Source organism: Ctenopharyngodon idella, chromosome 10 (genome assembly GCF_019924925.1).
Source record: "Ctenopharyngodon idella isolate HZGC_01 chromosome 10, HZGC01, whole genome shotgun sequence".
In the NCBI taxonomy this organism is placed as follows: Eukaryota; Metazoa; Chordata; class Actinopteri; order Cypriniformes; family Xenocyprididae; genus Ctenopharyngodon; species Ctenopharyngodon idella.
Genome location: NC_067229.1, coordinates 29717153 through 29777801, shown reverse-complemented (window position 1 = coordinate 29777801; position 60649 = coordinate 29717153). Strand labels below are relative to the sequence as shown.

The window sequence follows — 60649 nt, the reverse complement described above, 5'->3', positions numbered from 1 at the left end:
CAACATTAGCTGAGAAATTGGATATTTAGTGGTGTGGAATATCAAACAAATCCCCTATGAAATGGGCTGTTTTGTGTTTTTTTCTTTTGTCGTCTGTGAGTAGAATAGATATGTCTGTGACCGAGAAGGGAAAAGCTGATCTCTGTGCAGATACTAAAGGGATCTGATGTAAAGAAGATTAATGAAAGCCCCCATACCCGCCCACAAGGTGAGTCTCCCCCCAACAGAAGCTAGTGGAGGATTACAAGTTTTAATCCCAGGGGCAGAGGCAATTACACTGTTTAGACTGAAAGAACTGCACAAGATGGAGGCAATAACAGGTTTTAGATCCTGAGGCATATTCATGGTGCAGAGGCACTATTACGATTGCTATTATTATTACTACAAGTATTAAACTTCAGCTCATAGTTTGCCTCAGCATGTAAAGTAGAAGTACTACTTTTGTAAGATACAACCCAAATTCTGGAAAAGTTGGGATGTTTTTTTAAATTTGAATAAAATGAAAACTAAAAGACTTTCAAATCACATGAGCCAATATGTTATTCACAATAGAACTTAGATAACATAACAAATGTTTAAACTGAGAAAATGTAAAAAAAAAAAAAAAAAAAATGCACAATATGAGCAAATTTCAAATTTGATGCCTGCAACAGGTCTCAAAATAGTTGGGAGAGGGGCATGTTTACCATGGTAGCATCTCCTCTTCTTTTCAAAACAGTTTGAAGATGTCTGGGCATCGAGGTTATGAGTTTTGGTGTTGGAATTTGGTCACATTCTTGCCTGATATAGGTTTCTAGCTGCTGAAGAGTCCCTGGTTGTCTTTGACGTATTTTTCATTTAATGTTGCTCTAAAACCTTTATATACCTTTCAGCATTCATAGTGCCTTCCAAAACATGCAAGCTGCCCATACCGATTTCCAACAAGAATATCAAATTTGGACTCGTCTGACCATAGAGCACTTTTCCACTTTGAAACAGTCCATTTTAAATGAGCCTTGGCCCACAGGACACGACAGCACTTCTGGACCATGTTCACATATGGCTTCCTTTTTGCATGATAGAGCTTTAGTTGGCATCTGCAGATGGCACGGCGGATTGTGTTTACCGACAGTGGTTTCTGGAAGTATTCTTGGGCCCATTTAGTAATGTCATTGACACAATCATGCCGATGAGTGATGCAGTGTCGTCTGAGGGTCAGAAGACCACGGGCATCCAATAAAGGTCTTCGGCCTTGTCCCTTATGCACAGAGATTTCTCCAGTTTCTCTGAATCTTTTGATGATGTTATGCACTGTAAATGATGAGATTTGCAAAACCTTTACAATTTGACATTGAGGAACATTGTTTTTAAAGTATTCCACAATCTTTTTATGCACTCTTTCAGATTAGAGAGCCTCTGCCCATCTTTACTTCTGAGAGACTCTGCCTCTCTAAGACATCCCTTTTATAGCTAATCATGTTACAGACCTGATATCAATTAACTTAATTAGTTGCTAGATGTTCTCCCAGCTAAATCTTTTCAAAATTTGTTGCCCCCGTGCCAACTTTTTTTTAAACCTGTAGCAGGCATTTGAAATAAGCTCTTTTTGTGCATAAAATTGTAAAAATTTATCAGTTTAAACATTTGTTGTTTTATCTATGTTCTATTGTGAATAAAATATTGGCTCATGTGATTTGAAAGTCTTTTAATTTTCATTTTATTCAAATTTAAAAAACGTCCCAACTTTTCCGGAATTTGGGTTATATCAGATTTACCATTTTCATATAAAAATTTAATGTAGTCTTCCCTATCTAGATCCATATCTAGAAAATTATGGATATTTGGAGGTAGGATCTTTCGAGGTGTGTCCCAATTCCCATACTTATGCATTATTCTATGCCATTTTGTGGTATAAATAGTTGTGAGTAGTACATTTCCAAAAAGAAAAAGTACACTTTAAATACCCAGATGATGCACTTAATTAACCGAAAAAAAGTGTGGAATGTTGGACACTTCATGCACTCAGCTGTCGCAGTTTTAATCATGTAGCAGAGAGGGAGGGGCTAGAAGCCGATGTTGAATGACAAAATAACCTTATAAACTTCATACACTACACGGATGAGTGTATAGTGCATAAGTACATAGTGTATAAGTGCAAAGCGTATGGTGCGTCATTTGAGACACAACTTTGTTCTGTACCTAACCTTAGTAAAACACCCTAGTAACTACCTAGCCACAGACTACCAATGGCTAAGAACTTCCTAGCAATAAACCAAAACATCCTGTCAACAAATAGCAACACCCTAGCAAACAACTTATTAAAGTATTAGTTCACTTTCAAATGAAAATTAGCCCAAGCTTTACTAACTCTCAAGCCATCCTAGTTATATGACTTTCTTCTTTCTGATAAACACAGTCAGAGATATATTAATAAATATCCTGACGTATCCGAGCTTTATAAAGGCAGTGAACAGGGGTCACGAGTATGAGCTAAAGAAAGTGCTTCCATCCACATCCATCCATTATAAACGTGTACTCCACATGGCTCCAGGGGGTTAATAAAATAATATCCATATTTAACAAGTTATGAAGTAAAATATCTAGCTTCCGCCAGACCGCCTTCCGTATTCAAGTTACGAAGAAAGTGTAAACTGGCATCGCATCAGTTACACTTTTTCCGTAAGTTGAATAGGGAAGGTGTAGGACATAGCATAAGGGTTTTGAACTGCAAGAGTTTTACACTTTCTTTGTTCGATGAATATGGAAGGCGGTCTGGCGGAAGCTAGATATTTTACTTTATAACTTGTTAAATATGGGTTGTTGTTTTTTTACACAAACGCATCGCTTCGCTTCAGAAGGCCTTTATTAACCTCCCGGAGCCGTGTGGAGTATGTTTATGATGGATGGATGTGGATGGAGACACTTTCTTCAGCTCATACTCGTGAACCCATGTTCACTGCCATTATAAAGCTCGAATTTGTCAGGATATTTATTAATATATCTCTGATTGTGTTCATCAGAAAGAAGAAACTAGGATGGCTTGAAGGTGAGTAAACTTGGGGTATTTTTCATTTGAAAGTGAACTAATCCTTTAATCACCCATAACTCAAGCAATCCCTTAGTGAGGACCAAAAATAGGACTGGTCGTTCACACCTCTGATTTTAAAAAGTCTCAAGAAATGGGCATGTAAATCTGTGGAAAAGTGGGACAGTAGAGGGAGGGAAAAGGGGTGTCTTGTGTGTATCAGAATAATTCCATTCCATGTCATCACGTTCATGATCAGACGTTCCACATGTTGTTATTACATGTTGTTTGAATTATCTGCTGTAATGCAATCTCATGCGTAATACAGCACAGTGATTGGGTTAAAAGAGTTCATTCTCATGAATAATTGCAGAGAAGCACTTACATACAGGCTGCACATCACTGAAAACACTAAAAGTGCTCATAAATGTAATCAACAAGTAGAAATTAGTTATTTTTTGCATTTTTCCGAGCAATTTCATTCTTCTGGATTGAAAAGCAAAGTCGAATCAACGTCACAGAATCCGACGTAGAATTGTGTCTCTCCACCCCCAACAGTCAATCACACACTCCGGAGGCGCTACGTCAGATTTCATGACGTTGCTTAGACATTGCTTTTCAACCCTGAAGAACGAAATTGCTCAGAAAACGCAAAAATAACAAATCTGTCCTTGCTGATTACGCTTTTAGTGTTTTCAGTGATGTGCAGCCTGTACATATCTGTTCACATCTCAAAAAATGTGTTTTGGGGTTTTATGACACTTTAAGGAACCCAAGAGGAAACTTCAACTTTAACACAACTAACCATATAACTCAACTCATAAACCCTAAATAGACAAATTGCTGAACCTAAGCAGCAAAACTGTGTAAACAGCGCAATATGAAACACCATATATTATAGAATACTAACAATTATAAATGATTTGCTGATATTATAAGCAGTTTAGCCAAGCTGAGAGGATATGGAGGGATATTTAGTGAGCATAATCTCTGCTCTGCTGATTTTGGACTTGGACATAGACACACAGCAAAACAGTCTGTCTGGAACATTGAGCAAGAGATGATCCAAGCTTTTTATCTCATCAAATGTGTGTGTGTTTGTTTATGTGTGTGTGTGAGTCAGTCTTTTGTCATCCAAAATCAGGTCATAAACTGATTGATGCCCGGGGTCTTCCTAGATCGAGAACCAGACAGACTTTAGTGAAGCAGAAAACAGAAAGGGAAGACAGGAAGGGAGTGTTTGACAACCGTACGGGAACAAACGCCATATTGTGATAACCACCACCTGGAAACTGCACTTCCTAAAACATGTTCAACATCCTTTTTTTTTCTAGAAACTTTGCAGTCAAATCTTTTTAACCGTAACTAGAATTATCTTGCATTACGTTGACACTCTAGTGTTTGTGTTTTCTTTTTTCCGTGCTTCTTGTGAAGCCCTGTATGAGTGGCTGAGACAATAGAGGTCTGTCACAGCTGTGTTTACCACTTTGGCCCCATTTCCACCACTCAAGGCGGGCTGCTTTTAACAAGCCTTTTCAAAAACATAGAGAGCCTCTAACGCACACAGAGACACTCACCAGGGTAAGCTAACGCACCTTTATCAGCACAAACTTCTATTAATGAAGTAGCACATTGCCATAACAAAGCCATTAGCATTGCTTTATGTTGCATTACAGCAGTGAACAGTGCTGTGGCTGAATAAGCAAAAAGGAAATTTATTTATTCTCTGCCATGTGAGGTCATCTGCTGTTTTTTTTTTTCTGTATAAGGTTGAGGCCATCTTAAGAGACTGTTTGTTTTTCTGGTGACTTGGCTGGCAGGAGCGCTCTACGGTAGACGCTCTCACAGCTTCTGTGATTGTACTGCTGAGGCCCACATAAGGCTACCAGACTGTTTGTCTTGATGAGAGGACGAGATTTCAAAGTCTACTCAAAAAGCAAAGAGCTCAAATCTTGATTAACTACATATAATAAAATTATGTAAGTTTTATCCTTTTTTTCAAATTTGCTAATTTCACAAAAATATGTTAAAGGATTAGTTCACTTTCAAATGAAAATTAGCCCAAGCTTTACTCACCCTCAAGCCATCCTAGGTGTATATGACTTTCTTCGTTCTGATGAACACAATTGGAGAAATATTAATAAATATCCTGACGCATCCGAGCTTTATAATTGCAGTGAATGGGGGTCACTAGTATGACCTGAAGAAAGTGCTTCCATCTACATCCATCCATCATAAACATACTCCACACGGCTCCGGGAGGTTAATAAACGCTTTCTGAAGCATAGCGATGCGTTTGTGTAAAAAAATGTGTAAAAAAAAATCCATATTTAAAGTTATGAAGTAAAATATCTAGCTTCCACTAGACCGCCTTCCGTATTCAACTTACGAAGAAAGTGTAAAACTTTTGCAGTTCAAAATGCTTATACGCTACGTACACGTTCCCTATATTGACGCGACACCCGTTTACACTTTCTTCGTAACTTGAATACGGAAAGCGGTCTGGCGGAAGCTAGATAATTTAATTCATAACTTGTTAAATATGGATTTTTTTTATACAAACGCATCGCTTCGCTTTAGAAGGCCTTTATTAACGTGTGGAGTATGTTTATGATGGATGGATGTGGATGGAGACACTTTCTTTAGCTTATTCTCATTTGATAACGCTTACTGCCATATTTCTCCAATTGTGTTCATCAGAAATAAGAAAGTCATATACACCTAGGATGACTTAAGGGTGAGTAAAGCTTGGGGTAATTTTCATTTGAAAGTGAACTAATCCTTTAAGCTCAATCCTCAAAATAAACCCCGCTTATATATTTTATATGTGTGTGTGTGTGTGTGTGTGTTATAAAGAAAATGTTTATTTTTGAGAATAACATTATGTATTATGTAACAACGTGGTACATAAGTTTTTAGTCATTTAATTTTTTTCTCAATGGTGTCTCTCATTGCTGTAGTAAAGTGTTTTTACTGTACAGTAAAAGTACATTTTTTATTTTAATTAATATAATTCAAAAGCAGTCAAGAGAAACTATAAGGATTTACAAATACTTTACAATTTAAAGCTGAAGTGTGTAATTTCTGTACCTCACCAAATTGAATAGCAAATTCTCACAAACACTGCCCGTTTGCTATAGGTCAATAAACAGATAGTCACGCTATTGGTCGAGCAGCAGTCATCATTTTGGGTTGGTTCAGGATGCTTAAACAGAATAATGTTTTTATAGTGCCACAGGCACAGTGTTACACTTTTATTGGGAATCAATAAATGGTTAACTTATAATTAATAATATTAAATTAAATATTTTGTGCACATTAAGCAATAATAATTACATATTTCATTTATTCAATATTTACATATATAAAAAAATAACTTTTTTTGCATTAAAGTAAAAAGTATTTATTTATTTTTTTCTATTTTTTATTTTTTTGCATAATGGTAATGATAAATGGATGGGGTGCTTATTCACCCATAGGTTCTTTGTGGGGAATGTTTGTTTATGCTTTTTGGGCCACAATACAGAGGCGACCACAATACACAAGGGAGCAATTTTATCCCTAATTTGGAAGGTAAAATTAGCTATGATAAAGTACACAGATGACACTATTGTAAACAAACATCCCAAAACAGCAATGGTGTCTTCTGTGACTGTTCATTCTGACTTGGTGTGACACGTTTTTACATGCTGTGATGCAGGGGCACTGTAGCCTACTGTTTTTTTACTTTTATCACTTTGGATTGGAAAGAGACGGAGAGAATGAGACAGAGAGAGAGAGAGAGCAAACTGTGGGAATGAGATCCTGTCTGGTTGAGGTTGTTCTCCTTCAGTTTCCCTCTCTTCCTGAAAGTCCCTCCCTCTCCCCTGTTGTTTTTCCTGGCCAGCTGTACTTACTGTTCCCACTTTGTGTGTGTGTGCATGTATGTGAGTTTGAAGAGTTGCACCCTTATCCACTCCCTTTCCCTTGAGCTTGAACACACACACACACACACACACACACACACACACGCTCATAATGAACAGATCTGTCTACATGGCTGCACAATGAGGCACTGTTGGAATGTTACTACACTCTAACTATGCACTCTTCAAAGTAAGTGGTAAACAAATTTGGAGCATGAAGGAGATGGAGGAGGAGATTCTCAACGGCCATGAAATGTAAAGGACACAGCCATGTTGCAGCACATCCTGTTTGTATCATTTTTAGCTTCGCCTCTGAAGACTCTTCCAAGCACCTGCAGCTCTGAATATAAATAATAAACACACGTTACAATATCCATTCATTTTAATCTATTAACATCTTAAAATGTAACACATTAAAACAAATTAGAAAATATTTATGAAATAACCTATATATTTTATGATTATTTACGCTATTTAATTTAAAAAAAAAAAAAAAAAAGAAGAAGAAGAAGAAGAAGAAAAAAAAAAAGAGTTCACCCAAAAATGAAAAATCTGTCATTAATTACACTCACTCATTTTTTTTTTTTTTTTTTTTAAATCCATATAACATTCTTGTTTCCATTAAACATAAATGGAGATATTATGGATTGGCATAATCATCCAACCTGGCACAACATGCTAATGAGATTTGAAAGGAAAAGATTTTCAGTCAATAATGACTGTCTGTTCATCACACAAAGCTATTGCATGGCTTCAAAATACTGATGTTTTTTGTTTACCTTGACAGTACCTGGTCACTCATTATGAAAAAGAGCAGTATGAACTTTCTTCAAAACATCTCCTTTTATGTTTCATGGAAAAAATACTTGCATTACAGCCTTGTGAAGCCAACCCAATCTCACGGCAATTCGTACGTATTTTACGAGATGGCTAATTCGTACAAATTCATACGACCTCATTTGTACGAAAATTAGTAAGTTTTTTGCTAAATCGAGTTGCCAAATTCATATGAATTTGTATGGATGACCTACCCCTAACCCCGCCTCTAAACCTACCCGTCACTAGGGTTTAGACAAATCGTATGAATTTGTACAAGTGAGGTCGTACGAATTCGCCACCTCGTAACATACATAATGAATTGGTTGTGAGATAGCATTGGTAAAGCCGTGGTTTACAGTGAATTTAGAAAAATGAAGGGCTGTTGTTAGGCACGATGTGGAGTCTAAATTCACTGTAAACCATGGCTTCACAGGGCTTATTGCTTTTATAAAATGATTAGTCCATAATTATATTAATTTAATGAGGTCACAGGTGTATGTTTGTAGAGTAATTTACAATGGATTCAAACGTGGCTCAACCGGAACTATCCATTTTATAATTTCGGTTTTAAAGGAACACACCACTATTTTTGAAAATAGGCTCATTTTCCAACTCCCCTTGAGTTAAACAGTTGAGTTTTACCGTTTTTGAATCCATTCAGCAGATCTCTGGGTCTGGTGGTACCACTTTTAGCTGTAGCTTAGCATAGATCATTGAATCTGATTAGACTGTTAGCATCTCGCTCAAAAATGACCAAAGAGTTTCGATATTTGTGATATTTAAAACTTGACTCTTCTGTAGTTAGATCTGTCGGTACTAATACCGACGGAAAATTAAAAGTTGCGATTTTCTAGGCCGATATGGCTAGGAACTATACTCTCATTCCGGCGTAATAATCAAGGAACTTTGTTGCCGTACCATGGGTGCAGCAGGTGCAATGATATTACGCAGCGCCTGAAAATAGGCTAACTTCCGTCAACATAACCAACGTGACCTCCTGCTTGCACAGGGAGCGTGCCTTGCAACCATGGAGTCATTTGTGAGAGACGATTCAGAAGATATTTATTTTGGTGCAGATCCTGAACCGTATCTATTTGAACCGGAAATACACTGAAGATGAGCTTTTGGAACGTGAAAGGCAAGAAAGTGTGGATGAACATACTAGGGCAGAAGGGACAACAAACTTAGTGCCGGTCACGCTGGAAGTTGCCTAGCTGGGGACTATTTTCAGGCGCTGCGTAATATCATTGCGCCTGCTGCACCCATGGTACGGCAGCAAAGTTCTTTGATTATTACGCCGGAATGAGAGTATAGTTCCTAGCCATATCGGCCTAGAAAATCACAACTTTTAATTTTCCGTCGGTCTTAGTACACATTGTAACTACAGAAGTGTCAAGTTTTAAATAGGAAAAATATCAAAACTCTTTGGTCATTTTTGAGCGAGATGCTAACGGTCTAATCAGATTCAATGAACTATGCTAAGCTATGCTAAAAGTGCTACCGCCAGACCCGGAGATCGGCTGAATGGATTTGAAAACGTTAAAACTCAACTGTTTAACTCTAGGGTATTTGGAAAATGAGCCTATTTTCAAAAATAGTGATGTGTTCCTTTAAGTGTTTTACAGGAATTGGTGCTATTAAAATATTTGTTCTTTATAAGCCTTTAGTTTTGGGAATGTAAACAAATCAGGAATTTAATTGCAGAGTAGAAGGGGTAGCTAGAATTGTTAAAATCATAAACAATTAACAGTTAGTAGACAAAGCAGATAAAAAATGGGTCAGTTGTACCAACAGAGTGGCACTTGTTGCGAATAAAAGGTTTGGACTGATCACACACATTGTGATTAGTCATCATCAAAATTACCACAGGCTTCAAACCGTGTCTACTGTAGCCAACAATAATGCATTATTTATTATTTTTCTCGATAATTCACACATATGTACATTTACAGGAAACTCCAACTGAAAGGGGGGGGGGGGGGGGGGGGGGGGGACCATTTTAGAATTGTGTTCATCAGAAAACTATTCAGCAGCCAGCGCAGACATGAATAGCTCACAGTTCACCTTCATGAGTGCGTGCATGTGAGATGAGGGTCATTAACACTTGCGGTGATGACGTCATCATGGACATGGGGACAGCTGAGTGAGCTACTGAACTATTCTGTCGCACACAGTGGGCACCGTGTTTGAAGGTCAGTGAACCAGGGGGCTGAATCACTTTCTTACTGGAAAGCAGTGAGTCACACTCCCACCCCCATTATTCAAGCTTATCCATTGTCGACCCAACAGATGTTATTGCACTCATCCTTAATGGCTTGCAGGTTTCATTTCCATTGTCAGATGGAATTTCCCTTCAGTGAATGTTTAGCATTTTTTCATGTTCTGATTGTGTTTTGGTATAGTAGTACAAGCAGATGGCAACATATTCCTAAGCTTTATTTATTTATATTTTATTTAACTCTATAAATTATAGATGCTTTGCTGTGAAAGTTATAGGAAGCTAAAGAATATCGCCAAAGAGAGTGCAGCCAAAATTACTATTTAACAGGAAACTTAATATGCCGTTAAAAGGTCACAACATTTTTTTTTGCAGAAAAAAATAGCAAAGGAAACTTTCTTGTGAATTGTGTGCTGACGTGGATCCGGTTATGTAATCCCAGTCGATAAAGAACCACATCATCACAGCTAGCTTGGAGATATAAAAGACTGGAGTTCCCAAAGGGTTCTGCTCTGTTGGTTGAGTCTTTGTGGGTGTAAGCTGAAGCTGTGTGTTTACCATGTGTGATAACACCGTCCTTCTGTAGCTGAAGCCCTGCAGGGGCCAGAAGGTTTCAGGGCTTCAGCGCCGTGGGTGGAATCCAACACAGGCTTCAGCTTGAAGCACTATTACTGAGCTCAAGTCAAACTCTCACCATTAGGTGCCTCTTAACGGTGTGGGCGAAGTACATCATTCAGTAAGGGCCTCGCAGGGGTGAATTATTCTTACAGACACTTTGTTGAGTGGAGCTGGAGAGGTATGGGCTCAAAATGAAATCCACCTACTTATAAAATGAGACTTGCCTACCTCTGCATTGATGTAATTCAAGGTTTATATAACACAAAACTCCCACTTAGTCGACCACACCCACAGAAATAAAAAATATGCTGTTCTGGAAAGAGTGGGATGGCAGTGTTTACCATGGGAATACTGCACACAGCAACATTTGTCTAACCAATAATGTAAATTTTAGGGTGGAACTATCTTTTTGACTGACCAATGGCAGAGCAGGAGAGGAAACCTGTCTGAAACGAATAGCTGCATTCAAATAGAGTGTTTAGCATTTTAGCACTGCTGGTTCCCTTGTCCTGAAGTCAATTATTTTTTTGAATGGGTTTTTAGTGAAATGCCTGAAATAAGGTCTGTGGAAAAAGGTGGTTGCTAACAAGATAACAAGTGGCTAAAATGGACCACATAAGTTGTCGAGGACAATAAACATCAAGAAAAAACCCATCTACTCATTAGTCTGCTTTCATAGCCTCATTGTGTTTATACTCATGCTCTTGCAAACTATTCCAACTTATACTTTCAGAGAAAATGTGTTTTAAATAAAGAGTGAAAGAGGTGGAGCTTAGTGATGGTGACACTGAAGTCATGAGACTGTGGTGTAATTCATTTATATGTGGTGTAATTTGTTTATAGCCTACATTTAGCTTTTTACCAGCGATTGTATTTAGGCTTCAAAAGTTAATTTGTGAAGATTATCATGATTAACAAAACGTGTAAGAATCATAAACTTTTGTTGGTCACAGAGCTTATTTTTGATGCTAACTTTTGCCTACAAAAAAGCTTCTTCCCCGCAGCACTCTCATAATTTCAAAATGCACTGATTTCAAATAAGGACTTAATGTAATATAAATTAACATATTATAAATACATTCTCAGGCATAGTACATCCACCATGCTGCCTAACAATTTACTCTTTCTTGGTTGCTAACACTTACCTTTTTCAATTTTTGAACTTCTGGTGGCTCTTCAGCTCTCTTCATTAGAGTGCAAAGATCTGCACACTTCAAAATCTCAGTACATGCAGTAGGCCTTCCAGGTATTGTTTACATATTGTTTCATGAATACTGCGTGTATTTGTACATCCCCATTTGATGACACTAGAAGCGCAGAAATTACCCATAATTTTGAATATCACTTGTCTTAATTTATGCTCTAAATGATATAATATTGCATCATGTACATAGTTTATAACGATTCACAAAGCATAAATGAACGAATAATACGCATTTTTGGAAATAAAAACAAGTGAAGGGTGTATACAGACAGCACTTGCAAACTTCAAAACAACCAACTGTTTTTATTTGTCAGTGGTTTGTGCGCGTCTAGGAAGTTGATGGACATCGTCCTGGCCAATAAGATCACTCGAAAATTTCAATTTGTTGCTTCCTGCTTCTGATTGGCTCGTCTTTCCTTGTGGGCGACACCGCATTTTCCGGTTTTCCTTCTTAATGCTTTCGGTGTTACAGGAATTCGATATTAGTTTCTCATGTTCGCGATCTGGATTATTAGTAAAACAATGGAGACCATCGATCATTACGAAGCATCCGTTTGTGTTACGTTAACAATGAATTGATCATTTGTATCGCACGCAAAAGAAAGATAAGAAGACCTTAATCTGCGACCTTTCATTGTAAGAAAGCAACTTGGTCTGGGGTGTGCACGCTTTTTGGAGGCTTTTTGTTGGGCTTCCTTGGATATCTTTACCGTCAACATTCTTTTACATTTACCTTTTTAATTCTGTGGTAAGTTTACAGCGTTCTGCAAATCACTACCTTTCAAAAACTTTAAAAATGACTGTGTCAGGCTGCCTTTTTTGCTTTAACTATTGTTTTCTAACTTACTGAATATGTAATTGTGCAATCAAACAATACAGGTATCTAAAAATGATGAATTAACCGCTTAAAATACATTTAGTTTTCTGCATATTTGTTCATATTTAATTTAACTGTTCCCTAATAACACTTTTTTTTCAGTTGTCAGAAGTTTTTTTTTTTTCTTATCGGTCTGTTTTGTCTGTTTGAACTTGTTTTCGTTTCGCTTGTGTTGCTCATACATGTGTAAGAGTGATTGCACACACAGTCCATCTGTGATTTTCAGTCTGGTCTGATGAGTCAGTCAGTGGTAGTTAGTGAAGGGCAGATTCGTGTAATTACACTGACTGCACCGTCTGTTTACCATCTCTTCCTCATGTTTTGATGAACTACTTGTATTTAATGCATTTCTGATGTTTCGTTTATTCAGTTTTATTACTGAATGTGTTTCAGAGAAGCTTGCAATGACGTTGTTTACTACGCTTCTCTTGGGAAGTATCACATTTAAAGGAGTATTTCATTCAAAAATATAATTTCAGTCAGTACTTCTTCGTCCTCATGTTGTTCCAAACATATATGATTTTCTTTGAACAAAAAAGATTTTGTTCGGATTGTTAGGTTCTGATGACCTCAGTCAGCATTCACTTTCATTTAATCTTTTTCCATACAATGAAAGTGAATCGTGACTGAGACTGTCATTCTGCCTATCATCTCTTTTACTCGTTGACATAAGACACAAAAGTCATACAGGTTTCGAACATCATGAGGATGAGTAAATGATGACAGAGTTATAATTTTTGGGTGAACTATCCCTTTAATGACCGATGAATAAGCAACAAGGAAAAGCACGAGACTCGTTCAACAGGGAAGATTCACACGTTACGTGGTTGGTCAGTGAGTCACTGTTGTCATAGAAATATCAGTCAAATTAGATATTTTTGGGTACGTTTAGAATTTAGAACGTTTTCTTTTAATCACAAGCATGTCAGATCATTTTACTTATGCTTTTATCTTATAAACAAACAATTATTCCTTCTGTAGTTTGTTTTCTAATCTAGTAGAAAAGAACAGAGTCGGCCTGTCATATAGGATGCGTTGTAAATATTGAACTCAATAAAGGAGATCAGTGGTTCAAGAAAAGACTCCTGCCATTAAACCTGCTTGACCACAGGACTCTTCCTTAATCCAATAACAGTGTTTAGCGTTAAGAGTACAACTAGCACGCTGGAGCTTTAGAGATTGCAGTGCAGGATGGGAAATTAACTTTTTAGACCACAATCCACTGTGGCTGGTAAATGCCTTTTTGCTAGTTAGTTTGCTTGTTCTCTCCCAATTCAATGATATAAAATAACTTGAAATATCAGAAATTAATTAACTTTTGCATAACTATTCCTGGTTGTAAATAAAGCTCAAGATATCATAACTAAATAAACACTGTGTTAGTGTATATATAATAATTGCCAGTCTGTATTTTGGATTATACAGTTTTTGTAGGTCTACAACAGAGTCTTGTGATACATATATGGAATGCCATAGAGGGTTATTTTTTTTATTTTTACATTGTACATTTTACATTGCACTTTTATAACTTTTAGTGACATTTGTCCTTCATGTCGTTCCAAACCTATAAGACTTTTGGTCATCTTTGTAACATGGATTACTTTTATGATACCTTTACCTCCTTCCTGGGGCTTGAAAGTGATAGTTGTGTATGCTGTCATGGAGGGACGGAAAGCTCTCAGATTTCATTAAAAAGATCTTCATTTGTGTTCCGAAGATGAATGAAAGTCTTACGGGTTTAGAATGACATGAGGGTTAGTAATTCATGATAGAATTTTCATTTTTGGGTGAACTAACTGTTTAAAGCTGGCCCACGCTAGAAGATTTTTAAAATCTTATCAGATTTTCAAAATGTGAGAGACCACAAACATGGCACTTTTTTTTTTTTTTTTTTTTTAAATCCTAATTTTGTTCCTATATTTTGTGGAGTGCCACAATGTGTCCAAGACAGCACACCACACACTAACAGATTCCATTGACAAACAACCAGAGTCCTGACTGTAAACATGGGAAATCTCGCAAAATCTCTTACGATCAAATGTGATTTTGGACTAGAGCAAACAAACATGGCAGACGACGGGCAAAAAGAAACGCCGATAATGGTGTTTGGACCGGTTTTTACAAAAAATTCATGAGGGGAAAAAAAAGGAGGTTTGGATGACGTCATGTTATGCTTCCGTCAGCTTGCTTTCTGATTTTTTTTTTTTTTTCCCCCTCGTTTAATGTTTGTTCTCTGAGATTTCTGATCGTAAATATTCAACATTTTGGATATTTACAATTTGAGACCGGTGCAGCCCCGATGGTTAAATCACTCTTGACATCTCACACCACAGGAAAATCTGATATGATAATCTGTAGAACTGAGAATTGGGCCCAAAATCAGCCCGATTATCTTGTAGTGTTTTGGGTGCCTTAACTTATGTTGACCAAGCACATGTTTATATGGAAACTTGCTTCCGCTACAGAATAATAATAAAAAAAAAAATGAAAAAGGTAATTGCAACTTATCTCACAATTGACCTTTTCTCCTCTCAATTCTGAGTTTTTATCTAGACTTGGAATTGTGAGGGGAAAAAAGTCAGAATTACGGTATGGTACGGTAATACGGTATGAACTCGCAATGAAGGATCGAGTGCATATCTCGCAATTCTGACTTTTTTCCTCGCAATTCCAAGTCTAGATAAAAACTCAGAATTGAGAGGAGAAAAAGTCAGAATTGTAAGATGTGAACTCGCAATAAGGGATCAAGCTCATAAGTTCAATGTATTGATATAGGGGACTAGTGGTGTCAAAAGAACTGACCACGATACCAAGTCGGTACTGAAATTAAAAAAAATATGACCCTTTGAGAGCTGTTGAGCAGATTCGTAAACACCTCTGATTGGCCTTTGTGTTGACGCACTCATCAGATATTTCAGATATGTCTTTTGACAACACGTAATACCCTTTTTTTTTTTTTTTTTTTTTTTCAGTTTTTAAAGGGGTGGGTGGGGGGGGGGGGGGGGGTTTAAAATATTTTTGCAGTGTCGTATACATACGATTTGGATTGAATAAAAATAAAGAGAATGTTGAATATTGGGAGTTTGTATCTCACAATCCTGACCAATTCTCAGTACTGCTGGATATAACCTCACAATTCTGAGAAAAAGTCAGAATTTGTTCTTGTTTTTGTTTGTTTTTTTTTTTATTCCATGGTGGAAACAAGCTTGCATATGTTTATGCCTTAACAACCAACAACTGAACTTAAACATGGTTTTCTGTGATGTAGTTCAATAAGTCACCACGGTAACATTATCTAGCTGAATGACATGCATGACGATTTGCTAATATAGAAGTTGAAAGTTCATAAGCATCAGTTAAAATGGGTTGGAAAAGCAAAAAGAAATTCCGTAAAGTTGTGTTTTTATGAGTCTATCTGTAATGTCATGGTTTTACGTTTTTAGTTTTATTATTTGTGAGTGAAATGTTTAATAAAAAAATGGCACATAAAAATGTTTGCTGTCGTTGTGTTGGTGGAAATTAGCTAGTAGATAAACTGCTTGCATGCACCCGCATTCATCTGGTGGTGGGTGTTCATTTCACACCTTTCAGAGAGATGCTGCCTGCATTGCAACTTTCTTACTGACTGACTAATGTTTTCATCCACAGGTCCAACATGCCACAGACAACTCCATATTCAAGCAAGTTCAACCCTAGTACTTACAGTCACCGGCAACCTGTGGAGGAGAACTATGGGGGTTTGCACTATCGTGATAATAAGCTTGTGGCTGGGTCTCTGGAAGCCCTGATACAGCTTTTGGTCCCTACTGTGGACTATTACCCTGACGTAAGCATATACAGCCTTTATACTTTCCTATGATAATTATTATAATCTCTCCTTGCTCAGTAAATGTCAGGTTTGATTGACGCTTGAGATTTTCTTGTGTTTCAGAGGTCATACATTTTTACCTTCCTACTAAGCTCCCGTCTCTTCCTGCATCCGTTTGAGCTCATGTCTCGTGTGTGTTACCTTTGTGTGGACCATCACAGGGTTGGCGACCCACAGACCGATAAGGTACGTGCTGTAATCTTATGAGTGGGAAGTATGACCAAGATGTTATATCACCACATGAGTGTTTTTACATCACAATATTGTTATGCTGGCTGGAAATAGGGATGTATTGCATAACCATGTGGTAATGTCTGTTTTTGGATAATCCAACGAATTAAACAAACTTCACAAGTGAAAGGTACTTGATGGACAAAAACCAAAAGATAAGACTGTTCATAACAAATGAATGAATAAGTCTGGCATCAGTGCAAAAACAGCTTCACATTATGTAACACATAAAAGATTCAAAAGAGTCTTACATAATAAAAATGATTGTAGCCACGTTTGAACCATTTTTAAAATAGATGATATGCACACACCTGTGTGACAGTGTGACATCTCATGAATCAGTTCTATATTAATATGCCAAATTGCCCTCAAACACAGCGTGTACAGCAGACACGAGGAGGGACATGACGCATCATAACTAAATCACTCCCTTTAGCGGTGTAAATCTTTGGGTTCATAGCAGGGTTATTAATATAGTTAACTTTTCTAGTTTTAGTTTTAGATTCAGTTTTTGTTGCTTGGAAAAAAAGAAATAAAAAAAATGAACTTTTTAGCTTGTTGCTAAGGCAACATTTCTCATTTTCATTTAGTTTAACTTGATCTACTAAAATGACTAAAACAAACATGAATTAAAAACTATATAGTAGAGTTGCTCGATTGATCGTTAAAAGATCTCGATTCAAACACCCACGCAATCTTATTTCTAAATTAAAACTATTTGTCTTTTATTAACACTTTGACAAGTATGATCACGGCAAACATTCATATTTGTGTTGGCTCTGCCGCTGATCCAAAGAGAAGAGTTGTCATATATAGGTATGAAACGCCTTCACAAACAGAAATAATGATACTGTGTGGTTGAAAAGACTTACAATAATTCAAATTATTACAGAAGTACTGGGATAAAAGTTTATAGTTTGGATATAAACACTGATGTCTACAATAGTAATCAAAATAGAGTAAATCACCTTTTGTAACTTGACGCTTCAGTTTGTTTCGATTACATCGTTACACCAGTTTACACGATTCATTCATTCATTCATTCATTCATTCAAAGCTGATTTAAAAAAAATAATTCAAATAAGTGTTTTTAAATAGACTCCAGCAATTAACATTTTGTCAGAACCTCTCTTAAATTAGATGGATCTATTTTTGTTTAGTTGTGTATTCAGAATCTCTATTTTAAACAAACAAAAATCTCAATTTATCCAGAATCATGCAGCTCTACTTTATAGACTTTTTTTAAAACACAAACTTATAAAAATGTAATTTGAAATATTAATAATAACTATAATAGTATCTTAATGATATTAAAATAAGTTCTCTGGTTTTCAATTCACTACAATTTTCTCATATTGATTCAGTGTTCATTCATTATTTCGCTTACTTCACGATTCCCCCATCCATCCCCCGAGGCGAGCTTGAAAACATTGACGCACTATATATATATTATTAAAGAATCGTGATATATTCAAGGTTTTTTTGTGTGCATTTAAAAACATGATTATTAACCAGTTCAAATGATTAAGAAAAGTCATATTTCAAGATTGATTGCATATCAGTCTTCAAATTTAATCGTTGCACGAAGGAAAAAAAAGCTCTCCTCATGTAGTTTTTATATAAATGCATTTATATATTACTTATACATGTATACGCAAATCTAATTACTCCATAGTATAAATGGTAAACAGAATCTCTACTGATTAACACATTTCTACTGTTGTACGCTATATACAGTCATGCCACCCAGCCCTACTGTGACGCACACACCTGTACATGTGCACTTTACTAAAATAAACAGCGCTCAATCATTATTGATGAGTATTTATAGCTATTACCAGCAAACTGTAGATGATTCAGTGCTAATTGTCCTGCTTTACTCAACAGAAAAGAATACGGGAAATAGCACCGAAAATCGTGCAGCTGCTCACAGAATGGACGGAGACTTTTCCATATGACTTCAGGGATGAGCGCATGATGCGCAGCCTCAAAGAGATGACCCACCGGCTTGCCTTCGGAGATGAGGTCAGTCGAGATGATGTCATCCTGATGATCTAGCAGAAACATCATGATTGCATCATGTTATGTTTGTTTGTGAACTGAATTAAATTTTGAGTAAATGAATGATGAAGTATGACTAAATTCTACATGGCTTTTGTGTGAATATATCAATATATTGGACAACAACATGACATGGGTTTGGAGCCAAATGCAAATGCGTTTGTGCATCATATTGGATTTGCATGTACGTAGTTTGGCTCCAAAACGTATTTCCTTTTCGCACAAGCTGAGATATCAACAACACTGCTTACAGTTACCAAATGTTATTTTTGGCTAGAGACATGAATAGATATTATAATCCTGACATTGGAAATGGTTCTGTTGTTTTTGACTAGCTCTCACGGAGGGCCATGCAGAGACTCATTCAGCGCCTCTTACGCAAGCTGACCACCCTCGGACAGTACGAAGAGTCGCTGGCGACATCCAGCGCCGCCGCTGCCATGGACCGACCAGTCGCCCTGAAGTCGAAACAGCAGTTAGTACGCAGAGATGAGTGCGTTTTGAACCTATGCGATGACCCTTTTATTTTCGCCCAACAGCTGACACACATCGAGATGGTGAGTGACAGCAAGCTTCAATATGATTGGCTGTCAGTATTGACATTTAATGATATCCACATGTAATATCAGTTTCTGTACTTTATGGATTCAGTCTTGAAGCTGCTCTCATGTTTTCCACATGTAGGAGAGACTCAGCTTTATTGGGCCTGAAGAATTCGTTCGAGCGTTTGCTCAGAAAAGACCCTCAGACAACCATAAGGTAAGCTGGTCACACATCTGTAGTTAAAGATTACGTAAAAACACAGTAAATAGATGGAAACAGAATGGCCACAGATAAGGAAGACACTTGATTACTTTCAATGACAATCCAACTTTTGTTCTTCAGAGTTTCTTCAGCAAAAGAAAAGCAAGTAACCTGGAGGCCTATGTTGAATGGTTCAACAGACTGAGCTACCTGATAGCCACAGAAATTTGCATGGTGAGAACACTTCATCTATTTTGGGAATAAAGCCAAGCAGTGCTAGCAGGCCAAAATCTTATCTTTTGTTGACGTCAAAGGTTGTGCAACTGCTGTCACATTAATAATTCTGCATATCTTGAGCCTGTGCAGTTCATTTTGTTGCTTTTTGAATGATCCAGTTGTTTTGGATTGCTACTTTATTTTCAATGTAAAATCTGCATTCTCAAGCAAAACCAGCTGAGAACCAACCACTGCTGTATGTAGTTGATTGTTTGGTTGGCAATCTTTGACTTTATGCTGCCCTCTGCTGGTTCGTCTTCAGCCGGTGAAGAAGAAACACCGGGCAAGAGTGCTGGAGTTCTTCATAGATGTGGCACAGGAATGCTTCAACATTGGCAACTTCAACTCATTAATGGCCATTATTAGTGAGTACATATATTGAATTATATTGTTATTCATTACAATTACAGTTGAAATACAATTTTATTTCTTTTCTTTTTTACTATTTTATAACCACAGTTTTGATTTGCATTGAAGTGACTTCATATTTTTAACAATGTTTTACTGTGTAGCTGGGATGAACATGAACCCTGTATCCAGACTGAAGAAAACCTGGAATAAAGTCAACACAGACAAGTTTGACATCCTGGTGGTAAGGAAGCTGCTTTGAGGAAGAGAGAAAGATATGCAGTGGAGTCCCAACAGTCTGAGACCATCTAATTTAACCTAGAAATACACAGAACATTTTGAGATGTTGATATTTTTAAAACAAAGGAACATTTAAGATTAAAAGAATCAGATGTATTTAAAGAGTTATGCTTTTTTTTACATGTTCAACTCTCTTTAGTGTGTAATGTTGATGTTTGACCATGAAAAAGATCTGCAAAGTTATAAAGCACAAAGTCACTCCAAAGGGAGTTATTCTCATTATCAGTAAGCAGTTTCTGTACTCCCTGATACGCCTCCAGTGTAGTCTTGAGTTTTCTTCCGGGAACAAACGTCACAATATCGTCATTTAAATAAATCCCGCCCAAGGCATATGCAAAAAAGAAGCAAGGCCTGGTTGAGTTAGTAGTGTGTTGAAACTCAGTTATGGTAAGGGGCGTGAAGTTTCCCAAACCCGCACAAAGCGGTTGACCAATCACAACACACTGGTCCAGCTGACCAATCAGAGCACATTGAGCTTTTCAGATGGAGGGGCTTCATGAAGACTGAAACTAAACAGAGCGTTACTGACAGACAAGGAATAGAAGTGCTGCAACATATGTGAAAATTTATGTTTTTTGAACATTCAAACATGAAATCCTATTATAGTAGACCTCAAAAACAACCTTTAAGAAACTACACTCTTTCTTGGTCACTAATCAAATAAGCAAGTTTGTCACAATGACCATGTAATTTGAATTCCATCAGAAAAACTGAAGCCTTTTCAAAAGTGGTTTCAGACTTTTGGACTTTAAACTATACAGATTTGTGTATAAACACAGATGATTTTACTGTTTATTTTGTTGTCTTAGCACCAAATGGACCCATCTAGCAACTTCTACAGCTACCGCACTGCCCTGCGTGGAGCAACTCAGAGGTCTAGTACAGCACACACAAGCCAAGAAATGGTAATTTGTTTTGTTTAAAAATTTACATTTTCATACAAAACTAATTTTATTTCATTTGAATTAAATGTGAACTTGATGTGAACTCACCCTTCTTGTCTTTCAGATTGTTATTCCATTCTTTAGCTTGTTCATAAAGGATATCCACTTCCTTAACGAAGGCTGTGTCAATAGACTGTCTAATGGCCACATCAATTTTGAGGCAAGTTGGCATGTAAAGCTAATACTACAGTGTTTCCCCACTGGATTTTGTGAAACCCCACCCCCGTATGAAAATGTTGTACATTTTAAAGCTAAATTCATCAATCTGGTGGACTTTGAGAGTTCAAAATTAAGAGCTCCAACCCATTTTCAGTGTGCAAATTGAACAAATAAAAAAACAAGTGCATTGACTTGTACCTCTTTTTAGTTGTGATAGTGTCTGTCTACATTACACTACATAATAATAATGTTATAATATTATTCCTATGATGGTAATAGTCATATATTAGTCAAATAAATGAAACTTTCATCATTATTTTTGTTCTAATTTCTATACATGCAAGTAATAAACCTGTGAACTTTGATTTTGACAGAAACTACAGTCGAGCTTTTATTTGGCCAGAAAACAAGTTTACAAATGTCACAAATAAATCAATGTATGGGAAACACTGTACTATATTAGTTGTTACCTTGTTGCTTTTAATATAATAAAACTTTCTCTTTACTCATTTTACAGAAATTTTGGGAGTTGGCCAAGCAAGTGAGTGAGTTTCTGTCCTGGAGGCAGGTTATCTGTCCTTTTGAGAGGGACAGGAAAACACTGCAGTATCTCATCAGCGCACCAGTATTCAATGAAGATGGTGAGCAGTCACACTTTCCTACTTGCACTTAAAGGTGCAGTAAGCAATTTCTGAGAAATGCTGTTGAAAGTGGATCGGACCAAGCAGCATAATACACATTTACAGCCAATCAGCAGTAAGGGGCGTATCTACTCATGATGGGGGACGAGAGAGAGTGAGTAAGAAGGAGATTTGAAAAAAGAGAGATGGCTGAGAGAAAAGGTCAGAGGAATGTCACTGGAAAAAGAAGAGTTATGATCAGGCAAGAGCTTTACGACCCACGTTAATATTAGAAAAGCTTTCCAGCGCTTAAGAGACCTGAGCAGGAAGGCCTGAAAATGGTCGCTGAGTTTGTTGTTTCTTTTTCATACGTGAGTAACATTGGTTTTGCTGTTTTGTAATGTTAGCTATAGTAACACGAGTGTCATTGTTTTTTTTGTTTGTTTTTTTTTTTTTTTGGGGCTGGTGTGCTGCTGGTGACTAACAACCAACTCTTGCTTGTATGTTTATTTTTTTTGTTTTTGTTTTCAAATTCGCTTTATTTTTCACAAAGCATTATTTTGCTTCTCTTCAGCGATGATGGAGATAATCACTTTGTGCATTTTTGGGGTGGAGCGATGAAGGGAGTGGTGTGTTTGTTTGGATTGATTTCATGTATCAGCAGTGTTTCTCGGAAATCGCTTACTGCACCTTTAAGAGAACTAGATGGTGAATTGGCTGTAGGTGTTTTGCAAAAAGAAAAAAGGAAAGGCCAATCACACACCACTGCAAATAAATACAAGAAAGAGGACCAATTACTATTCAGTATGCAAATAATACAATCATGTCAATAATAAATATGTTTGTGCATAAAGCGGTGAATTTTGGGTGAATTAATTGTTGAATAAATGTATTTGTGTTGTGTTACAGAGCTCCAGCTAGCTTCGTATGAGAGTGAAGGTCCTGAAAACAACCTGGAGAGGGACACTCGCCGTTCGCTCAGGTCTGAAGTCTTTTCCGAAAACCCTTGTTCCAGACTTTCAGTTGTCATTTTTAAACAATGACCTGCCACTAGTGTATGTGAAGGCTCAATTTAATTTGGCTTTTGTTTTCCATTGCTCTAGGTCGTCCCTTAGTAGAATGTGAATGGTGAATTTGGGATCGTGTCCTAACACAAGGACTGATGGCACTGAAGACTTTGAAGGACTTTTATAATCATTACACTTTTCTGTGGTTTCATCGCTGAAATTGAGGCTGGATTCTCATTGTAACAGTAACATTATGCTAAAGGAAACATATTCATCTCATTTACCTCAAGTACCTTAATGATATGTGTTCTAAACATGCTATAAATCTCCTGGGTGAATTAAGAGCATGTCGCTGGCTGACCTGTTCTATTATTACATTGTTTTTGTTTGTTTTTGGTAAGTGGTATTAATAGTTTGTGAACATATTTGTTACAATATTAAAATATATTTTTGTGTGTATTATAGTTTCATGTGATCAGTGTACATGTTTCCCTATAAAGGATCTCTGAATTAAGCTGATTCTTGGGTGGTCACTATTTTCACTTTTCATTCATACAACTTTTCTTTATTATTATTATTATTATTATTATTATTTAATTTTATTTATTCATTTAATTTCTTTATTTTTAGTTTATGCATACATTGACATTATTCATTTGTTACTGTAGAGATGGAAAGCAAGTAAACAAGTACACGTTCGCCACCTAGTGTCCAAACTAGTATTGCTGCTAACCAACAATTTAGATGATAAACTTCTAAAGTTTGAACCATTTAAATACACGAATACAATAAGAATCTGTTAGTGCCTTTTAGGACACTTTAACAACAAAAAAATAAAAAATTTAAAGATTAATGCTGTTATATGATACAAAAACCAAAACATTTTATTTACAAGTATAAGTACAATAAAACAGTGATGACATTGGATTGTGTTCTGACAGCACGAATTCATGGTACCATTGATGCTTTCAAATGGCATTTATGTAGCTTCTTTCACTAAATAAATTAGTTAACACAAAATACATCAAATGTAAAATAAAATGTTATTAAAAATAGGACTTTTATTATTTACCGAATAAAGTCGCTCAATTTTGCCACATTTACCTAAATAAGCATTTTGTAAAATGTATCAAACATGTATTATTTAATTAAAAAAAAAAAAATCTATTAAATCTAATAACAAGACCTTATGTAGCCCCGCCCCTTTTCCGTGCTTCGCCTGGTTGTGTTCTGTCTTCCGGTTTGTATTCCCACTGCATTAAAGTAAGATCTTACGGATTTATGAATGAACCGTTCGTTTTAAAATTTTCCCAGTCTACTGACATTTGTTATGACATCCGCTTCAGAAATTACAACGGTCATGATAACTTTCGTTAACTCTACAATAAGTAAATCCACTTCAACGGCTAATTACTCTTCGACAGCGATGCCAGAAATATACAGAGCAACCGCAAAAACGGAGGTTCAAACACAAAATTCTAAAGATGGCTGCAGGCTTGTTTCTCTGGCGCATACAGTCTATAAACCTAAATCTTAATGTATAGTGAGTGATCCCCTTGGGTAAGTACCAATTAATGTTTTCACTGAAATTCATTGGCATTGACCATTCATTTAAATTTGAGAATGACATTTAATATACATTTTTTTTTTTAATATTTAAAAACTTTTTCAAAGCAATTTTCAAATGCTTATTTAGGTAGGAGAAACAGATTTTTTTTTAGCATGAGCTTATATATGAGAGGTCATGTGACGTGACAGGTGATGACGCTCTCTGAAAGCTTCGTTACACATGGGACACTTCAGCCTCTCCTCCCTGTGCCTCGGCTGCTTCTCATCTGACATCGCCTTCTTGTGGTGGGACCTCATGTGTTGCACCAGGTCTGATGTCATATGGAAAGAAATATTACATTTAGCACACCAGTTCTGCATAGGTAGACCAAGAGAAGATAGAGAGGGAGGCAGTAGCGACAACAAAGGAGTAGTGTGCAGTTGCTGCAGCCGGGAGGTCTTGGGCCAGAGGTTTGTGCTGGGAAGAAGAGACAACTGTTTGGGAAGGTCCTTGTATAGCAAAGCAGAGCTCTGGAAGTTGAGTGGTAGAATGCTGGGGAGGAAAGCTGTCCGGCTAGGGGTGTTGTCATTGGTAAGACTGGCTGACAGCAGTGGGATATGGGGCGTGATGCGTGGAGGTTGTGTGAACGCGCTCTTCCTGTCCTTGTCATACGACCCTCTAGTGGTGAACGCAGGCTTGGTCGCTATTGTAATAGGCTTCAAATCCTGCCTGTTGGGGTTTGTCGTGCAGTTGTCATTGTTTTGTAGTGAGCTGCACTGAGAATTTTGGCCCTTGCTGAAAGACTTTTTGCTGGCAGATGACCAGGAAGGTCTATTCACGCCATTAACACAAAATCTTTTCACAGATATCTTTTCATCTCCATGGGTGTCAAAAGATGATGGTTCGCCATCACTCTCATCTGTGTCTGATTCAAGAGAATATCTTCTTTTAGTGCTCTTTGCATCTTCGGGTCGATTTTTCCTGCAATTCTCCAGCTCTCGTGCTAAATTGTGGAAGTCTGTGGTTGGTTTGCTACTCAGTGAATGAATTTCTGGGATGGTGAGTTTCTTCGAAAAACATGTAGGCTTCTTTATGCAGAAAAATCTCTGGTGTGCCAGTAAAGGGAATTCAAAGAGAAAACTTAGTTTGCATTCAGAGCAAATGAAACCTTAAAAAGAGAAAGACAGATAAAAAAATCAGTTTACATTCATTTCAATTAAACATTTAGGAATTAACAGTATGTGGTGACTAGTCACTGAATCGTTCATTTAACCATTTCTTTCAAAAACACTGATTTATTCAGAAATTAAACAAGTAGCTTATGAGCGAGGCATCGAATCATTAATTCAACTGATTCATTCATGAACAAAACAAGTGACTGTCTTTATGAGTTAGTCACTGAATCGTTCACTTAACCGATTTGTCCAAAAACACTGAAACACTACATTCAATATAATGCAGTTATATAAAATATAATGTATTCAAACCTTTTGTGTTCTTTTGCTCGTTGCTGAGACCAAGCAGTTTGGCTAGATCTCTCCCATACCAAGCTAAAAGCTCAGTGTTTTCAGGAATATCCTTTATGGCTCTGAAACATAGATGTCCTTTATTCATATATGCCTCTAGATTTTGTTCCTCTGCGTTCCTAGCCGACTGAATCATCTGCAGATATTCGCTAGGCACTGATGGGTCGATCTGAACAATGCAAAAGAACATGTCCTTAAGATCTGATAAATTCATGCATTTATTATTTGTAATACCAACAAATTACATTCAATTTATTTATATAATTTATAATAGCCTATAGGGTAGATCAGTGCCACACAGTGAAGTGGCCACAAGGGCTATATCTCAGTAACTTTAAGGTTTTCTTTCCAAATTTCAATTATACAAATCCTGATTTTCTCTATCAGTGGCTTTGTGCATTGGTTTAAAACTTAAAGGTACACTATGTAACTTTTTTGTTCAAAATTAACAAAATTTAAATAATGAATATCAGTCCTTCTTCCAAAATGTGTTTTTGTCTTACCCTGATTCACTATGGTATGCTTATTATAAGTGTTTATATTTTAGACCTGACATTATGGTTTTCTTGGGAAATTGTGTACGTCACTTGCCTGTGTGTCTCATCATATTCATTAATAGACAACATGTTCGAATTGAAGCTGTGCAGACCGACCGGTGTATGACATCAAAGTACCGCAAGAGCAATTAGAGAGCAGACGGCTCCATATTTTTTTGAATCACCCACGCAGTACTTTGATCATGGTCATACACCATTCGGTCTGCTGTTTCAAGTCAAACTCTATAAAAACAAAAAGTCGAAAACACCTAATGCTACAACAGAAACTAACCCCTAACCCTACCCCACACCCTAACAGGCAGCTTTCGTGACCAATTGTAAATATCTTTTGGCATATCCACTACCTTTCGATATGCCCAAAACTACCCTCACTTGAAGAATGCTAAATCTCGAACCTCCAAGGAATCGCCCGTTAAAAAAAAAAAGACCAAAGAGAGGCCAAAAACAGAAAACGACAGAGCTTGTAATAAAACGAGAATCAACATTGTCTTGGCTTTTCAGAGATGGTGAGAAATGAGGGATTAATGTTATAAAAAATGTTTTTAGGCATTTTTATTACTCAACAGGTGAGTGAGGTATTTTATTGAACAGATAACTTGCCCATATGTAGCTCTCTAAGAGAGTTCATTGTAAAGCATTATCTATTGTGAAGGGTCATTTCAGTATGTGTTGTTGTAGTGCTGTGCTGGAATTTATTTTAAGGAAATATTGTGTCTATTAATGGGTAAAGCTACAGTAACGTCTTCAGCTAGTCAGCTTCAGATCCTTTCCATCTAAACTGGTTATATCTATAGTTTATATTATAGTCTTTTAATGTTTTATGAGCAGTAGGATAATCTCTCTCTTTTTACTTATAAGAAAGAACAATATTCATCTGCACAGTCACACAGAGCCAAAGCACAACCAAAACAATATTCTTAATCAGAATATTTGAAACTAAACCTTCATATGATCATATATTTTTATAATAGCTGGGAAAACACTGCACTGACATACAGTACATTCAGACAAGAGCCAACTATATAACAAAGGAAGATTTTAACTTAATGGTTGGTATTTTAATGTTTTTTTTTTTTTTTTTTAATTAATGTCAGGTCAGAGGAAGTTGTCATGTGCTTTGTGTTTTTTTTATTATTTTTTATTATGTTTTATATGTAATTATTCCAAAAATACTTGTTTCATTGTTTTTTCTACTTGTTCGTTTTCACTGTTTAACATATATATATAAAGTTCTCAAATGCAAAACAAGATGTTCATCAGTTTCAGTTTGGATCCAGCCTCTTAAGAAGACCTCAGATGACTAAAACTTTGGAAGAGACGGCGCCAACTCCTGCGATGACTTCAGAAGATGCAACATCTGGATCAACACGCACATTCGCAAATTTCTATATATCCTAATTATTGTTAATATGTAATTCATTTTTCCAGGAGCTCTTTGCTTCTACCTTCAATTAAATTGCAAACAGTGATTGTATATTAATCGCCTAAATTATTACATTATTAGCTAACTGCATTCTCCAAATTGTAATGTTGACATGCATTCTCTGTAAAGCTGCTTTGAAACGATATGTATCGTGAAAAGCGCTATACAAATAAATGTGAATTGAATTGAATTGAATGTTCCCATGTGTTGAATGAACGGTATCTTTTTTTTCTTTTCTAGGCAATAATGGTGGAAATTTCAGTAGATAACCAAGACCTTAGGGTATGTCCTATATATATCCAACTGAAACAATTTTTCATCCTAAGAAATGTTTACTGTGTAAAAGCGTGACAAAGAGTGATGTCATGGTAAGTCATTAATTAAAGCGCGCAAATTACCTGGAGCACGTAGGCAGTAGCTCGTCTGTCCGAGCACTTACAGGCGATGAACGCGATGCTGTCACTCAGGGAGGTGTGTGTTACAGCACAAGGACCCAGCACAGCTCCTGCAGGTATGGCTCGAGAGGTGATGATGCTGCTCAGCGCGTTTCTAATCCAGCGCTTAGCAGCCGCTGCGTCCAGCAGAAAACGCGCACTTTCCTCTGGACCCTGAGACAACACTTTTAAAAATCAAACTTTTTCTGTAGGCTATGTTTTTGTTGTTGTTTTTTTTTTATCATAAACGCATCTTACCATTTTAATCCACAGCACAGATAAAATCCTCCGCTGAGTGTCTTAGAGTGAGTCCTGATCCCACTGGATGCTCTGAGCGATGATTTTAAAATTACAAGCGCAATCATTTATCTGGGAAACTGACAAGACTCCGCCCCGATCACTTCTGACCTCTGGTCCCTCTGCACTGTGCTCTTATCCCTAATACGAGTCGTTCTGGGTCAGTGTGTGCGCCTGATCTTTTGCTCAAACGTCTAACCTGACATCGCTGAGACGAGCTCATTATACTGGCATATTAACAGCAGTGCGCTCAGGCGTTAATGATCACTTATGACTGCAGGCTATTATTCGCATTCAGATACAGGCCGAGGTGCTCGCTTTCTTTCTTTCTTTCTTTCTTTCTTTCTTTCTTTCTTTCCATTGAAAGCGTCATGTATCTGCAGCAACACACGTGCAGGCCTACACCATCCGCAAAATGATCCACAACTGTTTAACTGTTTATTATTTAACTGAGTCCAGCAAAATCACTGAATTTTTTATCTGTAGTATTTGACAGGATTTTAAGATATTGTACCAAATAGTTCCCTCATGAAGAGAAGCAGCTCCGTAATCAGTTAATCTCAGTGACGTCACACCGTGTTGAGTTCTGGGTAACTTGTTTAGACGCCATATTGGGAGGAATAGCAGATTCGTGCTGCCTTTCTGCTAGTGAGTTTAATGCAGTATTTTGATTTTCTGTCATGATTGTGAAAAACGTCGCCACCGTAGGTCATTCCTGCTGCATCGAGAATAGCCACAGAATTCACATCATTGTTCAGGGGGAAAAAAAATGGATAATGTAGCAAGTTTTTTCATCTTTTCTACATGTTAAAACATCAAGGGAAGCAGGTTGAGCATGTGACGTGAAAACGCCGGGTATCAAATCTATTAATAATGTCACTGATTAAACCCACTGCCTTTCACTCAATAAAATAATCACATTGCTAAGTGTTTTTGAAAGTTTTGTATTTGGTTTGGTTTAAAAATTAACATTACCTCTGCAAGTATGGCTCTCACTCGGCTTGTGAATTAGCAGGATTTGCATGCAGCCACTACAGAATTGTTCACAAGCTTCTAGGGATTTGATTTTGGTTGTGTGGAATGTGTGTCCAACAATCTCTGATTCTCCTCCGTGGCCATGGGAAAGTAAATATTTACAATGACAACAATAAAATCTCAGTGACATTTAAACATTTCCAACAAAGAAATGGATCGACTTCTGCCAGCTTGTTGAACACATTTTTTTATTTGGACATTTCTACCATATGATGGCTGAAGCAGCAGCGAGTGCCCAGCGTGTGATACTGTCTTCATGGTAACCTGGTATATTTGGCATAGAATTCTAAAAAAAACCAAAAAAAAACATCAAATATCGCAGTGCGATAAAATAGCTTCTCTTCCCTGCAAACGATACCATGAAAAATACGAACATTTACTTTCAAGGCAAAAACAAAACAAAAGGAAAGCAGGTATCAGTATTAATTTCAGTATAAGTAGCAGAGGGCGATCCTCCCAAAATGGTGGTGTCACCCCAGCATGCAATGCAGCGTGATAGCTTCACATTCTGTATAGAGCTGGAATTTTCTCTTGGAAGGAAAGAATCAATACCGACGGTCGAGTGAAGTTTCTTCCCTTGGCAAGTCTGTGCCCAGTTCTTTGCGGGATTGTGTACGCTAAACGCAATTCTCGCGAAGGACTTTACGTGTCTGCTGCTTCCGTTGTGCCGGTCAATCCTGTCTCCGGCACGGACTGGCACCAGGTTTACATGTACAAACACCCTGGGGCGAGGGGCTCAAGCATGCTTGGATTGGGTGTAATGGCACTAATGACCCCCAGGGAAACATATGAAGCCAGTACTATTACTTGGCCCCCACTGCCAGGGTGTGGTGGGTGGGTGCAGCAGGGGCCAAGTGGGTCCCGAACCAAGGGGTGTAGTGTGGTGTGTGTGGGGTTGGTGGTTTGACAGTGACAAAAAGGAGGGTGGCGTGGTTACTCTCTCTAATCAAATGACCTAGCTACTTTTTGTTGTTGTTGATCACTATTAACACATACTATAAACCTTAAAGGGTTAGTTCACCCAAAAATGAAAATTCTGTCATTAATTACTCACTCTCATGTCGTTCCACACCTGTAAGACCTTCGTTCATCTTCAGAACACAAATTAAGATATTTATTGAAGAAATCCGAGAGGTATATGGCTCGTCCATAGACAGCAATATAATCAACACTTTCAAGGTCCAGAAAGGTACTAAAGACATTGTTAAAACAGTCGATGTGACTGCAGTGGTTCATCCTTAATTTTATGAAGCGACGAGAATAATTTTTGTGCGCAAAAACAAAACAAAAATAACGACTTTATTCAACAATATCTTCTCTTCTGTGTCATTCTCATACGTTGTTTACATCCAGCGATTCCAGGTTCTACGTCAAAACGCGACTCATTGTTGGCCGGCTATTGCGTCAGCATCACATGCATGCGTCGTGCTGCTCATGTGATTAGCTTTGGCCAATACTGAGTTGGCATTTGGACATAAAGACAGAAGCCTTCACTGGATAATGACAGGGAAGAGAAGAGATTATAAAGAGATAATAAAGTCATTATTTTTGTTTTGTTTTTGCGCACAAAAAGTATTCTCGTCACTTCATAAAATTAAGGTTGAACCACTGCAGTCACGTCGACTGTTTTCTTCAGTACCTTTCTGGACCTTGAAACTGGTGGTCATATTGCTGTCCATGGACGAGTCATATAACTTACCACTCAGATTTCATCAAAAATATCTTAATTTGTGTTCCGAAGATGAACGAAGGGTGTGGAAGGACATGAGGGTGAGTAATTAATGACAGAAATTTCATTTTTGGGTGCCTAGCTATTGTTGCCAAAGGTCTTTCATTTCGTATGGTGCTCTCTAGTGTCTCTGAAGTATCCCTGCTCTAACACTTGAAAGATCACACGCTCTTGCTCAAACGCAACAGCACATTCAGCGCATGCGCACTGAATCGTGTTCCTGACTGCAATGTAAACCGGACCCTCTTTGAATAAAATAGAAAAAACTTTACGGAATGAAATTAATTTCGAGTGGAGGAAATGGATATTTAAAAACGGGAGAAAACGAATAACAGTTCTTGAAGGCTGGAGCAGGAGTGGCTTTTTAAAGAGTGTTTTATTCTTCTATGGTGAGCGCGCGCTGTCATGCAGGAATAAAATAACTGTGCGCTCCGTCCACGCGCGTCAACTGCATTTTCTAGTACCGGATTTGATGTGTTCCCATAACAACGACGTGCAGTACAAGATAGGAATGACAGGAGACAGCGATCATGCGACTTGGGTCCTCCAACTTTTCTGCATCTCTCTCCTGACTTCATTTGGGAAAGGAGATACTGGGTCTTGCCATGGAGCCTTTGATTTATATTTTGTGTTGGATCGGTGAGTTTGACAGCATGACTGTAAATGTCTATATTTTTATAGGCTATATGTTTATAAAACGTACAAGCACACACGCGCACCTCTCTTTCTCTCAGTGTGTGCTCGCCTGACTGAAATATTATCAATAGGCTACGTTTAATAACTCTAGTGAGCTCATTATTAGTCCTGGTATTTTTGGGTAGCCTATTCAGTTTATTTTTTCCTACAAAGCTCCCAGGAGCCCTTATATGGCACTGTTTATCTTCTAAAGCACTCACTGTTCACCATCATTCTAGGTCAGGTAGTGTGTCTGACAACTGGCTGGAGATCTATAGATTTGTGGAACAACTTACTAATCGTTTTGTAAGGTAAGAAACGATCAGTTAAAATATTTTAAAGTTACTTTTTTAATAATCTAACAAATAACTAAAGCTATCGGATGGGTTATAGAGTTTCAGCACTACCACACTCAAGTCTTGCCTGTTACAAACCACTTGTTTGAGTCTCAACCTCTTGCACATGTGTGGAACTAAATATAAACCTAATTTTAGATTACTATGTTTAACTTTAGTCTGTGTAAGATGTGTGTTTGGATTAGTGTGTGGTATGGTGACATAGTTAATGCAAGTTTGGGCATGAGGGCACAATGGTCAACCTCAAATAGTGTCACAGTAGTAATTTACACCAATTACTGCACCACTAAATAGTTATAGTGTAAATCAGACTATTTCAGAAAACAGATAATTTTTCTTACCCACCCATAATTTGATTTTACAATTCATAATTGTTTCTGCTTCCTTTAGCCCGAAAATGAGGGTGTCCTTCATAGTGTTTTCCTCTAGTGCAGAAGTAGTGTTACCTCTCACTGGAGACAGGTGCGATTTCATTTAGTGAGTCATACTGTAGTATTGTTAATATAAATCCTACTGTACCACAGATCAAAAGCATAAAGCTGATGTTTTTTCCTGGGCTTTTAGGGCAGCTATTGATAATGGTCTGCAAAAGCTGAGCGAGATCAGACCTGCTGGTGATACCTACATGCATGAGGGCTTTATAAAGGTAAAGCTTATTCTCAAAAGCACATCTTTTTCTATATGTTTGTCAAAGGTCATAACAAATAAAAACATTTTAGGCATCAGAGCAAATGGCTACCCAGGGAGCAAGAGCTTCTAGCATCATAATTGCACTGACTGATGGGAAGCTGGAGGTCTATCTGCATGACCTTGCTGTGAAAGAGGTAAAGCAGCACAACACATATATGGAATATTTATGTTGCATAACCTATGGAAGCATTTATTACATGACAATTATTACATGTTTGAAATTAGATGAAATCAGTACACCTTGTTTTGCAATGCAATTGTAATTGTACTGAAAAATTGTAAATTTTGACATGTTTGGCATTTATATAAATATTATGCACATTATCTTTTTTAAATAAAATATTTAATAAATTGCCTGTGTGCTTTCTCAGGCTGATCAGGCGAGGCAGTTTGGTGCACGGGTTTATTGTGTTGGCGTGAAGGACTTTGATGCAAACCAAGTAAGACTTTTCAACAGAGAAATGAAACCTGCTGTGGAATATAAATTTTTTTTAAAAAAAACTACTCAATATTAAATGCTATAAAATGTTAAAAACGAACACTAAATATTAGCGCAGTCAAATTGATTAATTGCCAATAATCTAACATAAAAGTTTGTAAATTAATATACGATATAAAACTTTTATGTTAGATGCGATTAATCGTGATTAATCGATTTAACAGCGCTACTAAATATTAATGACATACATTTTTCATCTATTGGATAATAAAACGGATGAAAAATCCCATAGAAGTACATTGAAGGAGGAAATTGAGCAGAAATTTGGGAGTGTACTCACCTAGCAACCACCCAGAACAGCTACTATATAGAAACAACCTTATAAACACTGAATATCTTAGCAACCACAAAACAGCCTGGTAACCACCTAGAACACCCTATCTACTCCATAGCAACGTGTTAAAAACCACTTAGAACACCTTAGCAACCACAAAACAGCCTAGCAACCACCTAGAAGACTCTATCTACTCCATAGCAATGTGATGTAAACCACTCAGAATACCTTAGCAACCACATAATAGCTTGGCAACCACCCCAAACACCCTATCTACTCCATAGCAATGTGCTGTAAACCACTCAGAACACCTTAGCAACCACATAATAGTTTGGCAACCACCCCAAACACCCTATCTACTCCATAGCAATGTGCTGTAAACCACTCAGAACACCTTAGCAACCACATAATAGTTTGGCAAACACCCTAGCAATTGCATATCAATATGCTAAACATCGCTGGGAACACCTCAGCAACCCCGATAGCAACACCTTGGCAACTACCCACACCACACTAGCATCATGGTGGTGCATTTCACACAGCCAAGCAAAATTTTCATCAGAAAATGTAAAAATCTAGTTTCTGACATTCTCTTTTGTCTGAATCGATTGTAGTCCATCAGTTGTTGGTGTATCACTTATAATTGCTGTCATGGGAATGTTGTTGTCATGACGAAATTGTTTTTTTTTTTGTGCATTAGTAACAGCATTAGTGTAACAGAGGGATCCTTTATATTGACTGTGGTGGATGTGCTTGTCCAGGCAGGATGATGCTGAGTGTAATTGGATTTTGCAGAGCACAGATCCGCTCATTTTACATTAGCAAGAGATTGATTCCGGCTTGGGAAATGGTAGCAAAATTGCTTCAAGAATGGGCAGCTGCAGAGATGTGAAAAAAGCTCTTTTCTGACATGGTATGCCAGTTTTTAATTGTGTGTGTTCTTAATCAGCTTATAGATATTGCAGACAGCAAAGATCAAGTGTTTCCTGTTGTGGATGGATTCCATGCCCTCAAAAACATCGTAAATTCGGTGAGGTTTAGAATAAGTAAGCAAAAATGACATTTATTACATGTGGTTTGTATGCTGCCTTCTAATTGAGTTGTATTTGCATTTACAGATTTTAAAGAAATCCTGTGTAGAGATTTTTAACCTTGAGCCCTCCAGCATTTGCGTGAATGGTACGTCTAAAAAGGTCCATGTAAAAGATTTTATCCCTTTGGTCTAGAGCTGCACGATTCTGGATAAATTGAGAATCACGATTTTATTTGTTTCAAACAGAGATCACGATTTTCCCATGACTCTGAACAGACAACTAAACAAAATAACAAGTAATTTACTAGAGGTTCTGACAACATAAGAAGTGCTAATTAATTTGAATTATCTAAAAAACAATTCAGTGACTCAGTGAAACAATTCAAAAACCACATGTTTCATTACTGGATGAAGAAGTGTTTCTAAACAAATCTTTTGAATGAATGATTCAATGACATATATTTTTTAACAGTCACTTGTTGCCACCTACTGGTGTAACGATGTAATGATACAATCTTGCATCTGTCACGCTACTGTAGACATACATCAGTGTTTATATCTGAACTGTAAACTTTTATCCCAGTACTTCTGTGATAATATGAATTATTCTAAGACAAAAATAATGATACTTTGTGGTTGAAAAGACTGTGAAGCTGTTTCATACCTATACATGATAACTCCTTTCTCTGGATCAGCGGCAGTGCCGACGCAGGTTTGAATGGTCCTGTATGATTTTGTCAAAGGTTTAAGAGACAGGCGAATCATGATCATTTAAGAATAAAATTGCGTGGGTGTTTGAATCAAGATCGCAATCTTTTAACGATTAATCGTACAGCTCATGATCATGACTAATTTCAGTGTAAACATTGTGTTTTTAGAATCGTTCAACATTGTTTTGAGAGGAAGGGGCTTCACACAGGGAAGAACCTCAGAGGGTGTGGTCTGCACATTATCTGTCAATCAACAGGATCCTTACAGTAAGCCATTTAATGCATTCCATCTATTATAAAACAAAACAAGACGCCCTATCCACAAAGATACGCCTTATAAAACTAAGCATATAATTCAACTCCCCATTCAGCAAATGAATATGTGGCATGGTAAGCCACAAAGCTATTTATTTTTTTATTTTTTTGTTAGCAAGTGTGATCCCAAAATCTGCATGGCCTCGAGAGGCTCTTTTTAGCCGATGGGGAAGTTGCACGCAGCTACATCCTTAAATAAGGCCATTGTGTTTCAGCCTGTATTTGGCATTTTACTACAATCTCATGCTGCTCTCTCTTCCTTCTAGATGAGAGGGCGAGTATAGTGAAGGATAATTATGTGCTGTGTCCAGCTCCAGTACTGACCGAGGTTGGACAGTAAGTGGCATTCGACCAGCTTCTGTTGGAGAACAGTGGCTCTCCATTCAGTGCTACAGCTGTTACAAGCCGACATGCAAAGGGAACGAGTTCATCATCTTTTCCTGGGGGTTTCTATCTCAGTTTCTGTTTATAGCTTAGCTAACAGAGAACTGATAAGGAGCAGGCTCAGTGCAGGGCTGAAACAAAGCAGCGTGTGTGACTGCAGCACATTTTTGTTTGCCAGCTAAAGAGAAATGCAAAATGACCCACCGTTTGCTTTTCATCATTGCCAAGTTTGTTTTGAACAAATTAATTCCCAAATCGAACAACTTCATTCATCTTGTTGTTTTAAAAAGGATACTTTAGCACAGCGTTGTTTGCCTCACTGTATGACAAACTATGTTCCGCATTTGGCACTAAATCATGTACTTTCCCTCTCTCAACAGCTCAGTCGACGTGCTCATTAGCCTAAATAATGGCCAGTCTTTCATTTCAAGTCCAATCACAATATATGCCACCACATGTGTAAGTACAATACATTTTTAAACAAACCAACTATAATAATACATTCATTTGCTACAAAGGTCAGTAAATATCACAATGAACAGTCTGGTTATAGGAAAAGAAGTAAACCAAAGTGTGTGTGTGTGTATATACAGTCAAACCAAAATTTATTCAGACACCTTGAATATTTCATTCATTAATACAGTTTATTTACTATAGTTGAAAAAAAAAATGTAATAAAATATGAGAAGATCTCAGAGTTAAACTGTGTCAGAAAAATGAATCTTAATTATGTCAGATAACATTTAATCAAAACATGGTCAGGTCAAAGTGTCTGAATAATTTTTGGTTCCAAATTTTTATCAATTTTACTGGTAGTCCACTGTATGAAGAATTTTTGGGTATAATATATCACAGTTTACTTTTTTTTGCTATCCTCACTTACATAAATGAACTATAGTGTCCTGCACCCACTAGTAAAAATATATAAAAAATGTCTGAATAATTTGACTGTGTGTGTGTGTGTATATATATATATATATATATATAGTAACATTCATCTATGAGAAACGAAAAGATGAATGTTACTATATATATATATATATACACACACACACACAGTCAAACCAAAAATTATTCAGACATTTTTGATATATTTTTACTACTGGGTGCAGTAAGTCAAATTTTTTGGTTTGACTGTGTGTGTATATATATATATATATATATATATATATATATATATATTGTAACATTCATCTTTTCGTTTCTCATAGTCTGATGGGATAATGATGGTCATTGTGATCCTTGTGCTGCTGGTGCTTGTGGGTTTAATTTTGCTCTGGTGGTTCTGGCCTCTCTGCTGCACTGTGGTGAGCACAAGTTCTGTTCTTTTCCACACACTTGTATATATTAATGAGATATTAATATACATGAGGGCTGTTTTTCTCCTCCTATGGCAGGTAATCAGGGATCCACCCCCATCTCGCCCTCCACCTCCACGCCCAATACCTGTAGGTAAATTGGGACTTGAAATATATTTGAATTAGCTGAATTGGAAATGTCTTGAAATGCTTGGTGTGATCTTATAGGAGCCTGAGATGGACCCTCTGCCGAAGAAGAAATGGCCTACAGTGGATGCATCTTATTATGGTGGCAGAGGGCCTGGTGGTATTACACGCATGGAGGTTCGCTGGGGTGAAAAGGGCTCTACAGAGGAAGGGGCGCGGTTAGCAAAAGCCAAAAATGCTGTGGTCAAAATGCCAGAGGAGGAGTTTGAAGAGCCTGTAATAAGACCCCCACCCAGACCACCACCAATATATCAGGCCCCAGTCCCAGACAAATGGTACACTCCCATTAAAGTAAGTTTTCTGTCAACACATTGTCTTTTTGTTTTTTGGATGATGTACAGTATGTACTGAGCAATGTTATAATGTGCTTTTGTGTAATTTGAATTTGTAGAGTCGTTTTGATGCTGTGTTAGCATTGCTGCGTAGACAATACGACAGAGTTGCTATCATGAGACCTACAGCAAATGACAAGGTACAGTTGGCATCTTAAGCCTATGGGCTTTTTGTTTGCAAATCTGTATGTTACCAACAGAAGAACATTTGCTTTTGTTAATTAAATGATTTGATTAGCAAAGAAGGAACTTATTTTACATGTTATAAGATTTGTACAGAAAAAACATTAAACAAAAAATACTAGCCATTACTTGACTTTATTCCAAAACCTCCCTTGTGAACTGAAATGGGCCATTTGGAATACTCTACATGGGGAACAACAAATTTTATATAGCACTCCTCTAACAAAGACAGGACTAGTTTTCTAAACGATATTTGAGTTACAATTCTCATCACCTGACATCTGTGATTTACCGATCTGTGATGTACCGATTCGGATGGGACTAACATCTCCATGTTTATTACAGAGGTGGGAGTGTGTGTTTTGTAGATGTTTGTGTCATCTATGTGCTTGCGTGCATCACGTATGGCGTATGTCTTTTAATATATTAATATTGATATATCGTTAATTTATTATTAAAACACTATTCAAGTAAACTTCACAAGAGTTTCACATAGAAGTGGCTGTTTATAATAAACCCACATACGTGAGCAGAAAAATATAGACAAGTATCTTACCTGATACTGATATTAAAATGGGCAGTCTTTGCAGTTTCAGCGATTTGGCGCTATTTATTAATTTTATCATTTTATTTTGTCGTAATATACCATCCATATTGAAATGAAAGCGTGCAAAAGATTGGTGTGCAAACAGTAGCTCAGGTAGGTCAAAAACACATTATAAGAAGCGTTAGGATAATACAATATCGGCAATCACAGGTATTCGCATTCAGATGAGATTAGATTTCCCAGAGGACCGTTGAGTTCGCCAAAAATTTTTACTGAGGTTGGGTGAGAAAAACACAGACACGGCAGATTCGGACAGGATTAAAATCACAAAGTACATCTGTGAAACACGAATTTCTCTAACGTCCTCCATGAAAACTAGTCCCGACTGAATAGGGCTATAGACTCAATTCTCAATTGATTTCAATAAAATTAGTTGTTAGCATGTTGCTAAGCTAACAGCAGGATACCAAGCATAAAAATACATAACACACACAAATTTTAAATTTTAATTTGATTGAATGTTTTTTGTTGATACTTTGCAGTATTTTGAATAAATTCCTTAATATATTTTAATGGTCATTTCTCTCAAATGGATTTTTTCATTGAGCTTGTCGCAGTGCATTATGGGATTGCCTTTTTTGTTAAGCATTCTATGATTTGCCAAAAGAAGGTAACATAATATTTCTGCCTACCTTTTGGAACAGGAGCCTATGATGACTTAAAACGTTGCTTTACTGTATGTAGACAGCTAATAGTTAGTTCAGTCACGGTTAGTTCAGTCCCTCATTTGGTCTGCTGAAAAGGCTCATTAGCACTAATAAGCTGCACAAACGAGGCTGACAGTCTTGTCACAGACAGACCAGATCACACACACAAACGCACTCTCGTCATATATCTCATTATGGTGCTCCGACTGGTCATGAACTGACCCTCAAACACACACTCATCAGAGGAATCGTCAGTATTACAATTATTAGGTTGGCCTGACTGTCAGAGTTCAGGTTGTCACTGATGCGGCCCTCGCCTGACACTTCACTGCCGAGAGTGACCTCTGACCTCTCGCTGATTTCACTGTCACACTTAGTTTGAGTTTAACTGGATGTCCTTCTAGGGAACAATGTGAATATTGTTGAACTGTTTGACTGTGGGCAACAGTATATCTTTGCATGAATAGACTCTTGTAAAACATTTTCATTTGATTTAATTCTCTCACTAAAATTCTAAAATTATTTTTTTTCTTAAAAGACAAGATTTAAAAAAAAAAAAAGATAAAAACAATGATTATACGGAAATGTTAATCATGGGAAAATATTATATTTTTAAAATGTTTCTCATATTATTCCATTTACTTGTCTTTGGCTGTTCTTTATGTTTAAAAAAACCTGTTCATACCAAGTCTGATGCGAATAAAGCATGCAACTTAAGTTTTTCATCTGCCAACTTACTTTTTTTTCTGCCAAATGATAAAATGTCCCTTTGGACCAGTAAAAAACACCTAGCAATGGTGAAGCAACTGCATAGCAATGCTCTTGCAATGTTGTGGCAGGATTTTCAACTAATTTTCTTCATAAAATGAAAAAAACTTTTTGTATAAAATCTTATTGTACGTTTTTTTTTTTTTTTTCATGTCAAAGATTCAGACTTGCTGTAAATAGGCCTTAATTTAAATACTGGTACCTGTTCTGCACTCATGGTACCAGATCTGTCCAAACAGGGTTTGTCAAACATTAGTGTTGCTTGATCAACCTGCCTGACCTCCATCATTGCTGCTTCCTTACCACCAATTAAAATCAAATCTCTCTCAATTACTTCAAATTATCGCAGATGTCAGTGTGACAAAAATATTGTCAAAACAATTATTTTTTACCATATGAGGTGCATTTAAAAAATCCACTGTGTATGATTTAGCATCAGTAGAGTTAATGTGATATATAGTCAGTGAATGGTGGAAGAAAGATCTTTCACCGAGTCTCAAAATGAGGGCATAGCTTGTAACATGAGGCAGAGACATTAAGAGATTTGATTTGTCATATTTCACATTGATAAGGGATAATGGGGTAAAGAGACTGTTGAGATGAGTGTGACTGAAAGAGGGGGTGGTGGGATAGTCGGTCCTCCATTCTGCATATATGTAATGTGTAACAACCTGCTTTAGTTGGGTTTTTTTGTCTTTCAGGGGCGCTGCATCAAATTCACCCGGGTTCAGAGTCATTGACCAAACACAATGTGTCACTTTAAAGTGAGTTCTGATCAATTTTGAAGATACTGCTTGAAAAAGCTTAGAAATTTTGATGTACCTAGACCTACAGTCAAACCAAAATTTATTCAGACACCTTGAACATTTCATTCATTAATACAGTTTATTCACTATAGTTTAAAAAAATGGTTAAAAAAAAATGAGAGTTAAATTGTGTCAGAAAAAATTTATCTTAATTATGTCAGATAACACTTATGTCAAAGTGTCTGAATAATTTTTGGTTCCAAATTTTTATCAATTTTACTGGTAGTCCACTGTATGAAGAATTTTTGGGTATAATATGTCACAGTTTACTTTATTTTGCTATCCTCACTTACATAAATGAACTATAGTGTCCTGCACCCACTAGTAAAAATAAATCAAAAATATCAAAAATGTCTGAATAATTTTTGGTTTGACTGTATGTGTTCAAATGTATGGTTCAAATTTTACTTTTCAGGCACGTTCAGACAACATGGATTGGGGAATCCACACACATATGGATACAGTATGCAAAGCTGTACTTCTGAATTGAAACTTTTGGATTTTAATTCTTACATGTATAAATCTATCCTGCTGATTTTTCTGCATGTCTTCGTATATGGTTGAATTTACTGCTTTTATAACACTTATTTTTTTAAGGTTTTCTAGGTACAAATCAATACAGTGCCTTCTTGCAAGTGTATTATGAATGGGTTTGTAAAGGAAAGAAAATTTAAATTATTATTTTTCATTATTATTAGCAAAGATGTTAATTTTCCAGTTAATTGGTAGAGATGTATATTTAAATATTTGTTTTTATTTTTTTATTTATAATTCGATTTCAATAAATCAATTCGAAATCAATAGATTACATGAGTGATAATATTTGTTAATGGATTATGTGTGATAATATTTGTTAATGATGTAAATGGCAGTTAGAATGCTTTCAAATAAATTATAATCCAGTTCACTTGTGAGAGTGTGATTTATGATGTAATAAATGATTTATGATGAAATGTAAAAGCTTGTAATGCCTTAAAAATAAAATGTAAAATGGTTCATTTATGTGTTGATACAGTGAACACTGAATTCTTGACGTTATTATTTCTCAAATGTTCTGATAGAATATGTGTGATTATATAGTGAAAGCTCACAGCTCAGCAGATAGAGCAGTTATTTGGGTAAACAGGGATTAATCTGAAGCACAATCAACAGACTGTTTAATTTTTGATTATAGCATGTTAGAATGTCTGGATATTCCAAATGATAATCCTAATCTTTTATATTATGAGAGATTATTTTGGCGAAAAGTAAAATGGTGATTGAGAATCAGACGTGTTATTTAAATATTAAAAATTTAAATATGAAATACATAACGAAATAAGTATGATTTAAATCACTGTCATGAACACAAATAATAGCTAAAAGTAAATGTATCATTTTATAACAAACATGTAGCCTATTGTTTTTTTTACTTGGACAGCAATACAATTGGTATATATAGCCTATATATATATATATATATATATATATATTAGATTTCACATTTATAATTGTACGTGATCAAAAGAGAAATTACATTTTTAATGGTTTGTACGAGACATAAATTCTTTTTATCAACATTTAAACTTAATATTTTCTAAACATTTAAGAGAATTTTATGTAAAACCTTTTTTTATTGTTTCATTTCTTTCATGTTTTCCCGTAAAATAAAACCATTTATGAAGTGAGAGTGACCTGCTGTCGCATTGTGCGTCTGTCGCAGGATTTTAATGTCACACACTCGTTTCTTTAGCCTTTAGCTGGACGGCTAACCGCCGGTTATCAACATGACGCTCATATTCTGTTATTAAACAGAAATTAAAGAATATATAGGGCTGAATGGGATAGACGGCAGGCCTTTACGTGGAGGTGAGAGGTTTGCAGTAATTACACTGAGATCTAATGGATTTAAAAGCCTAATCTAATCCTCACTGAGGCGCAGTTGTTAGCCTGCAGCAGCTCACGGCACAAACAAAACATTTATGCATGTTCGATATTTGAGTAATTGTTGTGTCTTTTATATAAAATAAACGGGGATGTATTGCTTGTTTGGTTGTGTTAATGATATATTAGCTTTCAGGAAAAATAGAGACTTAAATTTTAATGTTATCTTAGTAGCAAAAAAATCAAGATATGCAAAGAGGAAGTGATTTAAACTCGAACAGTAGCATCATTTGTCTCAGTTTAAATTCTTAACAGCTGTCTTGCTGAGGTGCTTTTTTTTTTTTAGTTGATTTTTGGGCTTCAAAGAGGCTGCACCGTTTTCAGTCTGTGTTTTGTGTGTTATTTAAACTGAGACATACAGCTATATTAACTCTCCAAGTTGCAAGTAGGGTCTGTAATCGATCTGCTTTGTTCCTTCAGCCACTTGAACCAAGATGCCTCAGAACAACCTCAAAAGCACTCATTACATTGAGCTGGGCAGCTACCAGTACTGGCCCGTGCTTGTGCCCAGAGGGATCCGCTTGTACACCTATGAACAGATCCCAGTGTTTCTGAAGGAGAATCCATACATCACAGATGGATACAGAGCACACCTGCCATCAAAACTGTGCCTCAAAAGGTGCGTTTCTTACCCTTTTGAAACAGTGGATGTGCTGCTGCTCGTTGACTCATTATTACTCATATCCCACAGCATATTCATTCTGTCCAATGAGACGGTGAACATCTGGAGTCATCTGCTTGGGTTCCTGCTGTTCTTCTCGCTGGGAGTAAACGATATGGCCACTGTCCTGCCGTCTTCAGGGGCGTCACGAGAGGACTATGTGATTTATTCAGTAGGACTGTTTTGTTTTCAGGTAAAATTGTAACTATACTTCATATTTTTATAAAGTACCTAGAATGCACAATAACAAATAAGCATTTTATCATTTATGGGTATTATTCTATGGATAGGTTTGCATGCTGTGCTCTGTGGGCTACCACTTGTTCTGTTGTCATCGCTCGGAGAAGACATGTCGCCGGTGGCTTGCTCTGGACTACGCTGGAATATCCGTGGGGATTTTGGGATGTTATGTGCCTGGAGTCTTCTATGCCTTCTACTGCAACAGTGTAGGACATGTATTTTAAATGAGTGGCCTTCAAGCCTGAGGATGCATGGTTTCTTTTTTTGATTTAATTTTTTTTTTTTTTTTATAAATGGATTATTTTTTTCATTATTTTATTTATGTATTATTATTATATTATTATTATTTATATGTATGTATATGTGTGTGTGTATATATAAAATATATATATATATATATATATATATATATATTAGATGTGCAATGTATTTTACATAAAGTCACAATGAAATGGAAGTAGCAACCAATCCTTCCATTTTCTTCCATATTGATATATTTTTGATTAAAACTGATTATTGAACAAAAAAATGTAGGGCGATGCAGAAGAACACGAGCTTCACCTGAAGGTCCAGTTATGACATTCTGATTAAACCTTACAAGGTCAAATAAAAAAAAAAAAAAATTAACAAATGCACAGAAGAATTTAGAAAAAAGATTTAGAAAAAAAGATTAGAATTTTTCATTCAGATTTTTCATTTCATGCTGACTTTAAGTAAAGACCTTAAAGAAATACTCATACTCTTTTTAGATGCTTTGAAATCATGTGTACTAAAAACGGAAAAGTTTTTCCTTTGCATATTTGAAAAAGTTTCGCATATAGATGACAATGTTTTCAAAACGATGCTGTTCACATGGATCCATGAAAATGACTAAAAACTGTTACTTTGTAAAGAAACACTACGAACACGTAATACGCATGCGCATGACGTCACTGTTTTCACAAATTAGTTTTTTGTAGTTTACACATGGACGATAACGATATTCTTTTTGAAAAAAAAATTGCACTTTGAAACCTGTTTTCAGGCCCCCAAAACGCTGTTGTCGTGTAAATGAACGGCCAAAATGCAGAAAAAGTTTTCCGTTTTTAGTTGAAAATGGTGTTGTGTAAATGCCCCCTAAATTATGTCAATGCTTTTTTTTCTACCTTCTCTCTCAAAATGTTTTGCGTACCCCTGAGAAACTTTACGTTCACTCACAAAACTTTTGGGGGAAGTTTTGAAACGCATCCTTCCATCTCATATTTTTTCCACCATGTTTCTTTAGGGGCTCCGTAGTTATCTGATTCATTTAAGTACAAATGTAGATTTGAGTACTGATTGACTGTTTGATATCCACTATGGCTATAACAACACGTGATGTTTGTTTCAGTTTTGGAGGCAGGTGTACCTGCTGACGGTGCTGGCTCTCATACTGGCTGTGTTTGCAGCTCAAATTCATCCGCTCTACCTCACACAGCAGTGGAAGAAACTGCGCTCTGTCATGTTCTGCTCGGTGGCCGGATACGGCATTATCCCAGCCTGCCACTGGGTCTGGCTCAACGGAGGATTTGACTCTGAAATCGTAACGGTGATATATTTGCTTGTCATATATTGGAGACACTATTAAGAGGAAACACTGTCACCTTGCTCTGTAATTAATATAAATGTTTACATGACTTAATTCATGAAAGCACTTCCTCTCTTTACAGGTGTTTTTTCCTCGAGTCATGATCATGTATGTGATCGCTGCCTCAGCGTTCCTTTTCTACGTCAGTAAAATCCCAGAACGATACTTCCCAGGTTATTTTTTTCTGTTAAATTCCTGTAAATAATTATAATAATCTAATCAATCCAAATCATGACCACATTAGTCAAGAAACAAATTGAAAATAGAGCTGATAATTACAGTTGTTTGTTTTCTGTCCTCACAGGCCAGCTGAACTATCTTGGTGCCAGTCACCAGCTCTGGCATGTACTGGTGGTCGTCATGTTCTACTGGTGGCACCAGACCGCTATCTACATCATGAACTACAGACACAGTCAACCCTGCAGCAGCGGTTAAACATGGTTATAAAATCACCTGAGCCATTTTGTTTGGCATTATTTTAAGTTGTGCTAACAGAATCGAACAATGAAACCTTACCTCTCATTTGCCTTTGAACACCGTACCGTAGGGTTACGTGCAATGAATATCATGTTTCATGCAATCAGTTGAGTTTATCTGCCTGAAGAAAAGTTTCATACACATTCTCTGCTGGATATACATTGCCTTTGTCTATTACTTTATGTATTTTGATTTCTATTGAGCCTTTTGCCCGTGGTATCATTGGGATTGTGAAACTATACATGCTGTTAATACGTTGCCTCACTTTTCTGGAATGTCCATAATTTAAATGACCTTAACTGTCACTGTTTTGTGACTGATAAATTGTATGTTAGACATTAAGATACTGTAATTTTGTTACTTTTTTAACTACTTGTTTGGTAAAGGGAGTTGTTTTGCTGTATGAAACACACAGAGTTCATGTATAGCAGCACTGGACACTGGGAGTTTAAATGACCAAGCAAGCATCTTAAGTAGGCTACTTTATGTGAACAATGGCATAATCATAATACTTGCACTGAATTGATTATGAATATGTTACAGAACCTTTTGTGTGACTTTCTCCAATTAACGTTACACACCTGGTCCTTTTTTAAAATTCTGTTAGCTGTTTGATTTTCCTTTTTTGATATTTTATATTTTGGAAATAAATTGCCTGAATGAATATCTTAATGATGAAACTGCATGAAAATCATTGTTTGTTCCTTTTGTGTGTATTTTAGTCGCAATATATAAAGTAAATCCGCAGAGGTTTACTCATTGCTAGTCGTTATTTCCGGTTCACTAATTTGATTGGCGGGTTTTGTACTTTGCCTTCATTTGAGGCTATTTTTGTTGGCGTAACAAGAGTAAACGAAAAAAAAATAGTTATTTTGCATCTGAACTGACAGTTATTCCATTTTATCTTACTTAATGAACTGTAAATTAAAACTGCTGCGTCATTATCGCAATGGCTGACCTGACGGGAATACGACTCGTTCGCGAATCGATTTTAAAAATCCTAATTCTTCATCATTTTATGATTGAATTATCCCGGGGTCCCATTCCTGCACATTTGCATGTTTTTATAAAATATAAATAATTTAAATATTATAAAATGTAATACAGCCAAGACATAAACATATTTCCACTAGGCTATGGATTAAACTGTCATATTTCTGACATGTCCTACTATACAAGTAACTTTTGTACCATACGTAAAATCTTTGGTTCACTCCAAATGCTGCAGTTGTAACTCAAACACCGCCCGGAAGTCGGAACTATTTAGTTGAACTCATGAAAGAATCGCTCAGAAGAATTCGTGAACAGATCGGTTCAACAGACTCAAAAGAACGAATCCGACTCTCTAAGTAGAACTGAATATCAGAACAGTTATTCAGTACTGTAGCAACTGTAGTCCGTGAGTTATTATATCTTACATATATTGTAATCCTTCAGAACAATGAATGTTATTCTGTAGGCGACTTGAAAGTTGACCTTGTGCTTGAGGCCTGGTCTGTCTTTAATCTTTTGATGATATCATCAAATGTCTTGCATGATGGAGGTTTGACATAATAAAAGAGGGCTGAACTGTATTCTTAAATCTGTTGTAATCCGAGTGTTTTGTCCTACTCTAGTGGCATTAGGGATTTTCCAGGGCATTGTTCTTTTGCTGTCTGAAGACTAATTGAAAAGAGAGAATGTGGTTTAGGTCAGCATTTACTGAAGTAACAGCTGCAGATTATGAACAGTAATGAAGATAATCTGAGTTTTCACTTCTGACTGCAGACTACACACATGCTCGTGTTAATTTGAACATTATATCAAATGAATTGCAATAAAAGACTGAATGCATTAGCATCTTTACTGCTCATAATATTGTATCTTGCTTTATCTCCAAATGTAATATTAGCACTGATGTAAACTATATCTTTTGAGATTGATTTTTCCTGACAAAAACACTTCTGGGCCTCCAATCATTTCACAATCTGTTGTTCTGACCTCACAGATGCTCTAGAGCAAATTAAAACCTGTTATAAATTTATCAGTGGCCTCCTTATGGGGAAAAAGGGGCTAAAAATCTTTCGTGGGTTTTACCAGCATCTGCAAACATCACTTTCTCATGACAATCTGCATTGTTTTGGGGGATTAGATATTAATAATCCCAAAATAAGGATGAAAGTCTAATTCCAGCATCAGAACTGAAACCAAATGTCATCCTAATTGTAGTTTTATGTACTTAAGAGTGAGTGACAATGAGGCAAAATGAGCATTCACTTAATTTAAATGCTCATCCCATTCATGGAATCCCAAGAGATTTTAATTGTTGACCACTAGGCTATACATATACATGTACTCCACTGCCACCTGTTGGATCAAGGACAAAACCACACACTGAAGACAATATTTCAGAAAGTAAAATGGCATAGTAAAAAAACGTTTATTCTTTAGTCACTGTATATTTCTCATTTGTGTTATATTAAGGTTATTCTACCAAGTATACAAGTTATCTATGATTACAAACAATCAGGTAAGTACAAGAAATACTTTTCATAAAGCTCTTCTGATTTATTAATAGTATTTTTAAAATATGTATTTGGATATTGTTATATATTTGGATATTCTTTCACATTATAGCATATTAGCCGTGATGTCTTCTGTGTTATGATGGGTTTGTGCTGGATACATTCATTTGTCATTTTCACCACAGATCTTCAGCAGGGTTTGACGATAATCCCCTGATACTTCAGACTACAATAAAAAAAAAATATATAAGATCATCATTTACGTGACTACTGACATTAAACATCATACTGCACTTGCTAAACATTCAGAACCTTTATTATTTCGAAATACATTCAGGGTCTTTGTTAAAGAGCACTGGTTTTAGAGTGGTAGAGGCAAGCTGGAGGGTAATAGCAACTTCATAAAGTAAAATAAACAACGAAAAGGGAACAAACAAAGACACAAGTCGAGGTTTCAATGCAGGAGATTTGTGATTACAAAGAGGACGTCAGGTCGCAGTGCAGTGCGTGTTTGATGGTCTAGCAGAGAGGCACACATCTGCTGAAAGAACGCTGCAGTACAATATTAAACTCACATGAGGTTTTACACCGAACCTCAGTGATATCAACATGGCTTAGGATGTTTTCATGCAGCCAACTGAATCAGCAAATTCAATTTATGAACCTCTTCATGCTTCAAGTCCAGTTCAGTCATAGTCTTGACTAAGTGAGCAGTGTTTCCTGACCAGCTTTAGTACTATTCTTCACCAGCAGTGCACAAAAAAAAAAAAAAAAAAACTAAACAGTCAACACAATTAAAACTTAATTATAAATGTCATGATTTTTTTTTTAACTGATACACCCCAATTCAGTTGTAAGTTAGTGTTTAAAGAAAATTTAGAAATCCCCACTGGTAACTACAAAAATATGGCATTCATGAGCAAAAATATGATTTCAACATGAATTGAAAGCAGCTATAACCTAGAAAATTGAGGTACAGGGGTTGGACAATGAAACTGAAACACCTGGTTTTAGACCACAATCATTTATTAGTATGGTCTAGGCCCTTCTTTTATGAACAATACAGCATCAATTCGTCTTGAGAATGACAGATAAAAGTCCTTCACAGTAGCCAGAGGGATTTTTGTCATACGCAGTTGACGTGGTAAACACAGTGCAGTGCTTCCGTGTTCTATGTCCGAACGCCGGCTCAGTATTGGCTGATGCTGTACACATGAGCAGCACGATGCATGCGTGTGCTGCTGACACAGCTGGCCAATAATGAGCCAGCGTTCGGACGTAGAACACGGAAGCGCTGCACTGCGTTCACTATGTCAACTGCGTATGACAACAGTTCAAACTGTTTGTTTTTGTACACAAAAAGTGTTCTCGTCGCTTCATAACATTAATGTTGAACCACTGTAGTCACATGGACTATTTTAAGAATGTCTTTAATACCTCAAAAGGTGCAATGACGTTGCTGCATACGTGTGGTTCAGAAACCCTCGGATTTCATCAAAAATATCTTAATCTGTGTTCTGAAGGTCTTACGGGTTTGGGACGACATGAAGATAAGTACATAATGACAGAAATTTCATTTTTGGGTGAACTAACCCTTTAACACCCGGCAAATGCGGGTGGATTTCAGCAGTGGCGTGTAACGCAGTCAATCCTACTAGCCACTTTGGTGGATTGAATTTTATATAATACATTTTTCAATTGTAGTCTTTTAAAATTTTCACCAACAGAGGGAAAATAGTCCAATAGTCATTTCCAAGCGATCGATTCTCTTAAGAAAATTAGGACTAAACTGCTTGAATAATATGGATTAGTTTTCCGATCTCTTTATGAACTTTTTGAAGTGTCAAAGTGGTAGGTGCAAAGGCAGTCTATGGAACGAAATCTGACAGCATTCTGTCATCAAAAAGATCTTTATTTGTGTTCTGAAGATGAACGAAAGTCTTACGGGTTTTAGAACAATATGAGGGTGAGTAATTAATGACAGAATTTTCATTTTGGGGTGAACTAACTGTTTAAGTGAATGTAAAGAGTTGAGAAAGAAAACATGTGTATAATGGATCCATGTGTTAAGCCTCTTTAGGGCTTTTCCACACCGTAACTCCCACAGATGTGGGAAAGACAGTGATGGTGGACTCATCAGAGAACAAAACATGTTTCACACTGTCCACAGCCCAAGATTTACACTGTTGGCACCAATGAAACCAACATTTGGCACTGACACGAGTGACCAAAAGTTTGGCTATAGCAGACCAACCATGAATATGGACTCTGTGGATCTCCCAACAAACAGTTTTGGTGGAAACAGGAGAGTCAAGGTGCATACTTAATTCTGCACTGAGTTGGGCAGCTACGGTTTTATGTTTTTTTGGGTACAATCCGGGTTAGTACCTGGACATCTCTTTCAGACAGCTTCCTCTTGTGTCGACAGATATTCCTGTTGAATGTGGTTTGTCCAACGTGGTGGTATGCCAACATTACCCTGGATACCATAGCCCTCAATACACCACAAAGACTTGCTGTCCTGGTCAAAGATGAGCCAGAGAGATGCGCACCAACAATTTGTCCTCTTTTGAACTCTGATATATCTCCCATTATGTTGTGTGGATTCATTGCAATATTTTATGTACAGCTGCTGTGCTATAGCTCTGCTAATTCAACCTTCACACTCTGCTCTTACTGATGGAATGTAAAATCAGTGAAGATCGGCCACTAGGTCGCGCATATATAGGTGTGAAACACTATATCAGCCAGTGTTTCAGGTTCAGTGTCCAACCTCTGTACACAATGCTACAACAGAAACTTACCCCAACCCTACCCCACACACTAACAAGCAGCTTTCGTAACCAACTGTAAAGGCTTTTCAGCACACCCACTACCTTTCGGCAGGCCCATTACTCCAACCTGCAAACACCCACACTTGAGAAATCCCACAGGTTTTCTCAAGGTGTTTGGGGCGGAACTGATCACCCACTGAGGATGTGAATCATTTCCTCTGCAATACATGTTCAGACACTGGTCATGCGAGCCATTCACATGTTACTAAAGGTGTAAATCATTTTTTAGTAAAGTTAAGGAACAAAATGGGATCTTGTTAAAATCGCATTTTTAGGAGCAAGAAAGTATTTTGGACAATGACATATTCTAGACTTATAAGTTCTTATTTAATGCTTCCTACCTCAATGGCAGAGTATAAGGAAGAGCCAAACAGCTTCTTATATTCTGTCTTGATGTCCTGCAGGTCGAGCTCTGAACGGCTCACTATGATTCTAGTTAACGTAGATTCAGTGGTACCAGCACCCTGAAAAAAGAAGTTTCTATTCAAAAAGTCTGCTCGTTTTGTTGTAGAGTCATTATGGAATCATGTTTCACAGTTTTAGACATTTCATTGTAAAAAAAGGGGAATACAGAAAGACAGATCTAACCTTCATGCTTTTATAAAGGCGCTCGGCAAGGTATGCTGGGACACTCTTCACACATTTCACTAAAGTAGAGACATTTTCAATTAGATTTTTCAAGTGGAAAATTACAGCATGTAACTTTAGAAGCTTGTTTCCGTCATGGAATAAAAAAAAGATAATTGCAACCTGAAAAGTCAGAATTGCGTGAAATAAAGTCGCAATTTCAAGTTATAAAGTAAGAATTGCGATATATAAACTCACAATTTACGTGTTATAGTCAGAATCGCGTGTTTTAAAGTCAGAATTGTAAGATAAAAGTTACCAATTACCGCAATATTCAAATATATAACAAGTGGTGCAAACAAGCTTCCATATCTAACAATAAAATAAGAGATTAAATTTTTTACAAGTCAAAAATAAAAAATTCAAAACGTAAACGCATACATTGCATGAGGAAGGGCCGTTCACACAGAACACGTTTTTGCGGTTAAAAACACGAGACGCAGGTCAAGTGAAAAAAAAACATGCAAAGTATAGAGACGCGTTTTTTAAAAGTTGAACTTATTTTAACTTGACCGCCGTGTTTTTAGAACGCCGTGTCATGCACGACACGCTGCGAAAGACGTGAGTACAATGGTCAAACACATCCATCTAGCGAGTTTCCATTGAAAAACAATGAAAAAAAGTAGCGTAGTGGAATGGAAAAACGTGTTGTATGAACGGCTGCTAATAGTGCCTTAACAATCACCACTAAAAAACCTTTAAAACGTCACCTATAGCCACCAGAATATCCTCGAGTTTTCCAGACATCTCCTTTTCAATGCTTTCCTGAAGGGTCTTTCCACTCAGACTCTTATACTCAACCAGAGCTAAGAGAAAAAGATTTAAAGATATTTCACACTGCTGAAAATAAACAAAAACACTGCTCATCAGTGGGTGATTCTGAAACTACAGTATTTCATTCAGTTCTATTTATCACTCTTTGACATTTAGTTAGTTACTTCAAAATTACTATATGCTATAAATTAATTTATATATTATAAAAACATTATATAAAATGAGGGATATGACACTAAGCAGTGTGGTACTTTGTCTGAGCTGAGGAACGCTTCTGTGGCAGAGGATGTCGATAAACTTGCTCTCGTCTGTTCCCCACTTTTTCTCTCCCGCCTCGTACAAGATCTGCACAAAAATAACAATTGTAGATATAACAGAAAATAGCCACATGCTTTTCGCCATTTTGAAGGGCAGAACACAGTCTTGGGACATTTTGGTTTTTCATTTGATTCATTTAGCTGGGGTTAAACAACTGACAAAAGATTAGCAATAGTGTCTTCACTTCACCTTAGCATCCGCTTTAGCTTTTGCCACATCCACATTGGTACTTTCATCCCTCTTGCCCTTTTAGTTAAAAAAGACAAACAAATTGTAAGCGTGACAGCTGCATAACTCATTTGAATGAATTTAAATATGATGCAGGACTGAAAAAAATTATTTGACTGAACCTCAGCGAGGATCAACAATGTTTTTTCGAAGTCCCCTGACACCTCAGATTTCAGGTCGTGAATTAGAGCTCTTCCAGTTTCTGGAAAATAGACATTTAAGGAGATTCAAGGGTCAAAATACCCCCCCAAAAAATTGTAAAAAATATTTCTTGGGTGAAAAAAAATGAAAAAAAGTAACATTAAAAGATACAAACCAGCCAAATATGCATCACACAGACCCTTGATCTGATGGTTGGAGCGTGATGCAAATAGTTCAATCAAAACGCTTTCGTTTGTACCAGCACCCTGTGATGAAACTCATTCTGTTAGCAACTTCAATAGCTAAGTAGCTAAGTAGCAATAGGTAGCAATAGCTAAGCTAAGTTTCCATCCAAAGCAGATAACTTATGCACCAAAAGGGGATTTCACATAAAACATTTGCGAATAAAGCACTGTTTCATCCCATGTGTTCAAGAGAACAAAATCGTCACTTCCTGGCAAATTGGTGCAAAATATCTGTCATAAAAATGGAAGTTGGTTGCAATCGGGGAAGCCACTGTGGCTCTATTTTCCTACATCATAAATGACTTGCGCCTCAGAGCACACAGACAAAACGCAATAAACGCTGTCCTGTTATCTTGTGTTCGGAGGTGAATAATGCCTGGTGTTTGGGAAAGCAATCGTGTGAGACATTTCTGGGAGGTCATTATACCAAATCATTTTGATGACAGACTTTTGGTCAGGCATTTCAGAACGACCAAATCAACATTTGAGATGCTGTGCAATAAAATTGGTCCACTGGTTAGTCCAGTTATGCCATCTCACACGAGCTTTTGAGGCAAAGTTATTTGAGTTTCTTGTTGTGCATTGAGGAATTTATTAGTAGTTTATGTGCATGTCTTCTTATTGGATAAATAAAATCAGCCTTAACTGAGCGCATATGTTTTTAGAATGTTACTTATACGCATGTTTAGAATTTTTACGCTTCTTGGCATTTTTTATGCAGTGTTCCAAAATTCACATAAAAATAGGTGGGTGGAAACATAGCTAATGACTTTATCTTGGTTCAATTCTAAATCAAGTCCAAATAAAGACTTTTAAACTATTAGCAGTCAAACAAAAACAAGATTGTGTACTTTTATAGCACGCATGAACTCTTGGCAGTCAAACTTAGCAGGAGGAGTGATCAGGGCCACCAAAATATCTTCAAAATCTCCACGTGTATCACCTTCCAAGTCATCACAAAGAGTCTAAGATGAAAAACATATGCATGGTTTTAAAACATCAGACAACAGTTATTTGCAACATTTGTCCAGGGAATGTGTGTCAGCGGTAGTGTTTTACCCTTCCAGTGGCGTCCTGATATGCTTTACAGATCAGCTGGCGCTGGGCATTGCTTCTTTGAGTCAGAATGTCAATTAGAGTCTTTTCAGTAGTGCCTGAGGAATTGCAAATGCAAACATGCACATTTACACATACAGTTCCTCGTTGTGTCATAAGGTCAATGACAGCCAGTAAAAAGAAAGCAACGAGATTTCAACATCTCAGTTGAATGTGTGCAGTGTAAGTTTACTAAAAGTCCACACCCAGGTTAGTGCCTTACCAATGCCTTCAATGGCTTTCCTTAAAGCAGCAGCATCCTCCCCTGGATTAAAGCCAGGCTTCTCCTTAATGGTGCCACGTGTTGTTGACTTAATAAAACATGACATGATGATAACTAAATAATTACGCTCAAAAACAACATATATTAACTGTATAAAACTACTAAAAGACATGACATGCTGATAACTAAATATTTATGCTCAAATACAATATACATTGACTGTATAAAACTACAAAAATACAATGCCAATCTTACATTAACAGTCAGAGAGGAGGGGGACTCCAGGAGAAGATCCAAATCATCCTGAAAGTAAAACAGAAAGTACTGAATTTTCTGAATAAACTATTATCTTTATTAAATAACACTTTCAGAAGAAGAAAAGTAAATGTAGTGTTAATCCATCCTGAAATGGTTGAAGTAAAACTGAAGAAAAAAAAAAAAAAAAAGTGTACTGACCCATACAGAAGACATTCCTGCTGTTTGTGGGTCGGTTTAAGTTCTGCAATCAAATATTAGTTATAATGGTTATATTGTAAATAAACGTAAATTAACTATCTTCTGTTTTTTTAGTCACTATCAAAAGTTTGGATAATGTAAAGCTGCATTAATTCCCCTAAGGCTGCGTATCTTTACGCATTTATGATGAATTTGGTCAAAATGGAGGATTACATCCCGATCAGGCTAGAATCATCGCAAAGTTTAAGCTCTATGCAATTTTATAAACGATTAACGACAGCATGACAAAATCCGTTAATATCACTGTGCTCGCTGAGAGCAAAACCAACAAAACGTTATGATTCTTGCGTCTTTTACAGACGAATACTTGGCAACACACATCGTAACACAGAAAAACATCAAAATCGACCATGTTGGTAACTGCACGATTGGCATAAACACATATTTCAGTATACATCGCAACAAAACTTTCAACTTTACCTCTGCTAAAGCGTCTCTGTGTGTCCACTATAAGCCACACCTTTCACGACTGTGACAACACCCAAACACTAGAGGATATGAGATCAAAATGAGATCATGAGTTCGGCCTGAGTGCGTATATCACGCAAGTTTTACATACGTGGCCACAACTGAGAACTAAAAATCACATAGCCTATATGATGAGTGTGGTGATAAAATGTGGCGAATGTTTCAGCTCATAATGTGACTTTACATTTGTTCCCCAATGCAGTATTGGTCAAATACATAGCCTACACTGTACTATATGTTAAATATAGGGCCAATATTTCTATTATAAGTTGTATTTTAGCATAAGAATAACAAATTACCTATTATTACTACTAATACAAAGTTATTACTATTGAAGCGTCTTAAATCTTACTTTTAAAGCTCATGTTCCCAGGACAACACCTAGATGATTATGAGTTTAATGAGTCAGGGCTCGTGGAAGCTGTACATTTATACCAAAATGAACAAGAAACCTCATATCCGGTTAGTTTTATAACTTAAATTAGACCGCATTTCATAATTTCCTAAGCAAATAAGGAAGTTGACTGATTGTATTATTAACTTTGAATCTTCTGCCAGGACCAGCAGCTGTTAGCACAGTCATAAAACCATAATCTGAAATATCTAATATAAATATGTTTATATATGAGCTAAATGAATGTTACTGTTTCATGAATACAATATTTTAATACATTTAATGAACATTTAATGAAGTGCTGATCATGGTGAGAAAAATAAAAAGTAATAATCTGGACAAACTCTTGATTTATAACTGCACAATATTCAGTCATAAAATAATGCATATAATCTATTTCACTAGTCCTTTCCTATAGACTTTGGTTGCGAAAATTCGCAATGTTCTGCATTGATCTCTATCACACATCCTATGTATAAACTATATTTAAAACCTATGTATAAAACCCCAGTAAAGAAAAATATCCATTTTATAATACAGTGAATAATCCCCATCAGTAGCCAACTCACTCTACAAACCCAACAAAAATACTTACCTGAGACTGATGTTACATTAAGCTATAAGATGTCTCCAAAGTCAGTGTTTTCTACGTCACTCTCCTCTTTTTGAATCCTACAGCGTAAAGTGCAGAGCAGGTAGAGAAAGATGAGAAGATACACTGAAACCACTGCCCATATGACTGTTCCATACAGAACAAACGACAGCAGGTTACCATCCATCTGCATTCTGACTCCAGGAGCAAAAGCAAACATCAAGAGTGAGGTAACTGATATTAAGGGTTGGAAAAGTCACTTTAACATCATGGAAAGATATGAGGGTGTAATAAAAAATGAGCTCTTAATAAAAAAAATAACATTAAAACATTATTTATGTGGAGCACAACTCAATTCACTGTAACACTTTATTTTGGAAGTCCCCTTTAGACATTCTGTTGAGTAACATTGCACCTGCATGTCAACTAACTCTCATTAGAGTATTAGAAGCTTATTAGTAGAGTATTAGTAGACTGTCTGCTTATGATCTGCTCACAATTTATTTTGATGCTCCCCCAACAGACATTCTACTGACTATAAGTAACTTTACAAGTACATGTCAACTTATTATACTAATCCTAACCCTAACCTAATACTCTAAAGAGAGTTAGTTGACATGTTGCAACGTCAACTGAATTTCAAATCCACACGTATATAGGAAATTTTCACATGACAAGCTTGCATCAGTCATACCATAAAAGCAGTACTGCTGAGAGCTGGAACATAACAGGGTCAAACATACCAAACAATGTATTTCTACAGTCTTAGCTACAAAAAAGCTATTGAACATGTGCAATTATTGCTCAGGAAAAAGGATATAGTTCATTAAAAAATTTTACAGCAAGGCAAGTTGTCAAAATGGGAACCTTCTGTTTATTGACACTCATTTGAGAAAAATACATTTTTGATAGTATCTTAAAGTAAGAAAAACATCTTCCACAACATATTGAACATTTCGATACAAATTATACACTGTAAAAAATATTTTTTAAAATTAATTATTAATTATTAACTAATTTATTGGAGTGTTTTACAAGAAAATACAATTTCAGTCTTTAAAATTTCATGTTTAATTCAAGGTGTTACTTGCTATTTATTTATTATTTTAATAAATTTACTAGCAATTTCTGAGTGAACTCAAAGTAAATCCAATTTTCAGTGTATAGTATTTAATGGCTTTGATTAAAATATAATTAGTAAAACAATTATGAAAAAATGTAGCAATGGAAATAGTGAAATGATAATAAATACAAACCGTTGTTTTGGCCAACATTAGAATTGTAATTGTATGTGTATTTATTTAATATCTATCTATCTATCTATCTATCTATCTATCTATCTATCTATCTGTGTCTGTCTATCTATCTATCTATCTATCTATCTATCTATCTATCTATCTATCTGTGTCTATCTATCTATCTATCTATCTGTCTATCTGTGTGTCTGTCTGTCTGTATCTATCTTGCTTTGAATAAAAGCTTCTGCCAAATGCATATTTGCCAGATGAATTCACAAAAATATGCTAATTTAAGAGGCATCATATAGACGTTTGAAACCAACATACAAAACCACTGCTAGTAAAAAAAAAAAAAAAAAATTGTGTGTGTGTGTGAGACAACCCTTGTGACAACTAGCCCCACATCTAGCTGATTTAGCAAAGACATAATAGCGGCTTCTAGTCGGTTACTGTCTGCTGTCTCCCTCTGCTGGCCGTTACTGTGCAAAATACAAAATTAGCTTTATTTTTTCGAAAGCCTTGACCTCGTGGAATTTTCAGAGATGGAGAAACGGAGAAAGTGTGAAAACCAAGGAGCTTGATGAAAGTCTAGGTATTTTTTGATTCAGCTCTTATTTGTCAAGAGCTGTTGAGGTTTACAACCTCAGTAAATCACCTGTTCTCCACACCACCGCTGTATAGATATATTAATATTTCAATTTAAGGAGAGCCCAGCTGAGTGTATGTAAAACACCGGCCCTCTTTTATCTATAGTCGAATCTCCACTGCAGCGCACTTGAGCAAATTGTGGGTTGAAGGAAGCAGTGGATGATCCAAGTCGGAATAACGTCTTAAGTGCAGATTGCTCCAGAACACTGTGGGATACCAAGTCTTTCCCAGAGAGACCAGGAGAGCTTTGTGCTCTAAGATCACTGAGCAGCTGAAGCAGACAAATACAGAATCCAGAGTCAATACTTCCACATATGAAATATGATTTAGGCCTAGAGAAATTTATTACTTAGGCTACTTTTTATTTGTATAAAGTGAGCGCAATGGAATATTTGGGATAAAAATAAAAAATTAGATACAAAATGATTTACCAGGGGCCAAAAAATACATACATACATAAATAAATAAATAAAAAGAAGAAGAAGAAAAAAAATTAATTTCATTTTAAATTTCATAAATTTTTTTCATGTCATTACAAAATGTGACAAAAATATTTTTTTAATAAGTATATTATGTTCATATTTTATTGTACTGAAAAGGTAAGCCATTAAAGCCATTCAAAACCATTCACTCATAAAACGTAATTTCAGTTTTGGGCTAATTTTTTTACTAATGTCCTCTGTAACACTGATATATATATATATATATATATATATTTTAGATGTTCATAAAAGATGAGTTTATCTGCTAAATGAGTGTCTGTATTTAATAAACATTTAAAATAACTGTTTTTCTGCCATTTTTTGCAGAAAATACACAACTTTGCCTGGTTTCACACACAGAAAAAAAAATTACTGATTATTTCACAACTTGTGTAAGATAAATATGAACAAAAAATATGAGCAAAACATTTTTAAATATGCTGCTTTGAATACTCATTTTTGCTAAAGCTGTTGGGCAACTATAGTGAACACAATAAAACTAGCACATTCAAACAACAGTCAATAATGACAGTAGATTTTAACTGAATGTTGAACTGTATTCTCAGGACTTTTCAGTATTTTTCATAAATGTCATGTCACAGTCAAGTTGTCACATAAGTTTGATCAATTTTGAATACATTTTTAAAAAAATATATAATTAGGCTATAAAAGTAGGCTATTGTTTTAAATGCATTAGTTACAATATTTTAGCCTATGACTAAACAGTGGTTTGGTATTTTTATGTACTTTTATGCTTTTAAATGTGTTTAATGTTTCATAATTGTTTACTGTTTAAATTTAGCTAAAATGTCTACAATAGGCCGTGTTTCTTGACACAACATAATAATGTGTATTAAATGAACTGCTTTGTTTTTTTT

The 60649-nt window shown here is 36.4% G+C and overlaps 5 protein-coding genes across 6 annotated transcripts; 3 read left to right on the top strand and 2 right to left on the bottom strand.

Moving 5' to 3' along the window:
• The first annotated feature begins 12213 nt into the window (after positions 1-12213).
• rasgef1bb (RasGEF domain family, member 1Bb) lies at positions 12214-23717 on the top strand. The gene is made up of 14 exons (XM_051910639.1): positions 12214-12516; positions 16294-16471; positions 16577-16699; positions 18632-18769; positions 19141-19362; positions 19490-19564; positions 19691-19783; positions 20088-20190; positions 20338-20417; positions 21283-21378; positions 21482-21577; positions 22094-22217; positions 23106-23178; positions 23300-23717. Exons 2-14 carry the CDS (start codon positions 16301-16303, stop codon positions 23319-23321), a joined length of 1416 nt encoding a protein of 471 aa, XP_051766599.1. The 5' UTR covers positions 12214-12516; positions 16294-16300; the 3' UTR covers positions 23322-23717.
• Positions 23718-23836: 119 nt separating this feature from the next.
• si:dkeyp-41f9.4 (PR domain zinc finger protein 8) lies at positions 23837-30991 on the bottom strand. The gene is made up of 4 exons (XM_051910640.1): positions 28951-30991; positions 28657-28866; positions 26240-26447; positions 23837-25920 (listed from the first exon to the last, which is right to left on the bottom strand). Exons 1-4 carry the CDS (start codon positions 28951-28953, stop codon positions 24932-24934), a joined length of 1410 nt encoding a protein of 469 aa, XP_051766600.1. The 5' UTR covers positions 28954-30991; the 3' UTR covers positions 23837-24931.
• Positions 30992-31519: 528 nt separating this feature from the next.
• Positions 31520-42533, top strand: antxr2b (ANTXR cell adhesion molecule 2b). Of its 2 annotated transcripts, none has more exons than XM_051911009.1 (17): positions 31520-31794; positions 32668-32739; positions 33175-33246; positions 33349-33430; positions 33504-33608; positions 33846-33914; positions 35197-35277; positions 35366-35426; positions 36159-36257; positions 36572-36641; positions 37070-37148; positions 37901-37996; positions 38087-38137; positions 38216-38485; positions 38586-38666; positions 41433-41495; positions 41953-42533. In XM_051911009.1, exons 3-16 carry the CDS (start codon positions 33182-33184, stop codon positions 41469-41471), a joined length of 1248 nt encoding a protein of 415 aa, XP_051766969.1. In that variant the 5' UTR covers positions 31520-31794; positions 32668-32739; positions 33175-33181; the 3' UTR covers positions 41472-41495; positions 41953-42533. The 2 variants fall into 2 exon arrangements, with proteins under 2 accessions (XP_051766969.1, XP_051766968.1); XM_051911008.1 differs by lacking the exon at positions 31520-31794 and adding an exon at positions 31918-32392.
• A 671-nt stretch (positions 42534-43204) lies between these two features.
• paqr3b (progestin and adipoQ receptor family member IIIb) lies at positions 43205-47116 on the top strand. The gene is made up of 7 exons (XM_051910751.1): positions 43205-43385; positions 43881-44079; positions 44152-44314; positions 44412-44567; positions 45731-45928; positions 46050-46140; positions 46272-47116. The coding sequence occupies exons 2-7, from the start codon at positions 43895-43897 to the stop codon at positions 46400-46402; spliced, it is 924 nt and encodes a 307-aa protein (XP_051766711.1). The 5' UTR covers positions 43205-43385; positions 43881-43894; the 3' UTR covers positions 46403-47116.
• A 1728-nt stretch (positions 47117-48844) lies between these two features.
• On the bottom strand, positions 48845-56456 carry anxa3b (annexin A3b). The gene is made up of 14 exons (XM_051910527.1): positions 56370-56456; positions 55890-55932; positions 55689-55736; positions 55434-55521; positions 55175-55269; positions 54967-55080; positions 54046-54136; positions 53852-53931; positions 53691-53747; positions 53435-53528; positions 53120-53215; positions 52371-52429; positions 52124-52246; positions 48845-49174 (listed from the first exon to the last, which is right to left on the bottom strand). Exons 2-14 carry the CDS (start codon positions 55902-55904, stop codon positions 49112-49114), a joined length of 1023 nt encoding a protein of 340 aa, XP_051766487.1. The 5' UTR covers positions 55905-55932; positions 56370-56456; the 3' UTR covers positions 48845-49111.
• Between the last annotated feature and the right edge of the window lie 4193 nt (positions 56457-60649).

Coding starts and splice junctions, on each gene's coding strand:
- anxa3b (XM_051910527.1), bottom strand. Junction 55,081..55,174: donor ATCAGGACGCCACTGGAAGG/GTAAAACACTAC, acceptor TTTTCATCTTAG/ACTCTTTGTGATGACTTGGA. Junction 52,247..52,370: donor GCCTTTATAAAAGCATGAAG/GTTAGATCTGTC, acceptor TTCTTTTTTCAG/GGTGCTGGTACCACTGAATC.
- antxr2b (XM_051911008.1), top strand. CDS start 32,226: ATGTGTTCCCATAACAACGACGTGCAGTACAAGATAGGAATGACAGGA. Junction 32,393..32,667: donor TTATATTTTGTGTTGGATCG/GTGAGTTTGACA, acceptor CCATCATTCTAG/GTCAGGTAGTGTGTCTGACA. Junction 35,427..36,158: donor CTCCAGCATTTGCGTGAATG/GTACGTCTAAAA, acceptor TTGTGTTTTTAG/AATCGTTCAACATTGTTTTG.
- si:dkeyp-41f9.4 (XM_051910640.1), bottom strand. Junction 26,448..28,656: donor CTACTGCCTACGTGCTCCAG/GTAATTTGCGCG, acceptor TGCATTGTTCAG/ATCGACCCATCAGTGCCTAG. Junction 25,921..26,239: donor CGAGCAAAAGAACACAAAAG/GTTTGAATACAT, acceptor TCTCTTTTTAAG/GTTTCATTTGCTCTGAATGC.
- paqr3b (XM_051910751.1), top strand. CDS start 43,895: ATGCCTCAGAACAACCTCAAAAGCACTCATTACATTGAGCTGGGCAGC. Junction 44,080..44,151: donor TCAAAACTGTGCCTCAAAAG/GTGCGTTTCTTA, acceptor CATATCCCACAG/CATATTCATTCTGTCCAATG. Junction 46,141..46,271: donor CCCAGAACGATACTTCCCAG/GTTATTTTTTTC, acceptor CTGTCCTCACAG/GCCAGCTGAACTATCTTGGT.
- rasgef1bb (XM_051910639.1), top strand. CDS start 16,301: ATGCCACAGACAACTCCATATTCAAGCAAGTTCAACCCTAGTACTTAC. Junction 21,379..21,481: donor CACACACAAGCCAAGAAATG/GTAATTTGTTTT, acceptor CTTGTCTTTCAG/ATTGTTATTCCATTCTTTAG. Junction 22,218..23,105: donor ACCAGTATTCAATGAAGATG/GTGAGCAGTCAC, acceptor GTTGTGTTACAG/AGCTCCAGCTAGCTTCGTAT.